Source organism: Protopterus annectens, chromosome 14.part0 (genome assembly GCF_019279795.1).
Source record: "Protopterus annectens isolate FY-2018-M chromosome 14.part0, PAN1.0, whole genome shotgun sequence".
Lineage (NCBI taxonomy): Eukaryota > Metazoa > Chordata > Ceratodontiformes > Protopteridae > Protopterus > Protopterus annectens.
Window position 1 is genome coordinate 332,006,165 of NC_056748.1, and position 72,089 is coordinate 332,078,253.

Genomic DNA, 72,089 nt, shown 5'->3' on the forward strand with positions numbered 1-72,089 from the left:
TGAACAAGAAGAAGATGGCTGTTAGTTAATTATATGAAGCCAGAATCCACCAAATTGTGCACACAGTCAAGTCATTACATCTCAGGTACCAGTATGATTCCATCATAGTCCATATAAATTACCTGAGATGTACATCCCTGGATTATATGAAGTCAGACATTATGGCACTTTCAGACTATGTGTCTCAGGTGAGTCTGAGCCTAGCACTGAGCAGTATATTACCATCTCTGAAGTTGATGATGCCACAATATGATCAAAATTATTGATTTCAACAATTGGCTGTTTTCTGCTGACATTCTAAAGGAAATCCAATATTTGTCAGCTTGGGATGACATGATTAACAGGCCATGTTGCTTTGTCAAGGATGGTCTGCACCTCGCCACTCTAGGCTTTCAAATACTGGCTTAAAACTTTATCCACCCCCATAGTGCCTTTTTAGGCAATGCCAACTTGACAAACCTACTGACATAGCAAAATCAACTCAACTGAAACTCAAGGTGTTACTGCTCAATGCCAGGAGCATAATCAAAAAAAACTACACTCCCTCCAAGCCCTCCTCACACTCAAGAATACAGACTTATGTGTAGTTACTGAGACATGGTTTAAACCAGTGAGGAATACCCTGACAGTGCAAGGTTTCAGTGCCTTCCACACTTTTAAGACCACCAGCTGAATAGAAAAGGGCTAAAGGAGAAGGTGTGTCAATATACATCAATAATCAGCATACTTCTAGAGTGGTCAGACAGGATGACTTGCTGAAGTTCCTTCACATGGAGATCACCATAGACAAAATCCATACCATATCCTAGCCAGCTATAGGTCAACTTCCATGTCCCAAGAAGCTCACAATGCATACTTGGACCTACTGGAGACACTTACTCATGGGAGACTTTAATTACTCCTCTAGAGACTGGGAATCCTGCGCAGCCTCAAATCTACAGGCACAGAGATTCTGGACTTCATAAATACAAACAGACTGTGCCAAATAGTGAATATGCCAACTAGAGACTCCAACATACTGGACTTCATGCTTACAAATATGGGAGAACTCTGCAACCACCCCATGTCTCATCCTTCCTGGAAAGGTCCAACCATACAGCTGTCTTCTTTGAAATCAAAATCAATGTAATTCCATTAAAACCAGTAACACTTAGAAAGTATTCTAAGGCAAATTACCTTTTATTAAGTGATGAATTGTCAAAATTCAATGCTCCTCCAAACTCAGAGAACACACCAGCCTATGCTGAATTGCTATCAGAAACTGTAAACCATGTCAATGGCTGCATAGAGGCTGCTGTACTACCAACAATAAGCCCAGGACTAGCCCTAGAAACAAAGTACCTTGCTGCTATCTGTGCTAAAAGGAGGAACTGCTAGCTGGAATTTTGTAAATAATTATATGTCATTTGTGAATATCAAACTAATTTATATAAGACGCTTGCGTTACAAATGTATTAGAACTGTAAGTCATGTGTATATCAAACTGCTCTGTACAGATGTTTGTGTTGAAAATGTATTTGTAAAGTGCTTGTGCTTAAAATGTATCCACAGTGTGCCCTGCTGGAAGAGAACAGAAATGTACATGCACTATTTTAACTGTTCAAATGTATATGTTAAGAGAGGAAACCGGAGAGTTACCTTAGTCTGGCAAACTTTAGAAAAATACTTGAATTTAAATTACTTTATAGGCTAGGCCATTAAGATGCTTAAATGTAGCCAGAGACACAAAGTCTGTACTAGGAAGCTTTCTGTATTGTCTTTGGGGTAAACTAATTGTCACTTTGGAAGCATGAAGGAATACAGATGTTGTATGACTTCCAGCACCTGCCAAAGATCTGAGCAAATGTCCTTGTCTGGGTATTTTTATAGGTAGATGCTTAATACTGCCATCTGCCAGCAATGGGGGTTTGCATGAGAACTAGAAGTCAGATGACCAGAAATTATGTTATTCTGCAAGCTATCTCAGCAGTAATATTTTAGATATTATTTTGAGAAGTCTTTGAGAGAGACAGAACATTCTATATTATGTGTTGGACCTGACAACAATAAGAACCATTCACCACATCTGCTTTGCACTAAGTAAGTTATGAGGTTATAGTAATTCTCTTAGATACAGTCAGAAATATAGCAAAGCTTAGTTTAAATTTTGTTTTTCTGTATTTGTGTGATCATGTACTGCACTGTTATTTTTTTATTTATTATTAAATATATTTAAATGTTTCATTGTGGCTGATCTTTGTAGAGATATTTAAGTTTTGAGAGTACTTGCATATTTATTTGGTGACACTGTGTGGGCCACTCCTAATAGCCTTGCTCTTGATCAAACTATCATTTGTATTAGTATTAATATTACATAGTAAAATTGGACACCCTTTGTTAAGGGCCCTAAAGTAGCTGATAAGGAGTGACTGGTGGCAGTGGAAACTATCTTATAGTCTGACAGAAGGAGACATAGCTAGTAAACATATGCCAGTCTTTCCCATATGTGTGTGTGTGTGTGTGTGTGTGTGTGTGTGTGTGTGTGTGTGTGTGTGTGTGTGTGTGTGTAAATCAAACCTCAAAGAGTGTGTGTGTTGGCAACTTGGGCAGGGACACAAAGCACTGATTGGACAGAGAAGGTTTTGGAGGTCTTGGCTTGGTCACTCAGCTGAGATCTCAACTTTATAGCTGTGCCAGTGGGAAGTCTTATTAGGGATCTGGAGGAAGAAGGAGAAACCAGCCCCAGAATCACCATGATCTCTGTGTGCTCTTAAGGGAAATTGCACTTGATGCAGAGAGCTGCATCTGGAAATAGTGTGTGTGTACTTGTTATCCTCCCAGTGAATGTCCCTCTACACAGGTGCTAGTGGTGAGGACTGAGGCTCCTTGATTACTGGTCCAGTGGAGGGTCATCACACCATCCCAAATTAAACAGGATATACAACAAAAGGAAAAAAATAGCAAAAATCAGGAAGGGTAATTCCCATAAAGATAAAAACTCTCTCATCAAGGTAAATAGGCAACTAAGAGAGCTAATTAGGTCAAACAAAGCCAACTTTGAGGTTAAGATTGCCTCTCATGTGAAAGATAGTCATACGAGCTTCTACAGCTCTGTCAGAAATGTCAAAATGAGCCCACAGCAATGTGCTGAACTGGTGGGTAATGGTGCCACATTCACTCAGCCTGGTGATATAGCAAATCTATTAGCAGACAAATTCAGTTCCAACTTTACACCATCTCACCCCCAACCATCCCCTCAAAAATATCCTCAAACATAGCCCCTCCAGCTATGTACTGGCTGCACTCACTAAAGCCAAGAACATGGCCTCAGTGGACCCCAATAACATCCCAGGATGCCTCTTGAATAGTTTAAAATATGACTTATCAGGACCCTTGGAGGCATTATCTAACTACAGTCGTAAAACAAGCTTTGTGCCATGAAGCTATGTGCTTGATACAGGGCTCTCCTAATAAATTAATACCATTTTGGAGAACATGTATCCAGTAGGTTATTACCATTGGAATTCACTGATTTTCTAAAAAAAAGGTTAGGTGTTATTAATATAACTGCACTTAAAAGGTTAAAAAATTGCTTACCTGAAAATTTTGGTTATTTTGAGAAATACATATGCATTTTTTTTCTTTCCAAGGCAGAGCTTATGCCTACATAACAAAATTGGCTCCAGGGTTGCTGTATCTTGGGAAACATTACATTTTGTTTTGTTGGGGTAAAAGGTGAGTTAGTCAATGAATTCAGACATGTGCATCAAAACATACTATAATGATGAGTGTTCTGTATCCTATATAAAAGTCCTGTCTGACCATGACAACCAACTTTAATTGATTTGAAAGGTAGACTGCAGAAACTAATGTTATTTTTCTTTACTGGCTTCATAGATAAAATAATACAACCCTCTCAAAAATATATTTTCACATTATCTGCAAGACACCTCATTATCTGCAGTATCCGCGAGTTGTCTACTAATTTTGGCATACCCAAAAGCCATGTCTTCTTTTCCATTGCTCCTCTTAAAATGTGCTTGTATCATAAAAACTAGAACAGTTTGCCTTGTCACAGTCAGTGCTTGCATTTACCTTCTGAAACAGAAAACCTACTTAGAAATTGTCTTTCAGAAGACTAAGCATTCGATTATTCATGTGTATCTATCTCAGATGTTAACTCTCAGTATACATATGGTAGGTTTTGCAGAAAATTATTATAAATATGTCAGCACTTGTTAACATCAGAAATGGTATGTGTTGCTTCGTTTAATTTTTTAAAGGCAAGCCTAGTAGTGGTGCTTTTTCAAAGTGAATAGCCTCTTTAAGAAAATAAAAGGGTTAATAGAGATACTTTGCACTTTTATCACAAAATTATCAGCTGCATATTACTGAATCTATATAACACCCACATTCAAACAAAAGCAATATTGACTTTCTTTGGTACCACCCATGGGAAAACATAACACCATCTTACTGATTACGAGTGGACTGTTTTCCATCCAAACTAAAAGCATCCAAATACCAATCTGGTATTTCAACAGAGTGATCGTTTAAATATGAGCTGCAATATAAACATTTCACAATCAGCTGGCTCTATTGTAATCTTTTTATTTAAAGAGCCTCTTTTGTTGCAGATTTGGAAAGCAAGGCAAATGTGTCAGCTTTCTGCTGATAAGCATTTTAATGGGCAATTAATCAGTGTTCTGCTTAACAAAATGGACAGCAACAACTTCTTGAAAAGACATGCTAATGAAATATATCACACCAGATATTTTCTTTATACTTCAAACTGTTGATTTTACTTAATTTTATTGCTCTGCAGCTGAAAACCAGACTGTTAAATAACAAAACAGCAGACTATTTTGAGTAGGATCTAGAACAGAGGTTTGCATTTGTAGTACGTGCTATGGTAACAGCTTAGTAAATTCATAGTCAAGAGAAACCTGGAGTCTTCTTTTCCACTTCCCAATCATAAACAAAAGTATTCTTGCATGTACCTAGGAGATGTATAGTATCTTACTGTGCCCTGTTTCAGCTGTATGATGCATTCCTTTACTGACTCCTTTGAGGAATAGTGCTCTCTTCTGAGCAGTTATAAAAAGGTGTCCAAGGGCAACTGATAGGAACAATAATCACATCCTGAGAGTTGAGTCTGTGCACAATCAACAGTGAGATATGCTATAACTGTTAGTTTTGGTCAGTAGGTGTTAACTATGGTTAAAAAAAGTGAGTTGCTGCATGAGTTCCTGTCAGTTTAAATAAAGATTGTGATATGCATGCATGGCCACCATACTGCTTTTTAAATCTCAGTCATGTTTAAATTCTGCTGCACAACTTTTTTTCTTTTTTTTTTTTTTTTTTGTTTCCTTGAGTTAATTTTGGGCTACATGCAGGTTTCTACTTGCATGTGAATCACATCAAATCTATCTAGTATAGCTTGTCATATTTTCCTTAGAAGGTTCAGGAGCTCTTCTCTTCAGTATGAGCATGCACAGAGAAATTAACATCCAATCACCCTGCATAGCTCAGAACTACTTAGTCAGTCAGGATCCCCACATTGTACCTTCTAAACTGTAAATATTCATCTTACAAGTCTTGTTGCAGGATGTGCCCACCCAGAATCTTGTACTGAATACTCTGCTGTGTTGCTGCCTATCATAGCTAAATTCACTCTTCCTACCACTTTGTGCCTGCCTTACACCAAAGAAGCACATAGAAATAGTGAATAATATAGCTGATGTAAACTATTAGGTATACCCAGAGTGATCATGTTCTGTTCCTACTGTAAGCAGTACAGACTCTGTCAGTTTCTATCTTTTTGAAATTTCTGATATTAAGCTGTGTTGTGGAAGTACCATTGCTGGAAATGTTGAAGTAATTTTTTCAGTACTGATGCATTCTGCTGATTCTGCACCCCAGCCTTCTCCTTACTAGAAAGGAGGGAGTTTTTTTGTGACAAGGGCATCCCATGAGGAGAAAGAGGCCTAGTTTGGGACTAAAAAGTAGGGGTTATAACGGAATATAACCCAAACTATTCATGGGGTTCTCAACATGTGACAGAATGAGATGGTGCCAACATTCCACATTTTGTCTAGTGAGTGCAGGGCATCTGACTTGGATGTGCAGGAAGGGCATTACATAAAATCTTGGACAAACCTTCAGATGATGGCAGCCATGTTCTCTCCTACAACCCTCTACCTTACCAAAACATATGGGATTACAGCATAGTTATTTGTTTCTAGAGGAAGAATTGCCCTCCAAAAGGTGATATCTGGTGAGAAAGGTGTGTTATTTGGGAATAAGGAAGTAAGAAGGAATTGGACTGAGAAAAACTGGATTCCACAGTGACAAAACTCTAAATAAATAAATAGACAGATAGATAGACAGATGGATGGATAGATATAGAGCTAGCTAGATGGATATATATATATATATATATATATATATATATATATATATATATATATATATATAGATAGATAGATAGATTAGCTAGATAGATAGATAGGCAGACAGACATACCAAAGGATGGCTAGATAGATAGATAGATAGATAGATAGATAGATAGATAGATAGATAGATAGATAGATAGATAGGCAGACAGACAGACCAAAGGATGGATGGATAGATAGATAGATAGATAGATAGATAGATAGATAGATAGACAGATAGATAGATAGATAGATAGATATATAGATAGATAGATAGATAGATAGATAGGCAGATAGACAGATATATAGATAGATAAATAGAGAGGCAGACAGATCAAAGGATGAATGGATAGAAAGATAGATAGATAGTTGATAGATAATAGATAGACAGATAGATAGATAGATAGATAGATAGATAGATAGATAGATAGATAGATAGATTGATTGACAATCAGTCTAAGAGCACGATATACTGGAGTTTCAGTTCCTGGTATGCTTATTTTATCCTATTAGGAGACATGCACTATGAAACAAAACATTTTCTCCTGATAAATGCTTATGTGTGTACATCTGTACAATTGAGTTTATATGTAACTATTTACTTAAGGTCAGTATCATGTATGCAACCATCATAAGCTTTAAAGTTAATGATTCTTAGAATCTCCTTGTCTGTAGTGTATTAAACACAAGGACACCTACTCATTGCTATATTATATGAATAAAATAAACATTCTTTGAGTTAAGATTTTTCCTTGCTCTATACTTTCATGAGCTACATCACTTTTAGGGCTCTTATGTAAAATGGACTTTGATGTTCTCTTTTCAACAGCAGTGCATTAGACTTGTGAATAAAATAATGTTGAAAACTGCTGCAAATGCAAGAATAACTGCATTAGCAATATTTATTACCGAGAGCACCTTCTGTCCCTAAGGACCCTTCCTGAATGTTAAAAATGCAATAACATTTAAATTTCCCTAACTAACATGTCTGCTTCTTCCTAGTATTCATGGTTAAAAAACTACATTCTAATCTCCAAAAAGCTTTAAAGCTGCATGCTTAACTGCATTCTTTTACAAACTTCTTAAAATCCCTTTTAACTTTACCTGAGGCTGTGTCATGTGTGCCAAAGCATGCAAACTGTATAACCTCAGAAGCAAGTCCTGCCCGACAGCTTTCCTGTTTGATCAAGAAAACTGCCTGCAAGAATAATTTTTCACTCTTGGGCATGATGTTTTCTTGCTAGGTAGAAAAGTAGGTGGGGGAGGGTGACATTGCTTCTAGCATTAAGCTGAAAATTAATTATGACAAAGAATGTACAATATTTTCTAAAGTCTGAAGATATTTTTAAGATGCTATTTAAACATTTAATCAGAATTACTGATTCTCTCTGTTGATATTGTACACAATCTCTTGAGCATGAGAATCAGTTTCAGGAATTTGGGGAACTAATTAAATTATTTATTTTCTGTTGCACTTATAGTGTTCTAGCAAACTTGTTATCCAGTTTTAAGTGCAGCCTAATAGACTCAAGTGGGCAGTTGAGGTGCCCTTGTGAAAACTTTTTATTATAAACAGTAGTAGGAGGAACATAATAATGTAAATACATTTTATCTGTTTTATTTTCCGTTTGTTGTCTGGGAAAGTTTGACTAGCCTGAAAACTTCCTTTTTCAGTGGAGACCCTGGGAGAAAAGCTCCACATTGTTAGAAAGAAAAAAATATATATACTATATATATATATATATATATATATATATATATATATATATATATATATATATGTGTGTGTGTGTGTGTGTGTGTATAAATCCCATACTTTTGAAGAATTAATGTATAAATGGGTACTTCGCTGTAAATGAGACCCACCCAAATGAAGCTGCATGTATGAAATCAAAAAAACACATGAAATGTTATGGGATATCAGTATTCGCAAATGTAATCTAAGCACTAGCTATTTTTTTGCCTAAGGACATAGCATGCACTTGTTGACGAATTAAAAATAAGCAATTACAATAAAAAATTTATTCAAGACATGCAATGTGTTTCAAAATATTTAACGTGTTGCTTGATTAATCTATCTGTCTGTCCATTTTTAAATGACTTGTCTTGGTGAGCGTGATCATGGTAGCAAACAGGGAAGACTAGACTTCTCTATACTTAGCAAAAGTTCCTAATTCTTCCTGCAGGACACCCAGGTGTTCCCTGGAAAACTGAGACATAATCTATCCAGCATGTCCTTGGCCTCCTGTAACCTCTTCCCAGTGATCTGTGCCTGGTGCCTCTCCTAAGGGAGGCAACCAAGGAAATTCTCACCAGGTTCTCAGACCAGCTGAGCCGATTCCTTTCATACACAGGAGCACAAGTTGTACTAGAAATTCTTCCCAGATTTCCAGGATTCTTAATATTTCACTGAGACAGGACCTAGTGGCTGTCTGTCAAAGGAAACCACTTCTGCTACTTGTATTTGTGAACCCATAAGGCAGTCATAAGACAGTCACCTGTAAGTGAGGATGAGAACATTGAGTGACCATTAAGATCAGAATGTCATTATGACTTAGTTCTCATATTATCACCATTGTGTAGTATAAGGCCTGCAATACTGCAACTATTGCATCAATCCACTGGTCAGTGTCTATATCTGCTTGATGTTCAGTCAAGAACAATACCATACAATTTTTTCTTAACACAAGTTATTATAATTTAACAGAAAAAAACAGAACAATTACAAAAGATCAAAAATGAATAGATGCAATGTTATACATAATATACTAAGTACCAAGAAAAAAAATCTGTATAAAAAAAACACAATACAGTTTCCCAAACAACACTAGCAATGCCTCCAGCCTCACTTACCATGCTTTAGAACATCTTTCTACATCCAAAATGAGCAAGTAATCTTCTCTTCTCCATAGTATCCACACCAACCTGTCACTTCTTTTGTTAGTCACCAGACAGTAAACGCTTGTGCTCACTGCTGATTGCCTGCTTCCAGGCTATTACTCTTAGCAATAGAATCAGGCCCGAAATTGCCATAATATTAATGGTCATGTATGACTCATTATCTAGCTCTGCCCTTTTGAGAAAGTGATTTCATATATGTCAAACTCACTATACTTCAGGCTGCTGATATTTGTGCCCACACATTCCTTACTGATAAATCTCAATTTGAACCACATGTTTAGCACCACAGAACTCCACAGGGCAGTTGTGGATGTTCTGTAAAGCACTGAACCATCCATTCAACACCTTCTCCTCTCCTGCCAGACCAGAAGCAAACTAGTACCAGAATTTCTAATGTTTGAAGCAGAATGCATGGAAGTGGATTACACCACTGGTCTGTCCTCTAACCAACAGGTTAATTCATGTGATTACACACCAGCACTACCATATGTGACATACTCATAAAGAGTACTTGCATCAGGTAGTAGAAGGAAGTCCTGTAACCCCTGCCAAAAATATTCTTTGTCCCTCTAAGACCCACTGACTCTTGCTCCATTCATGAGCTTTTCCAACATCCAGCCCCATAAACTCCTTAACTTCTGCTATCCTTAGTAGCATGCAGTGCTTAAAAATTTGATTTGTTTGAGATCAGCTGCCCAATATCATCCCTTGTGTCACATTCAGGGAGACCAAAAAGCTGAATGTATACTCTGACTGTAGGTCAAGATGTAGAAATCTAAAAGCTAGATGGCAGCTGAATAGCCTAAACACACAAGAGTAGGATCTCAGGTACTATCTGCCACCCCTGAGATATTCCTGTCTTCAATACAGCCCAACAGTCAGGGACTGCTTGTAAAGCAATACAATGGTGTCTTGTGTGAAATATATATGCTACAGGAAATTACTTCAAAACTAGGAGTTTAAACTACAGCCACAGGGCAAGGTAAGTCAGTATCTTTATAAGATACTCTGGGCTGTTTGGCTTTCCATATAAAACAGCATAGCTCTTTGGCTATTTGGACAAAACACTCTATTCATAGGTTCATAGGAGGTTACTAGGCTGTTGGCCCTAGGGCATTTATAAGCCTAGTCAGGTTATACCTTCGTTCTCTTACTGACCAAGTTGTATGGTCTATATTTGAAGTGCGAGTCTATGATAAGCTCTGATTGCCCTTATCCAAGAGGGACATAGGTGACACCCCCAGGGTAAATTTATGGTCTCCCATCTAGTTGTCTAAGTTATGCTTAAATAGGGTCATGGAGGAACTCTGTTTTACGTGAACTGGGAGATTTTTCCAGAGGAGTGGCAATCTCTGGGAGGCATATCTGTCTCTCTAGCATGTCCTGCTAATGTTGCAGGCTAGGTTAAGATCCCTAGAGTGAGTGATACTTGTGCCATTTGACTTGTGGATGATGTGCAGTATTTCCATCAGGGCATTGTCAGAGACTGCCCTGTAGGCCAGGCACAAGTCACCTCTCAGCAGCCTATATGATGCAGGGTGCAGTGACAGGGCTTTCAGTCGATCAACGTAAGTCATGGTTTAGACACCCTGTATTTTCTTGGAGAGACACCTCTGTGGTCTCTCCAGCTGCTGCAGGTGTCTGGTGAGGTATGTGCAGAAGGGAACATTGTAGTCTATTAATGGTTTGATGAGGGTCAAGTACAGTGAAGTTATAACATCCATAGACCTGGACACGATGCCCTTACTTACAAGATCCGCAATATAGAAGGCTTTCCTTATCACTGTGGAAACTTGGTGGTTGAAGTTCAGATTGCTATGTACCTGTGTCCCCAGATCTCAAACCAACTGAGTTTGAACTTCAGGGGGATGCTGTCAATATTGTAATTAGCAGGGAATTCTGCTTTGCCAAAAGGGATAATAATGCACTTTTATACATTTAGTTTTATAGGTTCATAGGTAGGTACTAGGTTATTAGCCCTAGGGCCTATATAAGCCTAGCCAAAAATGTACCCTGGTTTTCGCCACACAAAAAAATAATTTTCCTGTGCCCCTGTCGAGCAGAGCCACAGAATTGATCCCTGGGGTGAATTTCCTATTTCCCATCCAATCATCAAGATTTTTCTTAAAGAGTGCTAATGAGGAGCTTTGTTTGATATGCATAGGCAATTAATTTCCAGATTAAGTCTCTGGGATAATAATCTATCCCTCCAGCATGTTCTGTTTATTGTGGTGACAAGTCTTAGTTCCCTAGAGCGTGTAGCTCGGAGGGATTGGAATTTCTTTAAGTGGAGCATGTCCAACAGCTCTGGGTTTGACATAGCTTTGTATGTTAGGCAGAGATTGCCTCTGAGTAGGTGACATGCAATGGAGTAAGGCTGGAATTTTTTGAGATGGTCTGCGTAGGGCATTTGTTTGAGGCCGGCAATCCTCTTTGTGAGGTATTTCTGCGGCCTTTCCAGTTGTTGTAGATGTCTTCTGAGGTACATACCAAAAGGGGCGTTGTACTCTATAATGGGTCTAATGAGTGATGAGTAGAGAGGAACAATGACCTCTTTTTTCCTGGATGAGAAACATTTTGTGATGAGGTGTGCCGCATAGAAAGATTTCCTGACTACTGTGGCAATGTGATTATCAAAGGAAAGACAATTGTCCACCTGTGTTCCAAGGTCTCATCATACTTTCAGTGTTAAGTAGACTACTGCCTATGTGGTAGTTCATGGGTACAGAGTTTTTACCAAAGGGGATGACATTGCACTTTTTGGCATTGAGCTTGAGGCCATGGCTTTGACACCAGGCATCTGTCTCAGTGAGGCCCTCTTGTAAGATGTCCACATCGTTAGGAGTTTCGATTATGGCTCCTAGTTTGCAGTCATCTCTGAACTTCATTAGCCAAAGACCTTCTGTGTTAGCCTGTACTTCAGAGAAGTAGATACCAAACAGGAGAGGACCCAGGAATGAACCCTGTGGTACTCCACTTGTCACTGGTCTGAAGACGTATTTGGAGTCTGCTACTTTCACAGTGCGGGTTCTGTCAGTGAGCCAGTTGGCAACCCATCTTGTGACATAGGGATTTATACCTAGTTTAGTGAGTTTATCTATAATTCCAGAGTGGTGGATGGTGTTGAAAGCCTTAGCAAGATCTAGACAGGCTGTGTGAACCACCTTACCCTCATCTATGGCTTTGGTGACTGCTTCAAATAAGTCTATCAGGTTTAGGAGACCTGATCTGCCTTTTACAAACCCGAACTGGGTGGGGTTCAGAGTTTGGATATTACCAGTATCTTTGTTTATAAGTTCCATGATGATACGTTCCATGGCTTTGCAGACCAGGCTTGTCAGGCTAATGGGGCAGTAGTTCCCAGGGTCTGTGTTGGCTCCCCCTTTATGGAGTGGGATAACCGTCACTGTGCACCATTCAGTGGGCACAAAGCCTGAGGTGAGGCTATGACTGAACATGGTACTTAGGTGGGGTGCCATTTCATTCTGTAGTTCATGTAGAATGCAGCCTGTAATGTTGTCAGGTCCTATGGATCCTATGTTCTTGGCTTTGGAGAGTGTGGATTTTACCTGTGCAGCCGTGATTACAGGAACTTTGCATTCTTCCGGTATAGAGATGGGTCCTTTAGGGGGTGAGAGGGGGGTAAAGTTAGCACTGAACCTATCTGTCAGGATGTTGGCAATATCAGTTGGTTCTGCATATTTAGTGCCATTGTGCTGTAACTCAGAGCAGATCTGAGTGTTGCCACTGAGAGTCTTCACATAGCTATAGAATGCTTTGTGGTTGTCTTTAGAATCAGTGGTGATTTTCATTTCATAACTAGCTTTGGAGGATTTTATGAGGGATCTCAACTTCTTCCTGAGGCTGACCAGGGAGTTCCACCAAGTATGGGATTTTACTCTTTTTTGCAACAGTTTCTTTCTTTTGTTATAGAGTTTGTTTATGGCAGGGGACCACCAGATTGGCTTTATTTTTTTTGGAGGATAGCATCTTGGTTCTGTTAGAGATAGCACAATCCATGCACTCGTGTAAGTGCTTATAAAGTGCATTTGTGTAGGATTCAGCAGTCATATGTGTCAGGGATGTGGATGTCTAGGGTGATTAGCTTGTGGTTGGATCTGACCAATGAGTTATTGACCTTTGGTGTGGAACACCAGTCGACCATGTTGGTAATGACCAGGTCTAGTATATTGCTGCCGCTGGTGGGGGTGAACCCATTTTGCAATCATCAGTGAACTTGGTAAGCCAAAGGTTGTCTACTTTATCCTGGACTTCCGAGAAATTGATTCCAAATACTGAAGAGCCAAGCACATATCCTTGTGTTAAGCCACTGGTGACAGGTCTACTGGTAGAGGTGGAGTCACCAACATTGACAGCATGTATTCTGTCGGTGAGCCAATTGGCTACCCATCTAGTGACTTAAGCGTTAATCCCCAGGTGGAAGAGGGAGAGAGCTTCTCAATGTTACCAGAGTGGAGATGGTGTCAAAAGCCTTGGCTAGGTCAAGATACGCAGCATGCACCATCTTACCTTCATCCAGGGCTTTGGTTACTTTCTCAAAGAAGTGTACTAGGTTTAATAAGCATGATCTATCCTCAACAAAGCCAAACAGTGTTGGGTCTAGAGACTGTCACCTATTTCGTTGTTGATAAGGTCCATGATGATTCTTTCCATGGCCTTGCAGATAAAGCTGGTTAGACTTATGGGCCTATAGTTCCCAGGGTCATTTGATGGCTCCCTTTGTGCAAGGGGATTACTGTTGCTGTTCTCCACTCTGTTGGAACAAAGCCAACTCTCAGGCTATGGTTTTAGATTGCTTAATAAGCAACCCTGCATGTTATCTGGTCCCATTGAGACCATGTTTTTGGTCTTGAAGTGTATAGATATGACCTGATTTCTAGAGATGCTAGGCAAGAGGACTGGTGTCAGGTGTGCTTTGCGGTAAGGCTGGTGGGGACAGGGAGGTAAAGTTTGTGCCAAATCTGTCAGCTAGCAGGTTGGCAATTTCCACTGGTATAGTATGAGTGGTACCATCTACTACCAGTTTGCCACATAGTTGGCCATTTCATGTTAGATTTTGGACATAGTTAAAGAATGCCTTTTGACTACCCTGAACTTGTCTGATTGAAGGCTGCTGGAACAGGGCTCAGTTCTGAGGTTTTTTTACTGGTTAATTGGATAATTTGTTTAAATCAGTTTGCTTGTTTTCTATTGTTATATTAAAAAAAATTGCACTTTATCTGCTTTTACTGTATTTGTGCTTCTTCCTACTTTATTACCTTATTTACTTTTGCCTCTTCTTAAAGTACTCATTTGTGTTTATTCTGCTGCATTTATTACTGCTTGGTAGTAGCCTGATTAAATTGTAACTGTTATTCTAAGTCTTTCGGTTAAAGCACTTGGGCTTCAGACCAGTTGTTTTACATTAAGAAGGTTTGTGGTCTGCACTGTTGTGGCAGGACAGGTAGCTTACATCCTTCTAAGTTGGGAATTGCTGATTGAAGGCTCAGTGTCTGTTATTCTAAAAGTGTATTAGTTCTGGTTTAAGCACTTGGGCTCCAGACCAGTTATTTTACATTAAGAAGGTTTGTGGTCTGCACTCTTGTGGGAGGAGAGGCTAGATTCTGCCCTTCTGAGCTGGGAATTTCTGGTTAAAGGCATACTGTGCCTGCTTATTTGAACTGTTTTTCTAATATTGGTGCACCTTGTCTGCTGTAGCATAGACTAGATTCAGGCCTGCTGAATCTAGCTTTGTTTGTATAACTTGAGCACTAATTCAGACCATCTTTTTTTTTGAAGAAGGTTCCCCTGCACCCTAGTGGCAGGAGTGTGCAGTTAGAACTTGTCAGATTGAAGACTGCTGGAACAGGGCTCAGTTTTGAGTTTTTTTACTGGTTAATTGGGTAATTTGTTTAAATCAGTTTGCTCATTTTCTATTGTTATAAAAAAATTGCACGTTATTCATCTGCTTTTACTGTAATTGTGTTTCTTCCCACTTTATTACCTTAATTTACTCGTGCTTTTTCTTAAATGTACGCAATTGTATTTTTCTGCTGCAGTTATTACTGCTTGGTAGTAGCCTAATTAAATTGTAACTGTTATTCTAAGCCTTTTAGTTTAAGCACTTGGGCTTCAGATCAGTTATTTTACATTAAGAAGGTTTGTGGTCTGCACTCTTGTGGGAGGAAAGGCTAGATTCTGCCCTTCTGAGCTGGGAATTTCTGGTTAAAGGCTTATTGTGCCTGCTTATTTGATCTGTTTCTTTTTGAAATGTATGCCCCTTGTTTGCTGTAGGCCAGAAGTTAGTAGTTTATTGGCCATTTTTTGGCCAATTTCTATCACTTTCATTTCCCTGCTATAAAAACTGCATTTGCATGGTTTTGCACACTGGGCAGCGCCGGTTAGCTAGGGTTAAACTATTCCCTGCTCCACAAAGTCTACTCTTCAAATTTTCCCTTGGAACTAGACAAACTTTCAACTTAAGCACTCAAACCATTCATTTCACAGCCCAGCACTTGCTCAAAACTCATAGCAAGCACTAATTAACCCTAGCACTAGACCCCCCTATACTGTCCAGAAGGACAAGGCTTTCTATTCTTCCCTACCAGCCAATTAGTAAAACAGCTCACTTTACCTATTCAGGCATGTCCAAAGGGCAGTTTCAGGTGTACTCTTCAGTCCAACTGGTGAATCTGGGCATTTTGAGGCAATGTTACAACTGCCTCATGTATACAGACAACCCTCTCCTCTTACCACCAAACATTAATATTTGCGAGAGATGCAATTATGCAGCCAAACTGGAGGCAAAGCTCTCTCAACCCAAGACTGGAACTTACAGTCAAGAGGAGAAGAAAATACTTGCAACACTCCACCAGTCTCACATAGACCTACTAAATCAACACCGGCAAATACACATAAATACACAAAAACATTTATTTTTATTTATTTTTATTTTACATTTGTTGACCGGGATAGTCCGACTGGAACAAAGTCCATTTACAGCGGAGGCCCAGGGAGATAAGCTCCAAACATAAACAAGAAAAAATAGCAATTGAAATAAAACATAGATATTTAACTGATATAAAATAGAAAATAGAAATGCAGATAAAAGAGCAGAATGCAGATAAAATTACATTCAGACTAAAAATGGTACAATTATATAAGTAGGATATTTCATAAGGTTACATAGGTACGCATTGAATAGACATGTATACAGGATAGAAATTACCCTTGTTATAGTCAGGAGAAATTAACAATATCTAATAGATAAGTAACTAACATAAATGTTGTTGGTTTAGCCAGGCTTGTCACAGTGGCATAGCCAGTTTAATGCCAGATGTTGTTTAATTGTGGCTTTAAATTGGCATGTGGAGGAGAGCATGGTCATGGCAGCTGGAAGTATGTTCCAGGTTCTACTTACAGAATTTGCAAATAGGGTCATGCCAGCAGCATTGTTAATTTTAGTTTTCTGTATTTGTAGCTTATTAGATGAGCGGAGCATTCGTGTGTTGTTATGGGGGAGGATAGAATTTCTAAGGCTGGAGTATTGTCTAGGTTATAGAGGATTTTGTTAACATACTTGGAGGCTCTAAATAAAAATCTGAAAATCAACAGAGACCTCCAATGCAGACACCCAAGCAACCTCCATACCCCATCACAAACCATGAAACACATACTCAGTAATACATAATCAGTGTGCCACACAATCACAGCCCTTAAGGCAAAATAACATACTCAGCACACTAGTAATAGGTGACTCTATAGTCAGGCACACTGTTGTCCCACTAACTAGGCTTGACAAGGAGAAGGCTACAGTTAGCTGCCTGTCAGGTGCCAGGATCCACCACATAACACAAGCACTCAGGTCGCGCCAGAACAAGTGCAAATATGACTCTGTCACTGTCCATGTTGGTGTGAATGACCTGAGATGTACCTCCCTGGACTACATGAAAAGAGCCAAGGAAGAGCTCTCTGATCATGTAGCCCAGGCCAGTATGACCCTGACCCTTAGTAGCATCCTGCTCTCACTAAGAATGATGCCACAGTATAAAGAAACAATTATCAATTTCAACAATTGGCTAAGTTTCTGGTATCATTCAAAGGGGATCTGTCCACCTGGGATGACATGCTTGACAAGCCACGTTGCTTTACAAGAGATGGCTTGCACCTGTCACCCTTAGGCTTTTGAATACTGGCCAAGGCTTTTGCCGCCCCCATAGTACCTTTTTTAGGCAAGGCTCAAAAGACAAACCCACCACTGTAAAAGCACAAGTAACTAAAAACTGAGGGCAATGCTACTCAACACCAGAAGTCTAAACCTCAAAATGCATGCACTTGAGGCACTGCTCAGTATGGAGAACATCAATATCTGTGTAGTAACAGAAACCTGGTTTAAGGCTCAAGAGAGCACCCCAGCACTACCATACCATACTTTTCAGCCACAGAACCCGGACCGAAACACAAAAAGGGCGAGTGTGTCCATATTCGTCAAGTATACCCACACCTCCAGGTTAGTGGCACAGCACAATGCCTCAGAGATCATCCATGTGCAACTAACAATGGGCAAAATTGCAATTCAAATTGTAGCTTGCTACAGATCATCTGCCATGACCCAGGACCCCCATTCCACGTTTCGGGAGACACTGGAAAATATGAAGGTCCTACCAAACGCTCTAATATTGGGTGATTTCAATTACCCAAACATTAACTGGGAGAACTACTCAAGTACTAACTCCCTTATCCTAGAATTTATAAACTCGCATGCCCTGGATCAACTGGTCAACACCCCCACCAGAGGTGACAACATATTGGACCTGGTCATCACCAACATGGGCGACCGGTGTTCTACACCAGAGGCCAACCCCTAGCTGATTAGATCAGACCATAGACTAATCACTCTGGATATCCACATTCCGCCCCCACCCCCAATCAAGGAAACCACTGTGAAAAACTTTTCAAAAGCAAACTTCACATTACTTAAGACCGAGGTGGAAAGGTTCACAGCCCCCATGCTAAAGGACAATGCTGTCCAAGCTGCTGAATCCCTTACAAAGGCACTCTATGCACACCTGCAAGAATGCATGGATCGTGCTATCCCAAGCAAAACCAAGGCTCACTCTTCCAAGAAAAGGAAACCAGTCTGGTGGACCCCTGCCATAAATAAGCTATACAATAGAAGGAGGAAACTAGTACAGAAAACAGTAAAATCCCTAGAAGGAAAGACACTCCTGATCAGTATCAGCAAGAAACTACGATCCCTCATAAAATCATCCAAGGCTAGCTTCGAAAGAAAAATTGCCAAGGACTCCAAAGATAACCACAAAGCATTCTTTAGCTATGTCAAGAACCTAAGTGGAAACTCTCAGATCTGCTCTGAGTTAGTGCAGAATGGCACAAAATACACTGAACTGACTGATATTGCCAACATTCTGGTAGACAGGTTTAGTGCAAACTTCACCCCCTCTCACCCCCAAAAGGGCCCATAACCATACCAGAGAATGTAGAGCCCCAGCAATCACTGACACACAGGTTAAAACAGCCCTATCCAAAGCCAAAAACCCAGCTTCAATGGGACCGGACGGTGTCCCAGGCTGTGTCTTACAAGCACTCCAAAATGAACTAACCCCTCACCTAAACACACTGCTCAAACTCAGCCTCTCTACAAGCTATGTACCCATAGAGTGGCACGCAGTAACAGTTATCCCACTCCACAAAGGTGGAGCCACAACAGACCCCGGGAACTTTCGCCCTATAAGCCTGACTAGCCGACTAGCCTGGTCTGCAAGGCTATGGAGTGCATCATCATGGAACTCATTAACAGAGACATTGGGAACCTCCAAACACTGGACTCTACCCAATTTGGCTTTGATAAGAGCAGATCATGCCTCCTAAACCTGGTGGACTTCTTTGAGACAGTTGCCAAGGCTTTTGACGAGGTAAAGGAGGTCCACACAGCCTACCTAGACCTCATAAAGGCTTTCAACACCATTCCCCATTCTGGTATTATAGACAAGCTCACCAGCCTGAACATAAACCCCTACATCACGAGATGGGTTGCAAGTTGGCTCATGGATAGAACCCACATGGTGAGAGTTGCAGGCTCTAGGTCCAACTCTAAACCGATTACAAGTGGCATCCCCTAGGGCTCAGTCTAGGGACCCCTCATGTTCAGTGTATACTTCTCAGAGGTAAGGCAAGCACAGGAGGACTATGGCTGACCAAGTTTGCAGACAACTGCAAACTGTGGGCCATAATTGACTCTTCGGCTGATCAGACATCCTCTGGAAGGGTCTCACTGAGACCTGGTGTCAAAATCATGGCCTCCAGCTAAATGACAAAAAGTGCATAGTCATCCCCTTTGGAAAAAACAAAGTACTCCTGAACTACCACATACGCGGTAGTCCCCTAAATACAGAAAATGTCATAAGGGATCTGGGGACCCAAGTAGATAGTAATCTCTCCTTTGATAATCATATTGCTAAAGTGGTTAGAAAATCCTTCTATGTGGCCCACCTAATCACAAAAGGGTTCCCACCTAGAATAAAAGAGGTTATTGTGCCCCTCTACTCATCACTCATCAGACCCATCATAGAGTACAACACCACATTTGGGATGTACCTTACAAGACACCTGAAAACTGCTGAAAAGACCACAGAAGTATCTCGCCAAGAGGATTACTGGCCTCAAACAGATGTCCTATGCAGCCCGACTGAAGAAATTCCAGCTGTACTCGGTTGCATACCGCATACTCAGAGGTGATCTCTGCCTGACATACAAGGCCATGTCCAACCCAGAATTAATAGACATCTTCTTCTTCTTCTTTCGGCTTTTCCCGGTTAGGGGTCACCACAGCAGATCACCTGTCGGCTCATTATTGGCAGTAGAGTTTTACAGTGTTGAGTTGCCAGCCCGGCACCCAATCATCCACAGAAGACACACACACACACACACACACACACACACACACACACACACACACACACACACACACACACACACACACACACACACACACACACACACACACACACACACTCACACACCTACGGCCAATTTAGAGTGTCCAATCCACCTGCAGCATGTCTTTGGGATGTGGGAGGAAACCAGAGCACCCGGAGGAAACCCACGTGACCACAGGGAGGAAATGCAGACTCCACACAGAAGGCACCCCAGCTGAGGATTGAACCAAAGAACCTCTTGCTGTGAGGTGACAATGCTAACCACTGCACCACCGTGGCTGCCCTCCAGAATTGATGGACATGCTCCAACTAAAAAAACAAAAACAAATCCCCAAGAGCCACACGCTCTAGGGATCTAAACCTCACCACAATGATAAATATGACATGCTGGAGGGATAGATTCTTGTCCCAGAGACTCCTCATGCTTTGGAACAGGATTCCAATCTACATTAGGCAGAGCCCCTCACTAACACTCTTCAAGAGAAACCTTGATGAGTGGATGGAAAACAGAAAATTTACCGCTAGGATCACTGCAGTGGCTCTGATGGACAGAGGCAGAGGGAACTAATGGCTCTGCAGGACAGATGCACAGAGAACTAATCTAAGGGGGTGGTGAAAGCCAACACATTCTGGCTAAGCTTATAGATGCCCTCGGGCAGATAGACTACTAATTACCTATGAACTATCCTTAGCTAGGGTTGCTAATTTAACTTCATAATTAGCTTTAGAGGACTTTACAAGATTTTTGATTTGTCAGTTCAAGCTGTGAAGGGAATTCTTCCTGTGCTGAGTCAGTTCCCTCTTGTTGTTAAACATCATTTTCATCCTTTTGCCATATAACCTGTTTATACTTGAGGTCCACCAGGCTGACTTGTTTTTTTGGGAGGACCTGGTTTTAATCCAGTCAGGTACAGCCGAGTGTATACAGTTGCTTAAGTGTTTATACAGGGCATTTGTGTACACCTCTGCATAGGAGTCATTGTTGTCTGTGATTGTGGGGAGTATAAAACGATTTATACCATTGCTTAGGAGGTTAGTTTTTTTGCTCTTGTTGTGGTGCTAGGTCCATTAGTTACTTAGAATGAGACTGATTTATGGTTTGTCCTTACCAGGGTGGACATCACATGGGGAAAGGGCAGTGACCTCCCCCCCATTTTGGTGAGTACTATGTCTAGGACATTTGATCCCATTGTACAGGTACAGACTATGTGTTCCAGAGCATTTTTTTATTTTATTTTTTATTTTATATTTGTTGACCGGGCTAGTCCAACTGGATATATGTCCGTTTTCAGTAGAGGCCCGGGGAGAAAAGCTCCATCAGTTGTACACTTTTACAAAAAGGCATAAATGGTTACATAAGAAAGATAAGAAATAAAAACAATAATATAATCAGATAACAAAATGCATTGGCATAAAAGTTCACATGACATCATAGCAGGTAACCAGATAATATAAAAAATAAAGTTTTTTTTTTTTTTTTTTTTTTTTAAGGGTAATGGAAGAGAGAAGAGTTGGCATTAGTCAGGATTAGTGCAGGAGCAAAGCCAGTGTTTATTGAGATAAATCTTTAGTTGAAATTTGAAAAGTTGGAAAGAGGTTAAATAAGTGATATCAGAGGGTAGTTTATTCCATGTTTTTCCAACAGAGTTGAAGAATAAACTGACACCTGCATTATTGTTAGGTTTGGTAATATTAATCAGAAGTTTATTTGAGGAACGTAGTTGTTGCAGGTTGTTGTATGGAGAAATAAGGCTAGTAAGTGTTGGTGTGTTGGTTGGCTGATATAGAATCTTATAAGCAATTAAGATCTGTTGAAGTACAAGTTGGTTAGGAAGTTCAATCCAGCCTAGTTCTTTTAGGTTCAAGCAGTGATGAGTTCTAAAAGGAGATCCAATAGCGAATCGAGCTATGTTATGATAGGATGTTTCTAGTTTCTTCATGTTGTTTTTGGAAAGATTAGTGTAAATGGGGGAAGCATAGAGAAGAGTGGAGATTAGGTGAGATCTAGCAATGGTGGACCTTGCTGTGGGTGTTAGGAAAGGTTTGATTCTGTAAAGGGATCCTATTTTTTTATTAACTAATTTTATGGTGTTGTTGATGTGAGAGTCAAAGTTGAGGTTATTATCAATAGTTATCCCATTTGTATTGAGAAAGTCCACGAACCTCTTGGGTGAGCATCTTCGTACTTATGTATGTCACCCATTCGATGGAAGGATAGTTGAAATGTCCCATGACTAAGGTGTTGGACTCTATGGTGAGTGACTCCAGTAAGACCAGGCAGACAGTGTGCTTTTCTTGGTTCATGGGAGGGGACCTTTAGCTAGCAAAGATGTGGTAGGGTATTTTGCCTATAGTTAATTGGACATGGAGTAGTTTGAGAGAGTCATACTGTTTGACCAGCCTCGAGATGTACTTGGCTTTAATGAAAATGGATACACCTCCACCTTTGGTTCTTTCATGCTCATTTTGAGGTCTGAAAGTATGGAAGGCATTGTAGCCTTGCATGGCTAGGGTTCTTTCCGTGGCCTTGAACAATGTCTCAGTGACTGCATAGACGTCACCATCTTCCAAGGTAAGGAATGCTTCCAGGAGTGCGATTTCATGTTTAGACTTCTAGCATTAAGCATCAGAACCTTGTGTTTGTCTTGAGTGGATTCTTTTATGTTGGAAATTTTGTCGTTTTGACATTGCCTAAAAAGGCACTGTGGGGGAGGCAAGTGCCTTTGCCAGTATCCAAAAGTCTAGAGGAGACAGGCGCAGACCATCGCTGGCAAAGCAGCATGACCTGTCGACCATGTCCTCCCAGGCTGACAGATACTGGATCCCAATGGACTGACACCACAAGCTAAGCCAATTGTTAAAGTTGATCATTTTTTGTTTTATTGTGGCATCAACCTGGATGAAGGTAGAATGCTGCTTAGGGCTAAGGTCATACCTGCCTGAGACACATGATCTGAGAGCTCCGTCATGTCTCTCTTCAAGTAGTCCAGAGAGGTACATCTCAAGTCATTCACTCCAACATGGACTATGACAGGTTCATAATGGCACTTGTTGAGTGACTTGAGTGCATGTGTGATTTGACAGATCCTGGCCTTCTCCTTGTCCAGCCTGGTCACTATGGAGTAGCCTTTCACCAAGACATTGGGTTTTGAGGTGTTTTGCCTGAGGGGCTTATTTGCTGAAACACTATTGTATGTATTATTATGTGCAGTGGTTTCTATTTGCATAGCAGTGTGTGCAAGTGGTTTATGTTTGGGACGTCTTTGATCTTTTGGTAGGCTTCTAGTGAGTACCTCCACGTATGTGGGTTTATGTGTCATGAACTTGTTTTGTGTGGGAGGTAAAGTGTGTGTGCTGATGACCTGTTTGATGTCTGGTTTGTTGTTACGTGAGAGAAATGATTCCAATTTCAGAGTGTGATTACATCTCTCACATAGGGTATTTTTTTTATTTTAGGAGTAAGTTGTTATCAGTATTCATGTGGCAATTACTGCATTGCCTCAGGATGCCAATGTCAATAAGGCTGTCTATTGAAGTGATGGAAAACTGTCCATCTATTATAGCGGGTTTTTACCATATGTACTATTAGGGAAGGGAGTGGGCTAGTTTGACCAGTTTTGTGCTAAGAATAACAAAGGTGCTTGTTCTATTGAAGGCTATGGATGATAAGTGTGGCAACGCAGCTCAGTGTGCAACTGAGTTGCCAGTAGTGCAATAGGGAAACGTAGGAGGGGTCCACTGACATTTGTCTAGGGAAAAATTGAGTTTCAAGGCATTTGCATCTATGCAGGACACTGCCAACCCCTGTTGCAATGTGTGCTACAATGCTCAAATGTGAGGCTTAAGTACAGGTGAAATTAAAACACTTTAAAGTTAATCTACCAATAGGAAAGCACACAATGAATCTTCTAAGAGCAATCCCCAACTCAGACAAGGCTGGATCCACATTCTGCCACAAGGCTACAGGGGATTTTTGAAACGAGATAGTGTCCCTTTAATATAAGATGGCTGGTTGAATGATCAAGTGTATGAATAACAGGCTATATTCTGCTGGTCTAAATCCAATCTATGTAATTTAGGTATATGAACATTGCAAATCAAGTGCAGAGAAGTGCAAAAAATACTTTGAGTCCTGCACTGCACTAGTAGCAAACATTTATACTGTGGTATCATAGAACTTACCTGCTTATGCTCTCTTAGTGTTGTTTTCTGCTAAGTACTCAGCAGTGTTTTCAACCCAAGACTAAGGCTGGACTAATCATCTGGCATTGGGTATCATTCCAGTTACTGTTCTAAAAGATACTAAGACTGAGTTTAATTTGAAGACTGACAGTAGTACTATATTTTCTTGTGATTCTGCTGTTGATGTGGGATGTATAATTGATTTGTAATGAAATTTCATTATAAAAGTAGCACTTATATAGTCAGTCTCAGCCATTTTGAAAACTAATTAACAGCTATAGTGATGTGAGGTAACCACTGATCACCAAAACTTGTGGTAAAATGTTACTAGTGCAGTGGTATGACTGAAAAATAATTGCTGCAGTTGCATTTAAGAATATTATAATTTCAGAGAAACCTGCAGTGTGTGTTCAGCAAGGGAGGAAAAGGTGGGTAGAAAAATGATTCTATTTGTCTTAAAGAGGAAAAATAGTAACAGAAGCAGTTTGACTAATAAAGGTGCAGCAAAGACTCCACAGCTTCATAGTCGTGCACAAAGGAGAAGGACAAGAGGAAACTGGGGAGGAGCACTGTAGAAAGCCAAGCAAATTGTGAAGGTTTTGCAAGCTCTCCCTGCATCAGTGTGTGTTTCCTTAAGGCTTTCTGACTTCCTCCCTTCTGCCAAAGCATGCTGTATATAGTTGCTATTCTTAAGCTAGCCCTTCATGTAATCTTTACTGTTGTCCTTGTAGCCTGGGCTGTGGCTTGAAATGATCTTCAGTCTTTAGTCCACTTGCCCAGTTTAGCAAATAATTAAATAAAAATAAACGTTCAGAAATAGTTGTAGATGGGGTGGTGTGTGAACAATGCTGTTTCTAAGGAGAGGGCTGAGATTATGATGATGAAGATGATAACGATGATGATGATGATCATTATTATCACTGTTGATACTGTTGAGCATTCCAAGGTAGATCAGCATATACATCTCAACCTCTTAGACCAAGAAATCCAGACAAAGCCTGTCATAAAGGGGGGACAAAGGCCCACAAATAGGGGCAGATGGAACCTCCAAACACTAGACCCTACCCAGTTTGGCTTTGTTAAGGCAGATCATGCCTCCTAAACCTGGTGGACTTCTTTGAGACAGTTACCAAGGCTATAGACGAGGGAAAGGTGGTACACACAGCCTACCTAGACCTCGCAAAGGCCTTCAACACCATTCCCCATTCTGGTATTATAGACAAGCTCACCAGCTGAACATAAACCCCTATGTCACAAGATGGGTTGCCAACTGGCTCATGGACAGAACCCACATGATGAGAGTTGTGGGAGATAGGTCCAACTCTAAATCGGTTACAAGTGGCATTCCCCAGGGCTCAGTCCTAGGACACCTCCTGTTCAGCATATACTTCTCAGAGGTACAGGCAAGCACAAGAGGACTATGGCTGATGAAGTTCACAGACGACTGCAAACTAGGGGCTATAAATGGCTCTCCAGCTGACACAGAAATCTTCCAAAAGCGTCTCACTGAGACAGATACCCGGTGTCAAAATCATGGCCTCAAGCTAAATGCCAAAAAGTACATAGTCATCCCCTTTGGAAAAAACAAAGTACCCACAAACTACCACATAAGAGGTAGTCCCCTAAATACGGAAGACGTAATAAGGGATCTGGGGACCCAAGTAGCTAGTAATCTCTCCTTTGATTATCACATTGCCAAAGTGGTTAGAAAATCCTTCTAAGTGGCCCACTTAATCATAAAAGGATTCGCATCCAGATCAAAAGAGGTCATTTAGCCCCTCTACTCATCACTCATCAGACCCATCATAGAGTACAATGCCCCATTTGGGATGTACCTTACAAGACACCTGCAACAGCTGGAAAGACCACAGAAGTACCTCACCAAGAGGATCATTGGCCTCAAACAGATGCCTTATGCAGCTCGAATGAAAAAACTCCAGCTGAACTTGGTTGCATACCGCCTACTCAGAGGTGATCTCTGCCTGACATACAAGGCCATATCCAACCCTGAATTGATGGACATGCTCCACCTAAAGAAAACCTTATCCCCTCGAGCCACATGCCCTAGGGATCTAAACCTCACCACAACAATAAATAGGACATGCTGGAGGGATAGATTCCTGTCCCAGAGACTTCCCATGCTTTGGAACAAGATTCCAATCTACATTAGGTAGAGCTCCTCGCTAACACTCTTCAAGAGAATCTTTGACGAGTGGATGGGAAACAGAAAGTTTACCCCGGGGATCACTTCAGTGACTCTGCTGGACAGAGGCACAGGGAACTAATCTAAGGGGGTGGCGAAAGCCAACACATTCTGGCTAGGCTTGTAAATGCCTTCAGGCTATATCCCCCTCCCACCCTATGGCTGTCCCACTGACCTTATTTGAACTTGAATAATGTGTTTTGGTGAGGTGGGGCAGCTCCATTATTGCAGTACAGCCACAGTGCCACCTTGCCTGAGCTCATTATTCAAAGCTGAACACAAGCTACAGCCCGTGTGAGCTAAAAGACATTCAAGTCCCTGGTAGTGAGGTGCTAGTTTCTGAACACCTGGATATCAGGTTCTTGTAGAAGTTACATTTCCCTTCCTTCTTCTTTGAATCCACTTTCTTCTATTTAATAAAATCATCTTACTAAATTTCTGTTATTGGAAGAAAAATGATATATTACTAGGTTGATATTTTCTACCAACCAAAACTTATGAAGGAAGTTTTTTAGTTGTGCATTATATATAATTCAAGCATTCTGAAAACATTTTAAAACATTTCAAGTTCATCATATTTTTGTCATACACTTAATAGTTACTGGAACTTTACATATAAAGAACTTGGAAAGTCAAGCATAATTCCCTCAAATACTAAGTTAACTTATTATTTTAGCAATGCTGTAAATGTGACCAGACAGTGCATGCTTCCAGTCATATTTAGTCTAATAATAATATCCCTCTTCATGCCTCTGCTGTGTAATAAAATAACATTTAAAAATGAATAATGTAAAATAATTTTCTAAACATCACTTTCTTCTCAAAATATTAAATTTTTTATCTGTTATAATTATTATTGCACTGGAAAGTTTATAAGCTTAATATAAAATAATCAAATGACAATCATTTCAAGGCTATCTACCAGTCCGAAAATAAACATTCTATACCATAAATGAAAATCAGAACCAATTAACTAAATTAAAAAAAATGTCCTTAAGGATATAAAGGATTTGTGATTAAATATTAAGGTCAGTAGAGCACAAATAAAATTATAAAATTATTTTTGATTCACCACCTTTATAACTATTCTTGAGATAAGAAGCAGCTCCTAAGAAACTTTGTAAGTATGTATCCTTGCAAATTGAATTAAACCTCACTTACTTACAAATGAGCACACTGCTCCAAAGCATCTCTTCTAGATCTGATAACCCTACTTAAGGATCAGAAATAAGAAGCAAAACACTGTGACACTTGGGCTGAATTCAGAAAGGTTACTGTGAGGTGTAGGCCTGGTGCACACCTCACAATAACAATGTCCAATTCAGAAACAGCCCTACAGTGGTGCTGTGTCTACTAGGGGTGGAGGGAGGTGACCTATATTAATTAGCCATATGATTTTCCCATAGAAAGTCTGCAGTAAGGAATTTGGGCAGATGATCGACTTAGAGAATCACTTGACTGAGTATGTTACCTTGGTTGCCCATTTTAATAACATGGCCAAAAGCTCATGTTCATCCCATCATGTTACAGTTAAGTGCCAGGGAGTTTAATTGAGAAGTAGTGTTGTGGATAGTATGCATGTATGCGTGTGTGTGTGTGTGTGTGTGTGTGTGTGTGTGTGTGTGTGTGTGTGTGTGTGTGAGTGTGCGCACGCGCCCACGCGCACAAACGCTCATGAGCATACCTTTCAATGAAGGAAATCTGGAAAAAGGCAAATATAAATAGGGGAGGCAAAGGTCAGAAATCAGGGATAAATCTTGATTATTGCTCTTATAAACTTTGAAAGTTGCTAGAATAACAGGTTTCTGAAGGATATGAAGACTGAAGCTCAAATGTCTGTCATTATTTAATGACTTCAGTTCTTAATGATTTGCCACAAAACCACAAACTTTATGAGGTACAGATTAAAAATGTGAGGCAAAAATCTTGACATTCTGCAAAAGAGAATTGAATTACAGTTGAGAGGTATATTTCTGAATAATTGCTACAGTTCAAGTAGAATAGTTAGATCTTCATAAGGAATCAGTGTTACTTATGGGTCAGGAAATCAACTTGTAAACTTCCTTTAGTTACAAGCAGACAGCAATGGGGGAATTAACACCAACACACACCAAACTTGTAAACAGCAATGTTAAACCACAGTAAAGCACTGTCAACACAGGAAGACCCACAAATACATGATTAATAACAGCACAAACTATCCAGATTACCTTCCTATTTAGTTAATCAGGATGACTGTCATCCCAAATTTCTCCTAACTCCTCCATTCAAGTGCAATTAACTGTTGGTAGCACACCTATTCAAGTAATTGCCAGCTACAGAATTCCCTCCATGAATCAGGATACTCACTCTACCTATTTGTATCTACTTGAGTCTATCAAGATACATCCGAACACCATGGTTTTGGGTGACTTTAACTACCCATCTATTGACTGGGTGAATTAATCATGCTCCAATTCACTTGCCTACAAGTTCCTCGACTTTGTTCACTCCAATGCCCTGGACTAGTTGGGTGACACCCCCAAAGGGGTGCCAACATCCTGGATCTGGTGCTTACCAATATGGGGGGATGACACTAGCACCCCATTGTGAGGTCTTCCCTGGTGAGATATGACCACAAATTAATCTCATTCAAAGTAACTATCACACCTGACCTCCCCTTAGCAGCAACTAAACTGAAAAACATCTCCAAAGCAGATTATAACCTCTTATGGGATGGTCTAAATAGCTTCACTGTACCTCCCACCTCAGATGGAACTAGCAACTATGCTGAGCTCTACACCAGTGCTTTATACAAAGCACCTGCATAACTGCATTGACTCGGCCATACCTGATAAGTACAAAACAAAGCTCCTCAAGGAAGAACAAACCTGCCTGGTGAGCAACTGCCATTAACAGGCTTTATAATAAGGTGAGTAGTAGATGTCTAAGAGTAAGAGGGAGCGAGCCCTAAACTGGAAACACTCCCTCCTCAGCTTAAAAAAGCAAATAAAACTTCTTGTGAAGTCTTCCAAAGCAAACTGCAAATCCAAATTAGCTTCCTCAACTAAGGATAATCATAAGGCATTCTTCTTTAGTTACATCCGTAACCTAAAAGGAAAGGCCCAGATTTGTGTCAAATTGGTAGTTAATGATATCACATATACTGAGCCTGTGGACAAAGCTAACCTTTTAGCTGACAGGCTCAGTGAAAACTTCACTCCCCTGTCCCCAACACACGTACCCCATGACATGCCTACCACCTCTCCCCTACTTTGTATCTCTAAAAAACAGGTCATAAATGCTCTCTCTAAAGCCAAAAACACTGCATCTATGGGGACAGATAACATCCCAGGCTGTGTCCTACATGGACACCAACAGGAATTAGCAACACCATTGGGTGCTCTTTTCAATCATAGTCTAAGCACCAACTTTGTCCCAGATGAATGAAAAATGGCCACCGTTATCCCCTTGCACAAAGGTGAAGCTCCCACTGACCCTAGGAACAATAGCTAATTAGCCTGACCAGCCTTATCTGCAAGGCCATGGAGTCAGTCATCTTGGACTTTATCAACAAAGATATAGGGAATCTCCAAACACTTTACCCTACTCAGTTTGTATTTGTCAAAGGGAGATCATTCCTGTTAAACCCGATGGATTTCTTCGAGACAGTCACCAAGGCCCTGCATGAGGGGAAATTTGTGCATACAGCCTACCTAGACTTAGCCAAGGCTTTTGACACCATCCTCTACTCAGGCATCATTGAAGAATTCATCCAACTAGGTATCAACCCTTATATCATTAGATGGGTTGCTAACTGGCTCACTGATAGAACCCATACAGTCAAAATAGAGGAATCCACCTCCAACAGCAGACCTGTAACCAGTGATATTCCATAAGGGTCAGTCCTGGGACCTCTACTGTTTGGAATCTATTTCTCTGAAGTACAAGCAAAAACTAAAGGTCTGTGGCTGAAAAAGTTTGCTGATGACTGCAAACTGGAAGCAGTCATAGAATCTCCAAATGATGTCAACATCCTACAAGAGGGTCTTGCACAAACAGATGATTGGTGCCAAAGTCATGGCCTTAAACTCAGTGCAAAAAAAAGTATTATCATCCCTTTCAGTAACAGCAATATTCCTGCTAGCTACCACTTCAACAGCAACACCCGAAGTACACACTCAGTGGTGAGAGACCTGGGCACACAGACTGATAGCAATCTTACCTTTGACCATCATGTCTCCACAGTGGTAAGAAGGGCATTCTATATTGCTTATCTCATAAGTAAGGGCATTGTCTCCAGATAAAAAGAAGTTATAACCTCCCTGTACTCTTCCCTCATCAGGCCAATAATTGAGTACATTGCCCCTTTTGGTATGTACCTTTCCAAGCACCTGCAGCAATTGGAGAGACCACAAAAGTTTCTCACAAGAAAAATTCAAGGTCTTCAGCATCTCTCCTATGTGGGTCGTCTGAAATCACTGTCACTTTATTCTGTTTCATACAGGCTACTCATAGGCATTCTCTGCCTTGCATATAGGGCAATCTCTGACCCTGCTTTATTGGAAATGCTGCATATCCGCAAGTCAAATGGTACACGGGTTACTCACTCTAAAGACCTTAACGTGGTATGTGACATTAATAGAGCCTACTGGTGGGACAGATTTGTCTCCTAGAGGTTACCACATCTTTGGAACAGAATCCTACTTCATGTCAAACAGACCACCTCATTGGCCCTCTTCAAATGCTTCTGGACGTTTGTATGGGTAACTGTAAATTCACTCCAGGGGTTACACCTGTGTTTCTCTTGAACAGGAGCAATAGGTGCTGATCATGGAAATAAGGGTAGAACTTGGCTAAGCTTGTAAGGGCCCTAGGGCTATTAGCCTAGTAACTTCCTATGATCCTATGATTAAAATGATTACTAATATTTTAAAATAGGAATGTTATTGTAATAATTAATGGCATGCATCCTCTTGAGCTATTGCCATTATGTGAGGTACTTAGTGATGTTATAGCAACATAGCCATGAGTACCATACCACTCAACTGTTCAGATTTTCTCAAAATGTCCAGATTTTTGCCTTGTGTTTTTGGCCTGTTCCTCAAAAAATCTCTCTGTTTCTTATAAATCACTGAGGATTGAGTGCGTTTCAGACTTCATATCCTTCAGAAAATGCATGCTAACGCACGTCACACTATTCTAGCAAATTTTTAAGAAAAATGTTTGAAATCTGTCACTGTTTTTGTGCCTTTTTTCTCCATTATTTCAGACTTTGTCCAGATTTCTGCCCTGAGAGGTTGAGACATATGCTGAGAAGACATTAAAGTCCTCCAATCTACCAGCTCAGCTATATAAAGAATGGTGCACCAATGGAAAACTTACAATGTTATGCATATAAAACACAAATCCCATCTTTATGATATGAATATTAACATATCACTAATTCAGTCCCGTTAAATGTTTTCTGTCTGTTCTCTCAGTTATCCACATTTTATTGCAGTGTCCTGACCTATACTCAAGACAAACCTTGGTACCATATGAAATCATGAATGGCACTCTTTTTCTCCACTATTTCAGACTTTGTCCAGATTTCTGCACTAAGAGGCTGAGACGTATGACAAGTACTCTATTAAATATCTGATCACAATGGGAAACAAAGGCATTACCTGTGTGGAAATGAAGTGCTAACGATTAAAAAGTGTTCCATTTGCAGAAATATGTAACTGAAAATATTGTTTAATAACATGAATATTGATAAAAAATTACAGTAATGTAAATGTTCATAAGACATTCATTTTATTGAAGTGTTGTACTTTTATAACACCAAAATTCATTATTTTTTGCAGCAACACCCAAGATGTGAAGAATATGCCAGTTATGCAACCATTAACAGGAAATTTATGCAAATTACTAAGTAGAAAGAGGCTTAACTTACCTTTGTAGATGTGACGCACCAGCACTGGCACAGTAAGCAAGGACCCTCAATCCTCATTACTGGCAATAGTGGAGAATGCACACACTGGGAGGATGATAAGTACATACACTGTAAAGTGTAATTTCCCCTTAAGAGCACGCAGAGATCACAGTCAGTCTGGGGCTGCTTTCTCATTCTTTCTCCAGATCCCCAGTAATACTGCCCACTGGCACAGCTATAGGGTTCAGATCTCAGCTGAGTGGCCAAACCAAGATCCCTGGTACACTCTCTCTGTCCAACCAGTGCTTCGTGTCCCTGCCCAAGTAGCTGACACACACACTCTTTAAGATTTGATTTATATACAAACACATACACACAACTGGGGAAGGCTGACACAAGTTTAATAGCTATGCCCTCTTCTGCCCAGACTATAAGGTAGTTCCGACTGCCACCAGCTAACTCTTATCAGCTACTTTAAGGCCCTTAACAAAGGGTGTCCAATCTTACTCTGTAATGTTACTATTAATCCAAATGGTAGTCTGACCAAGAGCAAGACTATTTAGGAGTGACCTATACAGTGTCACCATATAGATATGCAAGTACTCTAAGAACTTAAATATCTTTAAACAGACCAACCACAATTAAATTGTAATATATTTAATAATAAATAATAAAAGAACAGGGTGATTCTCAGTAAGTAATCAGCTACATCAGAGTTCAAAATCACAGAAAATATTTAAAACAACATTGCAGGGCAGCTCAAATAAAGAAAACATCTAAGCTACACTTTACTATATTCCTATCTGAATCTAAAAGAGTTACTATGCCCTAAAAACTTACTTACAGCAAGGCAAGTGCAGATGTGGTGATGAGTGGATGTTTGTCTTATGTCAAAGACAAAATACAAAATGCACAGTCTCTCTCTGAGAGTTTTCTTAAATTAATATCAAATATTACTGCCTAGCTTGGATGACATCACTTTTTGTCACCTGACTTTAGTTTCCAAGCTAAACCCCCTTTGTCAGAACCTAACAGAATTTAGCATCTCTCTGTGAAAATACATAGCCTTCAGATGTTTGCAACTACTAGGAGACACAGAAAAATAAAACACTTACAAAAGAATCCAGAAGGCACCCTAGCTCTAGACAGCCTGTCTCCTTGCTGCATTGAAACTAACTTTTATGACGCAAAATGAAACAATTTAATTTCAATTATTTTCTCAGAATTTTTTCAAGTTACCCTCCTGTGTTCCAGTTTTCATTAAACATATACATCTAAACAGTCACAAGAGTGCCGGTACATTCCTGTTCAATTCCAATAGGGCATGCTGTGGTTACATTTTAGCTCAGTACTTTACACTCACTTCTGTATATATCATATCAATATTCACAAATGACATAGAATTATTAACAAAATTCCAGATAGCTGAGCTGTCAGTGTGACAGTAGATATTAGACAAAAAATCTCACCTCAACACAAGAGGTTAATAACAACAAAATGACATGATAGGATAAATCAATTGGCTATAGGTTATCTAGACAGAAAGGGAATTATTAATGAAACATTCAAATTATCATTCATAAAATCATTAAGATTTAATAAATGTACATTTATTTATTTTTTTCTTTCTTAGCAGGAATAAAATGGCTTTTGACTTCCTGGAAGCATTAATGGTCTTCTAACTATATGTGTCAGGTTGTTGCTTAAGAAAAATGATCCAGTCCATTGTATCAGTATCAGGAATTATATTATTACCTGGTACAGAAGACACATCTTCTAATGAACTGAAGCATTTTTCTCTAGTGGACAAAAAAAAAAAAAAAAAAAGAAAGCGACAGACAAACATTTTTTAAATTTTTGTTTAATAACCTTTCACGAAAGACCAGCTTCCTTATCTTCTCTACAGTTTTTGCTGAGTTGTCATTATCAAGTCTTATAGAATTTTTATAGAACTAGTCCAGGTGGTTTTCAGAACTAGTTTTTTTTTATCTAAAAATAAATACATTTAAAAATAATTTATGGAAAAGGCATTAGTTTTTGACAAAAATTGTATGTAACAGTCTATGAGCTGTTTAATACCCAGGTCCAGACTATCTTGTAAATTGCTAACTTCTGGTAATTAGATTGACAAAAGTTAATCTAAAAATCTCCTTCCATTTTTTCCCTGTCCTGAAGTTATTCCTCCTATTTCTGCTTTCAAAATTTTCTACACTTTCACTATGAGTGGGCGAAAGCGAATGCAATGAGGATTGGAATCCCTGAACTGCATGCACCATAACATGCCCAAAAAATAACTTTTTAGGTACTTTTTTTCCAGAGGAGCAAGCCCCCCCATTGCACCACCAATATGGGAGGCAAGCCCCCCACACCCCTGAAGTTATATATACCAACTCCATGGTTGCACCAACCCGAAGAGAAGGGAAATCCCCTATAAAAGGCATCTCCCTCTGCCGGCACAGCTCACTATCAATGATTTCCTGTAAAGGAACTCTGATCATTGATGGGCTGAACCTCAAGCAACTGAAGCTTGAGAGTTCTATCTTCATCCACCTGTATTGTAACAATTTTTTTCTTTTCTTAGAAAAAAGCAGTTTGTTCCAGTCTGTATTTCTTTCTGTCTCCCACTGATATCATTCCTAAGGTCTCAAGATCCTTTACCTGCTGCTTCTACAGTTGAATCAAGGGCTTTCAGTTAGCAGAGAATAAATATCCAGTTTTGTTTGGAATTATTCCAGTTTCATTGTTAACTCTTGGAAGTGAGGACATTACTTGCTGAATATCATTTTTTAACAAATTTCCACCTGAGTATTTTCAAGTCATTAATTTTTTGTCAACATTTCTAGCCACCAAATAATGAGGAGAGAAATTTATTAAAGTAACTCAAAATTATAAATATAACTTAAAATATTTCAGTTTTAGGCACCTTCAGTATAATCTAAATAAAGGACTTATTCTGTGAGGATGATTTGGAAGAAGTTGTTTATTTTGTCATTACTCCTGTGTAAGATGAATTGAAGGACAGTAGTTGGTCTATTACTTTTAATCATGCATTAACCAAAGAAGGATCTGAGAAAGAGACAGCATGAATAGAGTAAGAAGAATGAGAGGGGTGATTTGTTCAGCATGTGGGGCAAATGATTGGCTCAGGGAGTTTTGGGAAAACAGAAGATGTGGGGTCTGCAAGACAAGGGTGGCACTTCAGGGAGAACATGGGAACTAATGAATGGTAGTGGTAGTGGAGTGGCTAGTAAGGCATGAAATAGTACACTGACATCCATGGATCATTCATTAAGGATATCCACACCTCCAGGCTAGTTACTCAGCATAATGCATCCGAGGTTATCCAAGTGCAACTAACTCAGGGCAAAACTGAAATCCAAATTGTAACTTGCTACAGATCCCCCACCATGCCCCAGGATTCCCACTCCTCTTTTCTTGATGTAATGGAAAATATTAGGGTTCAACCAAACACCCTAATAATGGGCGACTTCAATTACCCCACCATTAACTGGGAAAACTACTCATGTACCAACTCCTTAGCTCAATGCATTCTGGAATTCATAAACTCCAATGCCCTGGATCAACTTATCCACACCCCCACCAGGGGCAACAATATCCTAGACCTAGTCATTACTAACATGAGTGACCGGTGTTCCACACCTGAAGTCGACTCCTAGTTTGTCCGATCCGACCATAAGCTAATCATTCTTGATATCCACATCCCGCCCCAAGCCCCCATTAAGGAAACCACGGTAAAACATTTCTCCAAAGCCAACTTCATGCTTCTTAAGATAGAAGTGGTGAACTTCATGACACCCATGCAGATGGACAATGTAGTTACAACTGCTGAATCCTACACAAATGCACTCTATAAGCACTTTACAGAGTGCATGGATCATGCTATCCCAAACAGAACCAAGACACTATCCTCCAAAAAAAGGAAGCCAATCTGGTGGTCCCCTACCATAAACAAAGTGTACAACAGAAGGACGAAACTGTTTCTAAAGAGAGTAAAATCCCATGAGTGGAGGAGCTCCCTGGTCAGCCTCAGTAAGAAGCTGAGATCCCTTATAAGATCCTCTAAATCTAGCTACGAAAACAAAATCACCACTAATTCTAAGGACAACCACAAAGCATTCTATAGCTATGTCAAGAATCTCGATGGCAACACCCAAATCTGCTCTGAGTTACAGCAAAACGGCATGTAAATTACAGAACCAACTGATATTGCCAACATCCTGGCAGATAGGTTCAGAGCTAACTAGAATGCAGAGTCCTTGTAATCACAACTATGCAGGTAAACTCTGCACTCCCTAAAGCTAGAAACACAGCATCCATGGGACCGGACAACATCCCAGGCTTCGTTTTACATGAACTTCAGAATGAACTGGCTCCCCACTTAAGCACCATGTTCAATAATAGCCTTGCATCAGGCTTTGTGCCCACTGAATGGCACAAAGCAACAATTATCCCACTCCTCAAAGGGGGAGCCACCACTGATCCTGGGAACTATCGCCCTATTAGCCTGATGAGCCTGGTCTGCAAGGCCATGGAACGTATCATCATGGAACTCATAAACAAAGACATTGGTAACCTCCAAACTCTGGATCCCACCCAGTTCGGGTTTGTGAAAGGCAGATCATGCCTCCTGAACCTGATCGACTTCCTTGAGACAGTCACCAAAGCCATAGATGAGGGTAAGGTGTTTCACACAGCCTATCTTGACCTCGCCAAGGCTTTTGACACCATCCCCTATTCTGGAATTATAGCTAAACTTACTAAACTAGGTATAAATCCCTACATCACAAGATGGGTTGCCAACTGGCTCAATGACAGAACCCACACTGTAAAAGTTGCAGACTCCAAATCTGACCTCAAAGCAGTGACAAGTGGAATACCACAGGGTTCCATCCTAGGGCCTCTTCTGTTTGGTATCTACTTCTCTGAAGTACAGGCTAACACAGAACGCCTCTGGCTAATGAAGTTTGCAGATGACTGCAAACTAGGAGCCATAGTCAAGTCCCCAAATGATGTGGACATCCTACAGCAGGGCCTCTCTGAGACAGATCCCTGGTGTCAGAGCCATGGCCTTAAGCTCAATGGCAAAAAGTGCAGTGTCATCCCCTTTGGTAAAAACTCTGTACCCATGAACTACCCACATAGGTAGCAGTCTACTTAACACCGAAAGTGTGATAAGATACCTTGGGACCCAGGTGGACAGTAGTCTCTCCTTTGATAGTCACATTGCCACAGTAGTCAGGAAGTCCTTCTACGTGGCACACCTCATCATAAAAGGGTTCTCATCCAGGAAAAAAGAGGTCATTGTTCCCCTCTACTCGGCACTCATTAGACCCATTATAGAGTACAACGCCCCTTTTGGAATGTACCTCACAAGACATCTGCAGCAGCTGGAAAAGGCCACAGAAGTACCTCACAAAGAGGATTACTGGCCTCAAACAAATGCCCTACACTGACCGCTTCAAAAAACTCCAGCTTTACTTCATAGCATATCGCCTACTTCGAGGTGATCTCTGCCTAATATATAAAGCTATGTCAAACCCAGAGCTGTTGGACATGCTACACCTAAAGAAATCCCAATCCCTCCGAGCTACATGCTCTAGGGACCTAAACCTTGTCACCACAATAAACAGGACATGCTGGAGGGACAGATTCCTGTCCCAGAGACTTCCCATACTCTGGAACAGGCTACCCATCTATGTCAAGCAAAGTTCTTCATTAGCACTCTTCAAGAAAAATCTTGATGAGTGGATGGGAAATAGGAAATACACCCCGGGGATCACTTCTGTGTCTCTGCTTGACAGTGGCACAGGAAAATAACTTTCTTGGGTGGCGTAGGCCAGGGAACCTTGTTGGATAGGCTTATGTAAGCCCTTGGGCTGATAGCCTAGTACGTACCTATAAGCCTATGAACCGGGTCTATATTATAATAGCGAAAATCCTTTTAAGCGAATGCAAAAACACTGACATGTATTGCGCGAACCACGATTATGCCGAACATACTAAACCGCGAAATTCAAAAAGTCGAAGTGTCATGGTTGGCCCATCTGTGGTACAGCTCCATAAGGTAAGTGTGCGATAGTTATGGAACTTAGGGTTAGGGTGCGGGTTAAGGTAAGTGCATAGATAGGTAATGTATGTAAGGTTTAGTGTAGGGTTAGAATTAAGGTTTTGTTAAATTTATGTGTGTGGATTATTTGTTTTGTTTTGGTATATCGCTGTAGAGTAAGTGTGCGATAGTTACGGACCTAAGGGTTAGGGTGCGGGTTAAGGAAAGTGCATAGATAGTAATGTATGTAAGGTTTAGTGTAGGGTTAGAAGTAAGGTTTTGGTGCTTTACTTTAGGGTTAGAAGTAGGGTTTTGGTTAGTGTATGTATGTGGTTTATTTATTTTGTTTGGGTAGGCAGTATGTAGTGGGAGGTGGAGTTGGCCGACTATGGGGATTCGACTTTTTGTATTTCGCGGTTTAGTACGTTCGGCATATTTGCGGTTCGCGCAATGCATGTCATTTTTTTCGCATTCGCTTAAAAGGATTTTCGCTAATATAATACAGACCCCCTATGAACCTATGGGATTGGAGCAGAGGCAAAAGAAGGACAGTAGAGAAGATGACACAGAGAGAGATGGAAAGGGGTAGAAAACATGAGAAAAACAGACAGAGGCTATCAAAAAGAGTACAGGCAAGTGATGTGGCATGGATTAAGGCAGAAGAGAAAATAACAGCTTCAGCCATGAAAGGAAAAACAAGTAGAAACAATGAAAATGCAGGCAATTATTAAAAATTATGTAGGGGAGAAAGATGGATGGGTGGACATGCACAGGTGAGACAGCAGGAAGCAAGTGAGAAGGACAGCACTCAGCCAGAATGCAAGGATTGAGGGTAAAAAGTGACAGAACAGCTGAAACTATTGTTGGGAGAGTATAGGAGTGAAAATAAAAGGGATTAGAGACATCATGGGAAATTAGGAAGGCAACACTGGCAGTGTGGAGGTCTGATGAAAGTGGAATTGGAGACTGGAAATTTTCAGGTAACAGGTATAGTGGCAGAGGCAGGAACTGAAAGATAAGAACTAGTGGCAAGGGAGGGTACTTTGAGGCATAGTCACCATGGAGATTAAATGTTTTTGCTATGTGAGACTGGGAAGACCAAATTTCAAAGAAACTGATTTTTGGACCAGGCTTTGCAAAATACATGAGAAGGTGACAAAGCTTGTCATGAGGGTGTATGGTAGGGGGAATCTCAACATGATGCTGTCTCAGTAAACAAAGATTAGATTACAGGCAGATAAATCAGAGAAAGACATGCCAGCACAGAGACTGTGGTAGCATTCTCTGAAGTATTATCTATACCAGCAGCCAGTGCAGTGAGGAAAGGGGTAATTATGCAGTATAGTGACTGCCTGCTGCAGTGCACAATGGAGAAAAACTTGGGACTGTTATTAGAATAGAGCAAGACCCAGCAAAGTAGCATCAGCTTTATGCTGGGGACATCCTCCATCTTAGCCCTGGAGGGTAGTGCTGCTCAGAGATGGGTTCAAAATGTGCTTCTGAATGAATGTAAATTTAAACTATAATGAAAGAGAGGGTGAACAGGTCACATATGAAGAAAAGGAAGGAAGGTGCACAAGCAGTAGAAATAAGGAAAAAAAGATGCAGAAATGGGGAAAAGCAAGAGTGACTCAGGGCATAATGAAATAATATCTGGGTATAGTGTAAGGAATCTAGGTAAAAAAGTGGGGAAGCTGTTAGAAAAATATGTATTAGTAATATGCATGCTTAGTGCATTTGAGGTTTAAAAGGGTTAATACATTTATTCTGTTCACACTGCATGAATCTGCACAGCTATTAGACACTTAACAAGAAGCATTCTATTTTCTGCTAATGTCAGCAAATAACAAGAAGTAATTAATTTCTGCTAGTGTCATGAGACTTAACAAAGAGTTATTGATTTTCTGCTTATGCCATGAGAAAGTACACATCTGCTAGAAGCTTTGATAAAGAACACAATGGATGCTTGAAAGTATAAACCATAATCAGCATTACTTGTACCTAAGCTAGAAATGCACCTTGAATCTAGGCAAAATGTAACACATATATTAGAACTGCACAATTGAAGAATTGAAAGTTTGTGGTGGGCTAAAATAAGCCCCAAGGCCAGGTTGTTTTTCTCAAATGTTTTGTAAATCAGCAGTTATTCTCAACTACTCAGCAATTAGTCTAGTAACATTTTCTGTAGAACAATACAGAAATCTGTGTCTAACTACGTCAGCAATAGAAGTATCATTTCTGTGTGACATGGAAAGAACTGTATAAAAATACCATGGAAAGAACTGTATAAAAATACCATACTAATTATTAATGTTCAGACAAACCATTCTGCCAGCATGCTTTGTCTCCTTGCTGCAAGTTAATAAAGGGTGCCTTGCTTGAACCTTACTTGAATTGGTCTTTGAAGTTTTTTTTTCCTTTGACAGATTGGTCCTTCAGACCGGAACCCTCTCTTCACTTTGGATCAGATGGGCCAGTTGGTTGAAACCGTACAGGGAAGAAACCAAATCGGTTCTTCTTATTTGAAAAGCCGTCAGACTGAATTGTAGTTCAAAAGAGGCCAGCCACTTTCTGATCTGTGACTGAAGGACGGGCCTCCACGAATCAGGTGATCAATCATGTAGGCTCAGGTAAGGTGAATCTACTTTTTCCTGTTTTCTGTTTTAGATCAGGGACTAGATTTGTATTGTTTTTGTCAGGACTGTATTTTTGCTTACAAGTCAGGGACAGAAAAGATTACTGTCTTGTCATAGATCAGGAGAAACAGAATAAGTAGGCAGTCATTCTGAAGAGACTATAACAAAATCCGTGGTACCATGTTAAAAAATAAGAGAAGTTACGTAACGATAAAAGGTTAGAACAAAATGGGTAATAATTGCACAAAAAGACCCCAAAATCCGCCGTTAACAGAAGACACAAAATACATGCAATCGCATCGTGCCGACAATATTAAAAATTATTCAAAATGGGTTAATAAATATGAATTCAATGGAAAATTAGAAAAATCCTCGCTTATCAAACTTGTCAAACAGCTCAAAACCGATTCCAAAGGTCGGGTAAAAAAGCAATGTAAATTAGGAATTCCTCAGGCACACAGGTGGATTGAGGAAGTAAACTGCAGGGAACAAAAGAACAACAACTCAAAAACAATGTTTTTAGATAAGGAGGACAATAACTTAGTAATAGCATCAGCCCCTCCACCTCCCTTACCAGAATATGAAGCAAGTGAACAAGTTAGTCCACCCCCATGATATCTTGTCATCATTAAAAATAGAGACATTGTAAAAGTAAAACCATTTATTAGAGATCCCATCGGGTCCAGGTCTCGAACAAGGGCAGGTAACTCAAATGAAGGCATCGAGTTATATCAAATGGTTAAGAATTCATGATCTATGAGTGAAGAAGAAATATGCCCACTTATAGAAGTACCCAATCCTCAGGCAGGACAAGATAATCAGGACCCAACCATTTTAGTGTATAGACCTGGGACTCCAGAAGATATCCGGAAAGCCACTGAGGGAATTCCCCATCCAAAAGTTAATTTTAGAAAATTCTCAGAAGATTTACAAGGAATGAGGCTGAGTTATAACTTAAATGGAGAAGAGGTAGAAAAAGTAGTTAGACAAATTGTGGGGCCAGATTGGCACATGATTAGTAACAACTGGAATCCCTGTGACGCTGCACAAAGACCCCTCCCACATAGCAGCGCAGAATTAGACAACAGAGTAAAAGGTCTTACAGACCGTATCTCTGAAAAATGGAAGCCTAGGGCAGACTGGACTTGTATTAATCAATGCATCCAACAAGAAGGTGAAACTATTGACCAGTATTATGCCAGACTATTAGAATGTTTTAATAACCACTGTGGAATGCAGGTTCCTGAAGATCAAACACAAGATTCCCCATATGAACAACAGTTAAAGAATGCATTTTTAAAGGGCAGTATTGCACCTATAAGCAGTTTTGTTACAAAACACATGGTAGACCATCGTACAAGCAGGTTACAGTCATTACTTGAATATGCTAGGCATGCCGAAAGGCATTTTAATAGCAAAAAGAAAAAGAAAGCTCAAGTATTTTCTGTAGAAGATGGAGCAGAAGTTTATGTAGTACAGTCTGGGATAAAGGGAAAGAAAAATGCACAGGGAAACAAACAATCTGATCAACGATCAGAGGACTTTGAAGGGCAAAAGAAAAGGGGTGAATGTTTTAAATGCGGTAAAAAGGGACACTTGGTAAAGGATTGCAGGAAAAACAAGAAGGCAACCACGGAAGACAAGGAGGGTGAGGACTGACTATATGGTAGTCAGGAATCACTAGAAGGGGCTAGCGAAGAAGGGACACATGAGAATGTGATAGAGGGAGTAGAGGAAGTGCAGGAAGTTAGTGACAATGAAGAAAATGAAATATTAGACCTAGCTTTATTGAGCTTGGAGCTCTATTTAGCAGACACAAAACCAGAAGTTACACTTTTGGTAAAAGGGAGGAAAGTCAAATTCTTTTGTGACTCAGGGGCATCACGAACCCTGATACATCCCTCCAAACTGCCAAAGAACACGGAGTCACCTGATTACATACTGGTAAAAGCAGCTAATGGACAGCTGTATCGGGATCCCCTCTCCCATAATATTGCAATAACTGATCCAGTTTCAGGATTGACTCAGAAAAGCAAAATTGTTATTTCTGAAAAATGCCCAGTAAACCTCTTGGGCAGAGACCTCATGCAACTATTTGGTATAGCAGTAGTCCCAACCATGCAGGGTATGAAAGCACAGTGACAAATTGATACCTTTGCAGTGCAATCAGAGTGAAATGTTTTATTGGTACAGCCAGGACTTGGTTACAACTGGTCCAGGGACTGTGACCAAAGAATTAATGAATGTAGCCATCAGCAAGTTCCCCTCCCTTGACATTGATAAGCAACACCTGTTGCACTGTACCCTGTAATACTGTAACACACCAGGACCTGATAAAAAATATGAGCAAGAATTGTTTAAAAATCATGCAAACAGATTGATATTACGTAACCTGTACTGGGACACAGAAGGGAACAGTGTAGCCAGCTGTTCATTGCCCCAGGAGTTCTTTACACTTTATAAATCTAATCGATTACCACATGTTAGCTTAACCAAGAACAAAAATATAGAATGGGAAGACCTAGGAGAAAAGGTCGCAAGATGGGAGAAACAGACAGAATTAGAACTGTCAGAACAAGGAATACAAATACAGAAGTTGAATTGGATAACTCAGACCCACCCAGCCGTACACGTGCAGTCTAGCAAGGACAGCTGATTAGTACTCCTATTAAAGGAGGAAAAGAATACCTTACAAAATATACCACAGACTCTCTGGTCAACAGGAAAGTCAGATGTAGGACTTATTTATACAGTGGGACCAGTAACTATCACGCCAAAGTCAGCATTTAGACCACAGAAAAGACAGTATCCCTTAAGAAAAGATGCAGAGGCAGGGATAAAGCCTATTATAGCAGCCTTACTTAAAGGAGGAATACTAGTAGAATCTCCCAATTCACCATGTAACACACCCTTATTTCCAGTTAAAAAAGCAAATGGAGAATGGAGTATGGTCCAAGATTTACAAGCTGTAAATGATGCAGTAATACCAAGGGCACCTACGGTGCCAGACCCACACACCCTGTTGAATGATTTAAAACCTCAACAGAAGTATTTTTCTGTGGTAGACATCAGCAATGCATTCTTTTCGATACCGGTACACCCTGATAGCCAGTATTGGTTTGCATTCACATTTCAGGGGAAAAGGTATACATATACGCAACTACCACAGGTGTATTGTGAAAGTCTAATGATATTCTCACAAGAAATGGCAAGCAACTTGGCGGGATTCACCCCACCAAAAGGCAGTCAGATTTTACTTTATGTTGATGACATCTTGCTGGCGGCCCCCACCCAGCAAGATTGTAGAGAAAATACCATAGTGCTATTACAATATTTAGCCACTAAAGGACATAAGGTAAATAAAAATAAACTGCAGCTTTGGAAAAAACAAGTCAAATACCTGGGATATGTAATATCCAAGGAAGGTAGAACATTAGATGAGGACAGAAAAGTAGCAATTTTGCAAGCACCAGAACCCACTACCAAGAAGGAAATTATGTCCTTCCTGGGTACAACTATTTTTTTCCAGAGCTGGATTCCAAACTATGCTTTGGAATCTGCACCGCTAACTGACCTTATATATAAGAAGCCTATGGCAGCACAGGATTTGTTACAATGGACACCAGAGGCAGAATCTGCTTTCTGCAAACTGAAACAGTTAATAGCATCCTCATTAGTTCTAGGATTACCAAACTACCATAAACGTTTTTTCCAAACTGTAGATTGTAAGCAAGGTTATATGATATCAGTGTTAACACAACAGCATGGGGATAAGCAACACCCCATTGCTTACTATTCATCACAACTAGACCCAGTGGCATGGTCCTTACCCCATTGTGTACAAGCAGTAGTTGCAGATGCAATGGCAGTACAGGCTTCGGCCTCAGTAGTCTTATTCCACCCTCTCACTTTGGGAGTGCCTCATGCAGTCGCGATTATTTTACTACAAGAAAAGGTGGCATATCTTTCCCCTGCTAGGCATCTTTCCTGTATGACTATATTATTGAGCCAACCTCACATGACAATTGAGCGATGCATGACTTTGAACCCTTCTACTCTGCTCCCAACCCCTGCAGATGGCACACCGCACCACTGCCTGCAGGTAATTGAGCAAAAGACACTACCTAGAAAAGATCTCATGGTTGTCCCCTTGGATGATGCCGAGGTGACATACTACGTGGATGGTTCGTGCAAAAGGGGTCCTGCAGGACAGAACCTAGTAGGATATGCAGTAGTTTCTGACACTGAAATTATAGAAGCAAAACCTTTACCACACAACTTATCTGCACAGGCAGCAGAATTGATTGCCTTGACACGAGCATGTATCTTAGCAAAGGGTAAATGTGTAAACATTTTTATTGACAGCCAGTACGCTTTTTCTTCTGTACATGTTTTTGCGCAACAGTGGAAAAACTGAGGAATGATAACATCTACTGGCAAACCTATAAATCATGCAGAGTTTATTTTAGATCTTTTAGAATCTATTGAATTACCTCAGAAAGTAGCCATTTGTAAATGCACAGCTCACACCAAGCAACATAATAGAATTTCAAAAGATAATGCGAGAGCTGATACAGCTGCAAAACAAGCAGCTACAGAAGTATTTCTTTTAAATGAGGAACTACAACCCTCTTAGATTTTAGACTTAGAAATGTTAAAAACAATGCAGACACTCACTACGCAAGCTGAGAAACAAAGATGGGTAAAACGAGGAGCAATTCTCGAAAAGGGGCTGTACATCTCCAAAAAAGGATAACCGATACTACCATCTAATTTGTTTAGATATGCAGCTTTGTTGAGCCATGGGCAGTGCCATGTCTCAACAGGGAGGATGGTACAGCTGGTGAACCAAGGGTTCACAACGTACGGATTTACAAACTACTCTAAAAAATGTTATTTGACGTGTCAGATTTGCAACAAACATCATGCACAAGAGTTTCCCTACACCACCATATCTGTTTCACACTATCTGTATGGATTTCATAGAATTGAACAAATGTGAAAATAAGAAGTATTGTCTTGTCATTGTAGATATGTTTTCCAGATGGGTGGAAGCCTTTCCAACCAAAAATCCAGATGCAGCCATGGTGGCAAAAGTACTTGTCAAAGAAATCATCCCTAGATTCGGCATTTCGGAAAGGATCTATAAACCAAACCGTACAGCAGTTAAGTAAGCAGTTTGGTATTTCTTTAAAAAATCATTGTGCATACCATCCACAATCTGCAGGGCTAGTTGAAAGGCATAATGGTATATTAAAAAACAAATTGAGAAAGTTAATAGCTGAGACAGGAAAGAATTGGCTGTGTTGTTTGCCCCTGGCGCTGTTAAGCATGAGAACTGTTCCCACTGCAAAAGGATTGACTCCTTTTGAAAAACTATTTGGAAGGGCTTATTATACACCCCAGTGGCAACTTCTCATGTCCTCAGACCAGGAAGCTGATTTTACACTAGCTGAATATATGAGGAAGTTAATGAATTCTAAACATCTGTTGCAGTCAAATTCTGTTTCAAATAGAAAACAAATCGAGACATCAGAAGTGGCAGTGACACCCGGAGACTGGGTGTGGATAAAAGTTATAAAGAAGAAGAATTGGTCATTACCAAGGTGGGAAGGTCCATACCAGGTGCTTCTTTCGACACCCACTGCAGTCAAGATAGCAGAGCGAGCTTCGTGGATCCATCTGATGCACTGCAAACTAGTTAAGAACTTTGAACTGGACAAAAATCTTACCTCACCATCGGGGCCCTCAGCACAAAGTCTGGCTACAAAGAAGGGGTCAGATTAATAGGACTGATCCGTCTCAACCCCAGTGAAGAAACCATTGGTGCTGAAGGTCCTATTAGGACAGAGAGTAAGATCACATGTCAAAAGCAAAAATGATGGAATCCAGAAAAATCCAAATACACCTACTCGGAAGAGTCGGAGAAAACAGGAATGCAGAACAACCATTTCCTCAGAAGTACTGCACAATCATCCTGTTGTCTGTACTAGTGACAATAATCTTTTTGTTGTGGCCATTCCTTTTCCCAGCCACACAAACTGAACTGAATAAGCATGGAGAGTTTCACGTAGAGTGGCACCCAAACTTCAACACTTACCAGGCAATCAAATATGTGTATGCTGAGACCTTCAATGTTTTGAATTGCTGGATTTGCACAGCTTTGCCAACAGCATACGGGAGGTTATTGTTAACTTCAGTCCCCCTAGTAGCCAACAAGACCTGGGAAAACTTAGTCTATGATACATCAGATGTCACATCACAAGATAAAGTAGCATTGCACTTGTCTGTTCGACAGAAGGGGACTGTGTGTTTTTACAAAAATGATACAGTTCAGGTGGGTTGGAGCAATTGCAATGTGACTGTTCCCTATGGATGCTACAATAAAACTGACAACACAGGTTCCTATTGCAACACAAGCTATGATTCATTTTTTTGAACTGATGCATAGGACAACTGATGAAGTAAAACATAATGCTGACCTCTATAAACAACTGATTATAGTTAACAAAAAAATGTTTCATCCAGAGCCAGGACATAGTAAAGTTACTACTAAAGTAGAAGATTGCTACTTTGTATGTGGTAGGAAAGCATATAAGTGGTTACCTGAGAATTGGTCCAGCAGTTGTTATTTGGGGTACCTGGTTCCGGCCATACGACACACAGCAGTTTTACCTCAGGGGAAAATTCGGAATGTTCGACGAGAAATCAAGAAGCCTGTCAACCCAGTGGGGCAAATCAATGTGGCCTGGAAAAACCATCATGCTGTGGGCCTAGGGAAAAATGGACTGTCATATATGGACTTGGGTGATACCATCATCTCATGGGCAGGTGTACTGCCAGCATATGGAGCAACAAAATCAATCTGGGAACTGAGAAAACTGTCTAAATTTCTTGAAATAATGAGCAATGCAACCTTTTCTGCCCTAGAATTGGTGACTGATGAACTGACTGCCATGAGAACTGTAGTGCTTCAAAACCACATGGCTCTTGACTTCACCCTAGCATCGAGAAGAGGTACTTGCACTTTAATCCAGGAGGATTGCTGTTCATATATTCCTGATCACAAACACGAGATAGACAATCACCTTGAGGTAATTCAGCAGGTGTCGGCTATGATCAAGCCAGGACCAAATCCATTGACAGACTTTTTCCAGAGATTGTTTGGGGGGTGGGGCAGTATCTTAATGAACATCCTGATTGCCATCTGTGTAGGAATGATCCTGCTGGTGGTATGTGTGTGCTGCTGCATCCCCTGCATGAAAAGACTGATTAAAGACTTTATAGACATGTCAATTTCAGAAACCTTATACCAAGGTGCTGAACTTAAAGAATTGCTGAAAAATTGAAAATGTTTTCATAAGTTTAAACTGAATGACTCTCTTAACTGCAAATCCTGAGTAGGAAGAGGTTAGGGGAAGAAAAAAACTGTTTATGCTTATTTTGAAAGTAGAATAAAAGTATTAAAAGGGGGGAAATGTTAGAAAAATATGTATTAGTAATATGCATGCTTAGTGCATTCGAGGTTTAAAAGGGTTAATACATTTATTCTTTTCACACTGCATGAATCTGCACAGCTATTAGAAACTTAACAAGATGCATTCTATTTTCTGCTAATGTCAGCAAATAACAAGAAGTAATTCATTTCTACTAGTGTCATGAGACTTAACAAAGAGTTATTGATTTTCTGCTTATGCCATGAGAAAGTACACAGCTGCTAGAAGCTTTGATAAAGAACACAATGGATGCTTGAAAGTATAAACTGTAGTCAGCATTACTTGTACCTAAGCTAGAAATGTACCTTGAATCTAGGCAAAATGTAACACATATATTAGAACTGCACAATTGAAGAATTGAAAGTTTGTGGTGGGCTAAAGTATGCCCCAAGACCAGGTTGTTTTTTCTCAAATGTTTTGTAAATCAGCAGTTATTCTCAACTAGTCAGCAATTAGTCTAGTAACATTTTCTGTAGAACAATACAGAAAGCTGTGTCTAACTACGTTAGCAATAGAAGTAACATTTCTGTGTGACATGGAAACAACTGTATAAAAATACCATACTAATTATTAATGTTCAGACAAACCATTCTGCCAGCATACTTTGTCTCCTTGCTGCAAGTTAATAAAGGGTGCCTTGCTTGAACCTTACGTGAATTGGTCTTTGAAGTTTTTTTCCTTTGACAGAAGCCGCAGGAAGTAATTTAAGACGTGAGTAGGCATTGCAATTGTGGACTCAGCAGTGACATGGATGGGGAGCTAACAGCGCATGAAAGGCAGGCTGTCAGTGCAGAATATTCCTACATTTACTATCTTCACTGCTCTTGTCACCTTGCTGTGGTCCTTCTCATTCTTCTATGAGTACGGAGCAAACCTGTGGAATGTGGAGTCTGAAAAGCTGTTAGCCCCAGCCTCTTAAATCATGACTGTTTTAAACCTCCTAGTGAACTCCACAATGTGGCTTGAAAAGTAGTTGTACCATAAGTCTGACATGACTCCACGGCTGAACTGACACTTCAGGCTTCCACAGTAAAAAGTATGTTGAAGTATCTAACTGCAGTACTGTATTGTGCTAAGTGCAGTAACCTCACCATAACAAGATAAAACTGCACTTACACGTCATAATAAATATTTTTGTTGTCACTTAATTATACTGTCTCTGAGTCCACTTTGATTTAACTCACTGACAATTAGCTTATTGGCTACACTGACTCGTCAATTCCAAATGACTGATGCAAATCTAAACCAAATACGTTTTGAAGTACTTATGCAGGGGACTGCATCCAGTGCACCTGCCAATATGCATTTCCCAAGCTCAAAATATATCACATCTAAGGTTGTTCCAACTCATAATATGGCAATACATTTTTTCTCTTTTCTCTGAGTAGGTCTGACCTTAAAATTATATTTACAAATACAATATGTGGGGCAGTGCACCTGCAAAAGCATTATCTTTCAAACTTTATATTTTGCAGTACAATACATTAGTCCACATGGTGATGATAAGGTGATTTACGTTAGGTTGTGGGCAGTATATACCACTTTGTTACTTCCATGTGCACCTTCCTGCTTTTATATATTATCTACCTCAGTGAAAAACCTTTAGGTTTCCTTTATGATTTCTTAACTTCCTGACATTAGCCGAATGTTTACAAGAATCACACAAGTTCTTCTGAGAATTAATACAGCTGTCATGCAGTATTCTAAATACCCTCAAGTTTCATGTGTGACATTTTCTCAGGGGTGCTCTCCAGAATGAGTAGTTCCTAGAAATAAGGGGGGGGGGGAGGCATGTTGTCATAGCACGTTTCCTCATTCTTTTGGTGATGTTTCTCTTTTGTATGACATGGTTAGTTACACTGACCTGGTCTGCAGGTTATTATATGTGCATCTGAAGTCTAGCTGCCTCTAATGTTCTCATTTATGCTGTCATTTCCTGGGTTCATATATCCAGGTGATGCATATTTAAGTGCAATTTGTTTTGCTGCATGCTTGCTCTTGAAGTCATGTTCAATGCCATTTCAAGGGAAGTGATGGGGGGGGGGGCTTGACTCAAAGTAAACATCTTCATATGACTCACACACTACAAAAGCCACCATAATTCACTGCTGTTTTGTTTTATGCTTATTTACTACATTGAACTAGTTCTTGTGTTTGCTCTAGCACTTACAATGATTCATTTTATGACCACTCACTCATCTGTGTGGCACTGGTAAGAATGACATAGTCACTGAAAACTCTATCGTTTTTATTTCACATCATGGCTTAGTCACCGACATTTACTCAGCATACTTATTTCTATTCAGTCTGTTCTGTCTGCAGCTTTATAAATGCACTATAACAATCTTCTAGTTATTATATTATACCCTTTGTGAAAACAAGGAAGGCATTCTGATGTAAGCAATTTATCCAGACATATTTACTTAACAACTACCTGATAAACAGGAAATTAACAACTTTCCAGAGAAAAATGTTTCAGGGAGTTGCTAATTTACTCAAGTTGACTTGAGAATGCTAACCTCCAGAGCAGACCTTGACTGTCTTTAGTGAAATGTAGGTGATTTGCTGCCTTCCCTCTGCCAACAATCTGAGTTATATATATTCCAAGAGTGAAGGAAAGTTTCTGTCTGTAATTCTTCAGGAATGCAGGGCAAGGGTCCATTATATAATTTCTAGCTTGTTAAGTAATATGATTTTCCATCAATTACTACTTTGCAGGATTTTACCTCCACATATAGGTTACAAAGCAAATGTTGCTGTGCCATCTAGCTATTTTTGCACTACAATTTAAATCAGTAATGATTTTGTGGTACTGGAACTTTTTTTCTGCAATTTTCAAGTTACTGACATTACAGAAAGAAAGTATGTGTTCATTAGTTTTTAAATGGATATTAGAAAGGATGCCGGAATTGTATTAACATAGGTAAACAGACATGCTAAATGATCAAAGAAAACGAGGAATTAGATATGCGTTTGTTTATAAATCTATCTTTCTGGACAAAATACAGTAAACTACAATCCTTTTAGACTGCTTTTTAAATAGTTTTTATCTATCTATCTATCTATCTATCTATCTATCTATCTATCTATCTATCTATCTATCTGTCTGTCTGTCTATCTATATCTATCTATCTATCTATCTATCTATCTATCTATCTATCTATCTATCTATCTATCTATCTGTCTATTTGCCTGTATTTGTCTGTCTGACCATCTGATTGTCTGCCAGTCTATTATCTATCTATTTGACTGCCTCTATGTATATAAAACATATAGCTCTAAAACTACATCTTCCATTATTTTCACAACTGACTTAAAATAGTGTAACTAAGTTTACAGTACCTTCATGCAGAACAATGGATTATAGGTTCTAGTTCTGTATTGTGACAGGGATTACACTACCAAATATTCTGCAAATGCAGTTAGAACAATCTTTTTTATCATATAATTTTTTAATGTACACTTGTTGCAACATGTTGTCAAACTGCATCTTAAAAAATTCCAGATCTTAATATTAAAGATATTAATCTGTATCTTGGGTTATTAACACATAAAGTGCAGATGGCATTTGTTCTTATTCACTTCACTGAAACTGAATAATCAACAATAGCTAAATTTATCATATTCTTATTCCAGAGACAACACGGAAGTAACTCTAAACAGGCTGGACAGCAGTCAACTTAAGTTCAATAAAAATAGTTAAGAAAAAGAAGATAGGTTATATGTGCAGTAAATGGAAAACAAATATTGACAATAGAATAGAGAAGGGATATTGATGTAATCAAACAAATCAATAAAAATACCATTGTAAGTGCTTCACAAGGAAACAGAAGGGCAAGTAATATAACATTTAAAATGAGCATATGAAAGGAACACTGCACCTTGCAGTTTTAAGGCACACCTGTTCACAATACCAGAATTTAATACTAAATATTTAAAATTATTAGCCTGTATTCCAGAACAATGTATACATGAGACTAGGCACTACTCCTACTTTTAAGTTGATGAAAGATATGTATAAGTCTGATGCAAGACTTATTGTGCAATGTTTGCAAATGTAGAAGCACACAAACTTCCTTGGATTCCTAATGCCCTTAACTTGGTTTCGTCAAAATGAATCAGACTGTTGTTCCAAACCTCAGTACAAGTCAAAATAGGCAGCACACACTTGAATTGTCTGGCATGCTATATACCTTGGCAATGCAGACTGGTGCAATGCAAGAGTGAACCAAATGAGAAGAGGGATAATTTATAATAAAACAGAAGAAGAAGAAGGTGATGGTGGTTTTAATAAAAATAAACTCCAGTGGTGTATTTAGCGTCTATGAATTTCTTAGAGGTAATGTGAAAAATACAAGAAAGACAAAAAGAAGTAATTCATAAGATACTATATAAAATTATAACAATGCATGGGAAGAAAAAACAGGCAAGAGAAAAGTACAGGATGAAAGAAAATGAATATGAGAATATAATGAAATTATGGAAGTTAAAAGTAAGGTTGATAGGAAAATAAAAGAATCACATAATTTGATTTTAGATTTTTTGGGTGTACCAATGGAAGGCATTAAAAGAAGATGAAAAATGTCAATAAAAGACAGAAGAAAAACAATGTTTATGAAATAGAAGATTGTTTTAGAAAATTTTATTAGACAACTTACAGGTAAAGGGAATATGAAATATAAGGTGATGGAGGAAAGAAAGTGTGTTGATTGCAGCGAAGAAATAACAAAACTTTGTTTTTTGACTGCAAAAAGAATAAAGAATTTTGGGAAAATAATTTAAATGTATAAATATTAATATGATATTATATGGGAGGTATGATAAAAATGTGATTTTGATAAATGGGATAAAGTATTGTTTGTGAAAATATAGGTGATATGGAGAAAAGTTGAGTGAATTTGTTATATAATAAGAAAAAAGAAGAGGATTATGTACTAGCAAAAAAAGAAAAGAACATGGTTGCAGAAGAAAGGGAAGGGATAGATGGTAAATATAAATTAAGAAAGAATGAAAGAAATAGAATTGTTTAGTTCAGCTCTTTTGTGTTAATAATTTGTAAATACTTTTAAGTAAAAATGTGAAAAATGAGAGTGTAAATAATTGATTTAAAGTTCTTTTATGGTACAAAATGAATGTAAATGTTAATAAATCTGTTCCTGTAGAAGGCGCCAAAGGGCTGCCTCAAGGAGAAAGGGGAGAAGGAAGAGGCCATAAAACTGTGGGAGGATTCCAAGATAATGGAGCTGGAGAGGCCACAAAAGTTCCTCACCAAAAGGATAAAGGGTCTCAAACATCTGTCCTATGCTGCCCGACTGAAAGAACTCCAGCTCTATTCAGTCGCCGCTTTGCTCAGAGGTGACCTTTGCCTAACATACAAGGCCATGTCAAACCCAGATTTGATGAATATGCTTCACCTCAAAAAATCTAGATCCATCAGAGCCACAGAGGGGAAACCTTAAAACCTGACACGGCTTTTAAGGGGCGTGCTGGAGGGATAGATTCATCACCCAAAGACTCCTATGCTGTGGAATAAAATCGGTATATGTGAGGCAGAGCACCTCGCTGGCCTTGTTCAAGAGAAATCTTGACCAATGGATGGGAGATCGCAGATATACCCCAGGGATTACCTCAGTGTCACTGCTCAACAGAGGCACAGCAAAATAATGGGTATAGTTCCCCATACTAAAGGGGTGGCGTAAGCCACAAAACTATGGGCTAGGCCAGATAGCCTAGTATGAACCTATGAACCTATGAACCTATGAAAAGTCTGAAAATGTACATTCTGTAAATGTTGCTTTGCTTGTGGATTTTACGAATACTATGGAGGTGGATTTTCCAGAGTATAAAATTTTTGTTTTACATGAAGATAGTGTGGAGAATAGTGTTTTACAAAAAATATACCTGAAAAAGAGCTCAAGTGATGAAGTAGCTTTATGTTTAGTTGCAGGTAATGGAAAAATGTTTCCTGCTATAATGACTATTGATAGACAGGAACCTGCTTTAAGTGCTAGGGAGAGCTGGAAATATTGTCAGATGCACAAGAAAAAGACATAGGACAAAATTCATTAAACTCTGTGTATAGCCTACATGAAGTATATCCATGGACATGATGGTGGGCAGCGAGCAGCTGAGGACAATGCAGATTAATGAGGCATGGCATGCCTAAGTGAGGTTTCGCAGCTTGTACCAGTATTGTTGGCCACAAAACCTTGTAAACCAACATGGATATTAAGCCTGTGTAAAGGAGAGCACAGATGGTTCACCCTGCCCCCCCCCCCAATGAACAGTACACATTACATCATGTAGACCATTCCTCCCAACCTCTTAGGGTAAGACATCTGGAGAAATCCATAAATAATTGGTGGGAAAAGGGCCAGAAATAGGCTCATTTTTCAAATATTGCTCTTACAAACTTAGGCTCCCTTTTCAAATATTGCTCTTACAAACTTACTAAAGCAATAGAACAATGAGATTTGCAGAATGCAGCTCTACTGTCACACCTCCCAAGGAACAGTGCACATCGTAAGTCAGGCAGACCTCCCAACCTCTTACAGCAAGAAATCTGAACAAACCTATAAATACTGGAGTGATAAAGCACCAAAATAGGAGCAATGTTTAAATACTGCCCTTACAACCTTAAAATGTTGATAAAATAGATAGACATCAATACTTCTGGCATGAATGGCCTGCTGTCAAGTTCAACCATGCATACGTGCAATATATGAACACATTAATGATTGCTGGCTGCAATCTGATCGGTACTACAATGTCAATCTGTTAGTAACTGGGTAGTCTTCAAAGTAGTAAAGAAATCTCTTAGGAGTTGGTAGTATTAAAGGTCAAACATAACAGAATAGAGTGAAATAATTGTAGCTTTTGTATATTAACTATGAAGTTAGTAATGTTTCCTTTTTTCTCTCACCCCACCCCTTATCTTCTTTTTTATTGTTTAATTTGTATTCATTTTGTTGTTATTATGTATCATTTTGTAGATTTTTTAATTTATTATTAATTTAATATTTATGATCTTGTTTGTATTTGTTGTCATATAATATGTTTTCCTTACTTTTATCAATATGTTTAATTTTTGTTTATGTTTGTTTACCTATTTATATTTTGTCTAATTTTTTATTTTCATGTATTTTTTTATTTTATAATTGTATGTTCATGTTTTTTATTACTACAGCACACCTGGGTAGGCAGGTCTCAAGTGATCCTCCTACTTTCACTTCACTGGCTATAGCACCAAGGTCCAGCATGTCTGGGCTGCAGCCTGACAGCACCCCTTCTGCTCTCTCTACACTACCTGGACCCTCAGGTAGTTCTGCCCTAGTGGACAGGCTTGTGGCCCCTCTGGAAGCAGTGGTAGAGGGTGTGCATTTATCACCCAGAATGAATAGCCAGGTATGGTGCATAGGATTGCTCACCACATGGTGGATGCATGCCTACACTGGATGGAGTGCCTACTCTCTGTCCTGGTGCAGAGTACCTGTCATAGATGCACACACTGGCCACTGCAGTGAGGTGATAGTGATGACAGTCCACTGAATGAGGACTTGATAATCACTGCCAACAATCCGGATGTACATGAGACCTCAATTTCTCCACCTTCACCTCAACCATGGTGTTCACCCCCTCTTGTGTCCTACACCATCCCTGTATCTTGTCTTGTATGTTCTGTCTATGAGCAATTGCTTCCTAACCTTGCCAACTTACCTGCCCCAGACATGCCTATGTCCCTTCCCCAACATTCCTCTCTCACCAAAAAAAAAAGTTCATCCAATACATAGTTCTCCATTTTGTACAAGTGCCTACTTGACTCAGTCCATTTGGCTATACAACATGATTATGTTGCTGTCATCACTGTTCCTGTAGGTGACCATCCAAATTCAGCTAATATTGTATACATCTGATTAGTTTTTACTATTGAAGAAATGGATAGCTATGATTCTTTCCTACACCCTTCCTGCACATTCCTGCCCTCCTTTCACTTTGTTTTTCCTCCTGCGTGCTCCCCATTTCACCACTTTCCTACCTTCTCCATTTCTTTTAACAATCTTTTTGCAATGGTGCATAATGTGCACCATCGCTAAGCAATGGTAAGAGGCAGCAGTATTAGTATATGCATGTAAAATTAGTATACACAGTTGTAAAATTAATGCCTACACCCCATTTCAAAGCCAGCACCATCTGCCTCCAACAACAATGCATTGACTCATCTGCACACACAGTCAGTTTATTAGCAGGTGCATTGTATAAAATCAATATTAACTGTCACATGTTATGGTCATATTTGCCCTTTGTGCTCTCCAGTGCTTGGTCTTTATATTACAAATGTCATATTTTAAACATTAACTGTGTATGAAGCATCATTGCACAATAGACATTAATGTTTTACAAGGCCTTAGTAGACAATCCCCATTTATTTTTATAAAGCATGTGTGCGCAATGCTGCTCATCACACAGCCTCACTAAGCAAGCTTGGCAAATAAAAAATATTCATAAATAACAGAAATGAGAATAGTAGGGAATAGTATTGGCTACAGCTTTATTTGGAACCAGTTCTATGTGGCCAATGAAAGGAACCTATCACTGGCTGAAGTCAATTACTACCTGCAGCCAAAGATTCAGTTAAGTAGCAGGTGTATGAAGCAGCAGTGAAATCTGCCATTTTCTACTCAGTGTGTAAAATATGCCTGTTACTCAACTGACTCTGTAGCACCAACTTTTAATGCATTGATCCAACTTTGTTTTGGTCCAGATCGTACTGGGTTTGAATAGAGTTGTATGTAATAGTTTCACATACTTTTAAGTGTAAAGAAATATTATAAACTGGGATACTCATGAATCTGTGTCATACTTTTTGTGGAACATGGTAGTGATTTCAAATACAGGTTTATATAATAGTTGTAATTGCTTTTCCTGTAGGTGTATGTCATTGCCCAATGCACACCATTGTGCACCATCAAGCAATATTTCTTTAAAGAAAAGAAATGGGAAGACAGGAAAGTAGTGAAATGGGGAGCAAGTAGGGGGTTCAACAAAGTGAAAGGAGGGAAGGAATGTGCATGAAGGGTGTAGGAAAGAAATATAGCTATCCATTTCTGCAACAGAAAAACCCGATAATGTATGATGACTATTAGTTCAATTTGGATAGTCACCACCAGAGAGAGAGAGAGAGAGAGATGACCACACCACAATCATGTTGTATAGCCAACTGGACCAAATCAAGGGTGTCATGAAGACACAGGTGTGAAATGAAGAGCTATGAATGGGACTATATTTTTTGGGATAGGTGTCCTTTTTTTCTTTTTGGCAGAGAGAGACAGGAATGTTGGGGTAGGGGACTTTGTATGTGTGGGTAAGGTAAGGAGTGGAGGTGAGGAAGCAATGGCAGACAAACAGGACATGCAAGAAAAGACACAGGGATGGTGAAGGACACAAGAGGGAGGTGAACACCATGGCTAGGGAGAGGGGGGACATCAAGAGCTCATGGATGTCAAGTTTGGAGACGGTGAGAATTGTCCTCACCCAGTGGACTATCATCACTGTCACCTCACTGCACTAATGGCTGCAGTGTCTGATGTCTGCATTGCTTTGTATTATTTAGAACAACGATGGAGGGCAGTGTCTCCACCTGGTCTAGGCATTCACCAACTGTGTGGTGTGCAGTCCTACACATCAACTCTGGCAGTTCATTGTGGGTGATAAAATCACACCTCTGCCACTGCTCTCAGAGGGAAACACTGGCCTGTCCTCTGGGGCAGAACTACCTGAAGGCCAGGTAGTGCAGGGGCAGCAGAGGAGTTGCTACCAGGATGTGTCCCTGACATGCTGGGATGTGGTGCTTTAGCTGGTGGAGTGGGGGCAGGTCGCCCCATGGGTCAGGCCTACCGCACTGTGCTGCAGAAAAAAATGAAAAAAAAAGAACATAAGAACATAAGGGGTGGGGAGAGAGACAAAAAAGGGAGAACATTAGCAACATCATAAGTTACATACAAAACAGTGATACCATTCTTGCACTATCTGTTACCTTTAGCATAAACAGTACAAACTGTAAAAAAACATTTTTATAAAGTGTCTGAATACCCAGTTGATAACAGGTGCACACTATAGTACAGATGTCAACCAAAAATACTTGATGTGTACATATATTGCCCATATGCAGGCTCCAGTTCTACTAATTATATTTTCCAGCACGCTATTTCTGCTACTGCATGAGAGGTCTACAGTCACAGTGCAATAATAATGTAAACATAATAGTATTTGTTAATTTGGTAATTGTGGTTTTTGAACCCACAACTGCTGACTACTCTGTACAAACACACAGTGTACTGCATGCATACTTTCCTTTTACAATTGCAAGATGTATGCTCTAGTTTATAATACTGTATTCATAGGCCTCAAACTCTTACAGCAATAAATGTGGACAAAGTCATATAGAATAGGGGTCCAAAGTCCAAAAATAGGGATGACTCTTACATACTTGCTCTTACAAACCTATTATGTTGATACAGTAACAGGTTTTGCACTTGCATGACTTTGCTGAAGGTTTGGGGTCTGAATCTCATGTCTGACATTAGTTAGTGATGTCCAGTCCTCAACCATTGTACAATTATGTCACTGAAAACTACAATTGCAAATTTAACTATACAAAGACTGGACAATCTGTGGAAATATGTACAGTTGACAGGTATTACTGCATTACATACCAACTAAGCCAATACCTCACAACCTCTTGCAGTCACAAATGTGGACCAAGCAGTAACTACTGTGGGTACAAGGGTGCACGAATAGCAACACAGTTTACATATTTTTTGCAAACCTAAAAAAGTGACACAATAACAAGTTTTGCAGTAGCACTTATGTTCAGAAAGGTATGAAGTATGAGACTCAAATGTCATTTTCTGACTGTTGTCCTTAATGCTTTGGGTAAGATTTGCCAGACAAACACAATGTATGAGAAGCATACCAAAATTATGAGGCAACAATCTGAACATTCTGCAAAACCCATGCAGTGGAGAGGTATTACAAAGCAGTGTTTAACTTTTAATGCTACAGTGACAGTACTGTTGTGATGCATACATACCACATGCTGCTCACATCCTTGCCAATCGACTTTCATGGGCTGTAGCATTCAGATAATGATCTGCCTCAGCTGTTGAAAAACAGAACAGAACAGAATACCATTATAAATACCAAGCCTGACTATATGCAGCTTTAAACTATCACAAGTAATGTCTGAAACTCATACTTACACATCTGTGAGGTGCCACCAGTCCAACATTCCTCAATCCAATGGTTGAGGGTTTCCCTCCTCCTCATCCTGAGGTCTCAGTAGTGGCTCCTTCACTGTTCACCAGTGTGGGGGATACCAGTAGCACTGGAGAGAACCCGGGCCAGATTATTCTATGCCTCTGTCCTTGACTGTGAGCCATGATACTGCCTCTGCAGGAGCCAGGGCTGATGTTCCTTCACCAAGAGTCCAACAAAACACTCTGGTCTCCTGGACACCCCACCTTTGAGCCCTAAATCTCAAATCTTCACCAGAAACAACTTCCACATCATTCACAGAGCAAATCCAATGTTGAATGATATTTTTCAGCCAATTTTAGGTATTCTCATTTACTCAGAGGGCACACTTTCTGATTTGGCAACATTTGAAAAAGATGCCCATCACTTACCATCACACAAACAGGATGCAAAGGGTGCAATGTGTTTGCGCAATGACAAGCAATACAGAAGTTTGATAACTAATGCAATTTCTATGTTATTTGTGATACAGGCAATTTTGTGACTGTGTTGGTCCAAAGGGAAGGGCATGCCAAGGCACATAGTGGGAATATACTTGCCTGAACATAGTACACATTATACCCACACCCATACTTTTGCTATTAACTAGACAATGCATAGATTACTAAATAATCACATAACTGACAATATTACTGTGTCAGTCCTAAGTCATATATATATTATATAAGCTACACTAGCTCACCTGCAATAAGTGACAGTGACTATAATGTGAATTGGTACAACATTAAAATTGAATGACATATTCTCTATTTGAACCCTGGACCATATGGATGGTAGTCCTGCACTGACAGCTATTGCTACATGAAAGTTAGAAACCCTTTCTTTATGTGTCAGTTTATTGCTAAATACTGCAATGTCACAACAGTACAACAAAGAGTGCACACCTTGTACTTTGAATCCAGGATCACCTAGGCTTCAGATCTAGACTTAACACATGTTTACACAGAGTAAGCTACATAACATACCCTAAATTAGTATTCATTGTGAAGCTTTCATTGTTAACCACAGCACAATGGCACTTAGTGGGTTTGCACGATGCTTAATTACATTACTAAAAAGCATCCGGTTTGTATTTTTGGCTATCTGGGTCCTGTCTGCTACCTGGGTGGTCCAGCCATCCATTTTGTGCAATGCTGCTCTACATACAAAACTGATTAACATAGCCAAACCTGATTGTGCTTAGCAGCGCATCACACAAATAATGCACCCCACAATTCTACCCTCTTCATCCACAAAAGCAAGACAGAAGGTGAAAGAAAAAGGGGAAATAGTTTGCTACTACACAGGAGGTATATCTGCAGAGGTCTGGATTTACAATCTCACTCCAATGCACCTTCAGAAAACAGGATGGGTGCCTTATCCCTGTTGGTCACACACAGAGCTTGGCAGCAAACAACTTTAAGTTATCGATCACAGAACACTCTTCCATAATGTATTTTAACTGATATCAAGTCATCAGCTGTTATTTATACATGTATTATATGAAATAGATTTGGATGTACTGCACTTAGTGAACACAAAACCTGTTAGGACTATTGCTTGAAACTATACTAATCTGTGTTGCTTGGCCATTCAGTAGTTATCTGACCTGTAATCAGAGATATGCATTGTGAAAGCCAGTTTACATCCTTTACCTTACATTGTGTGTGCATATTAACTGGGAATAGTATGATATGCAGTTGCCAGCAAATGAAGACCAGGTTGGATGACACAAACAACCATACAATGCTCTTTTGGTGGTGGGAGCAAAGCTGAATTCCTGTTATAGCACATACAAGGGTACACTGTTATCATGAGGGGGTGAGCCAAGCTGAGGTCATGTTATGGCACAACTTCTCTATATAAAGATATCCCATTACAAAGATATGGCTAAAATGAGGCCAAACACTGGTCACCAGTACTTTGGAGAGTTATGTATGTGTGAATCTTCCATGGCTGATGATTACTACTTTCTAATGGACACATACAAGTGAAATAACTATCTGCTGTCACATGTTACATGACCTTCTATACACATCTCTCAACTTTTACCTGCTTATTGTACCACTTGAGGAAATACAGGTACATGGCATAATACTACTATGCATTACAGTACATGTTCAGGACTTAACTTCTAAATGCTGTGTCAATACTCCACACTTTGTGACATCCCTAGGAAAAAACAGCATGGAGTCTGCATGGATGCTTCATATCTTGTTGCATAGCCTCACAAGATTGGTTGATTAGCATGCAATTTACCTGCATATGCAGTAATTAGCATCTCTGAAGCACAGAGTAGGACAGATGCAATCCATTGATAATGTACTCCATTACAAAAAGGCAAATGTGTAGCTAGCTAAACTGATGTTGAGGAGAGTTAGTACATTGTTCAACTCACTAAGACAACTGTATTATTTCTCTTTAGAGATATATTGCACTCCAGCAGGCATGTTCCCATTTTGTTACCTCCATGATGCATATGCTGGAATGTAGTTAAGAATAAATATGAAGTAATGGCTTTCGTACTTTAATCTGTATGCATTACTTAGAAGTGTAATGATGGTATGTCCTTGATTGTTAAGCCATTTCACAGGTACACAGCACTGAGAATACCTAAAAAGAGAATGCTGTGTTATAAATATGTACACATGTTACATGGACAGGTCCTTTGATAGCACTTTTAACATTGCAAAGATGTTTTGATAGCACAATGGGTCTGTAGCCTTCCATTTTGTTTGGGTGGGAACAAAGACGAGTTAGTGCTAGGGCACTCACTAGACTGCTGTGTTATTTTGGGTGGGTGAGCATATTATGCTTACTGCTAAGGCACAAACAAGGATATGTTTCTCTTGTTAGTCTCCTTGTTTTGTATCCTCCATCTTGTTATTATAGAAATATGCAGACTCTTTCATGTTTATACAAGAGGAGAATACTGACAGCTTTCCTTTACTGCTTTAATTGGTAAACAGTTAAGTTGTATTTATATGATCTTCATGTATTATCATTCTTTTGCCTTGTAGGACACAATATGTCTGTTCGTTGTAGGCCCCTATTTATGGATGCAGAGAATAATCTGATAATTGATGCCTTAAGACAACATGTTGGTGTGCTGCTGTCTAGGGGGCGGGCCAGTATGGCTGAGCATACAGCCCTTTGGGATGAATTAGTGGCTAACATTAACAGTGTTGGATGACACAATCACACATATAAGCAGGTATGGCACAGAGCAACAGACATGGTTATAGGTGCACATAGGCATGCAGCTGCAGTCGCATGCCATCATCAAGTCACAGGTGGAGGCCCTGCTGCAGAATGCCCTCTCATTGCCACTGAGGAATTCCCAGTGAACATTAATACGCAGAACAGCTCCCAGCAATTCATGGCACATTATGTTCTAGATGTGGGCACAGCTCTTGCATCCCAGGAAGACTTCCAGGTATGTTTCATTAGATGATAATTAGAATACTGTGGCATGGTGCACTAACTTCTCTAATGTATATGTCTGTGTCAGTTGTTTGTTGGGTGGGTGGATTTAGGATAGCTACAGTAAGAAGCTTAATTTGAAGTTGTCAGCCACATTCTTGCTGACATTTGAGGTACTGCAGCTATAGAGTTGCAAATGCATTACCCCCTGTATTACTGTTAAATGTGATGCTGTTGCCATTACCTCTTGCTTTATTTATTTCAGGATTGTCAGGAGTACAGAAATGTTGGTCTCATGCAGATAGTTAGCCCAATACATTTATATCAGTACTGTAGATAAATCTCAAGATATCTCATACCGTGGTATCTCAAGCCTGTTGTATGTATTGTTGTACTGTCTGTATTAGTGAATGTACTTTTTTAGACTATATTGAAGCATAGTAGTGCAGGCATTAATGTATTCCTGTGTGTCTCCTTTTATCACAGGTGAGTATGACAGTGGGAATGTGGACACTCTGACACCTGATGTCAGTGTCTCAACAGACACTGATGATAATGGTGGCCAAACTGAGGCAGAGTTGGGGGTGCAGAGATTGAATCTGGTGCAGAAGTTGACATCCAGCAACCCCCACCATTTTCCCTGGACACAGCCAGTAGGCCTACGCCTATCCAGTCCACTGAGGCCAGAGATATTGGACAGATTGAAGGTGAGGACATTGATCAGGGGAGTGTGGTTACTGTGGCTTCAGTGCTTGTTGAATCTAACCATAGCCAAAATGCTGAGCAAGTGTCACACAGGAGGGTTGATAGGGGTACTTGGAGGAGGATTGCTGTCCCTCCTTCACCTGGTACAGGTGTCTCTTCCCATGTCACTCAATGGACTTTTAGGGCCATCATGGAGGCACAGGCATGTTCTGAAAGGTGCTCCAGACAAATGTTCAGGGTTGTAATTTGGTACAATCTGAAATCCATGACTGCCTCTATCATGTAACCAATTCAATGGATTGGTTGAATGACATGTTGGAATATGGAGTGTCTGTGATAGAACAAGAGGTTTATATCATGGAATGGGCAGTGTCTGTGATGACACATCTGCTGGGAGGGGGACGTCCATGTGAGAATAGGTTAGTCACACCATCTGCTGCTAACCAACATAGCAGTGCCCTGTCATACTCCTGCAGTGGCAGTACTTCCCCTATGCCATCAGGATGTGTGCTATCCACACCGAGAAATGGCAGACCGTGGGGTCATGGCCCTGAGCATTTCCATGAAGCGAGCATGTCCAGCAGACAACAGTCACAGTAAGGTAGTAGCACTGCATCTGACCCTGAGCATGGAGGTGCCAGTGCATCTCCTGGCAGAGCCAGGTCTTTTTGTCTGGGGAGACAATGATGAACTGACAACTCTACCATGCACAGCTCACACTTGTCCAACATACCAGGACATAGAGCTAGCACTAAGTTTGGCTATGTTCATGCACACTGTCACACACCACTTTCACATGGAAGACCCCTGCAGACACACACACAACAGTTACATGGTTCAGCCTGTCTGCTTCCCCATTCTTACACACACACACACACACACACACACACACACACACACACACACACACACACACACACACACACACACACACAAACACACACACTCAACAGCCTCAGTTGTCAGCCTAGGCCTCCTGCCCCCACCACAACACCCTGTGCAAGTGATGATAACTGTGCCATCTCCCTGATTTCTCACTTTTCGATTCAGGGAAACTAAAACTTTGTGTCTGAGGCACAGGGTGCTTAGCTACATTATTGCTTAGTATATCTACATTTGTATGCTTAAATGTTAATTGTACCTGTGAATTATATTTGCCTTTCCAAGTTGTACAATGGATAGCGTATTCATCACAGTACATTATAGTGTATTCTCTTGTTAAGGTTTGTGAAGTCAACAACTGCAAAGTGTCTCATTACTTTCTAACTGTTGTCTTTAGTGATTATCCAGTCTGAATGTATGGTGCACATCATACGTCAAGCCATCACATTTAGCTCTATGGATTGCATGACAGAACTGTAGTGTAATCTCATCAGAACAGTACAGTGTCATGCTCTCTGCTGCATGTAGCTCATCAGAAGCATGCATCTGCAGGAAAACCCACATGTCTTTCTCATCAAGCTAACACAGATCCTATAAACATTGCCATGATGTACGTGTACAGATTAAAACACGTCACTTTAATGTCTTGTATTACATGATGTGATGTCTGTCAGACATGTAGGCCACTGTTTGTTCATGTCCTAATGAGATACATGCATGTGCAATACTCTGATATAGCTGATAACATCAGCATTGTCTGCTGAGCATATGGGAATAACAGTGTCCCAGCTGCTGGTGTAAAATGCTCTCTGTAATATCAAGTTACAGCTGACTCATACACACACACCCAGTTGACTGCAGTGAGAATAGACCCCCTACCTATCTAAATACAGAGACTACAGATCACTGAACATCAAACACATGCCATGGCACAAGTCTGACTTGCTTTGTGTCTGACAATCCTTTATAGCTGTTGACATCATCAGTGTCTGTTAAGGAGGGTGTAACAATACCCCACCTGATGATGATTCACACACACACACACACACACACACACACACACACACACACACACACACACACACACACACACACACACACACACACAGTTGACTGCAGTGAGAATAGAATATCTACCTATATAAGTACACAGACTGCAGAACACAGTACTTAATGCATGCAGCACAGAACAAGTGTGTCTCACACAGGAGTGCAGGTGGACTTATAGTAGATAACATCAGTAGGCTCTGTGGAGGGCAATAGCTTGGCAGGCCAGTATGGGATGACTGTGTATGGATGAGCAGCTATCAAAAACATGGCAAGCCATCCCACTGGGGATGTAATTGTGGAATAGCACTTATACTCTGCTGCCTAGAATCACACACACCCAGTTGACTGCAGTGGGATTATAACCCCTACCTAAATGCATAGACTACGGAAAACAGTACTTAACACAAACACCATGAAACAGGTCTAACTTCTACAGGAGTGCAGGTGAACTTATATTAGATGATATCAGCAGGCCCTGTGAGAGACAACAGCTTGGGAGCCATTATGGAATGACTGTGCAATGATGAGCAGCTATCTAAAAATGTCAAGGCATGCCACTGGAGATATAACTGCAGGATGGCATTTCTAGTCTGCTGATTAGAGACACACACACACACACACACACACACACACACACACACACACACACACACACACACACACACACACACACACACACACACACAGTCAAGTGCAGTGAGAAAAGAACCCCTACCAAAGTGCACAGACTACAGAATGCAGTTCTTAACACATGCACCACAGAACAAGTCTAACTTACACAGCAGTACAGGTGGACTTATGGGAGTCCTACATAGGCACATAGGGTCATAGCATTATGTGAGGTAAATAGCCTAATAGCACTAAGCTGCTTAAAAGCCTAGCTGTATAGCAACATAAGTACTCTTACTGAGCATATTTGGATGTTTGAGTTTAGCAGAGCATGGTTGTGAGCACTACCAACTGCCACTGTCCATGAGGGGGCACACAGCATTATAAATTACACTTTGTAGTACTATTGATATATGTATAGAAAAACATGAACTGAGAACCTAGGGGTGTAATGCTTGTGGCTGTGTGGCCAACACATGGACTGAAATCAGGCAGCATCATATATACATTGCCATGGCACATTGCGTCATAACTCTCAACCTGTTATAGCCACGAATCTGGACAAAGCCATACATATTGGGTTGAAAAAGGACCAAACAGAGGGACACGTTTTACATACTGCTCTTACAAACTCATACAGTTGATAGAATAACATGCTTTGCATTAATGTGAATTGTATAAAGGGTAGGGATTTTGAAATTCAAATATCTGGCATTGTTGTCTGGCTTAAATAGTCAAATATTTTCAAATTATTTGCCAGAAAACAAACTGTTTATGAGGATCAGGGCAAAACTGTGATGCCAAAATCAGGACATTTTACAAATATCTATACAGTTGAAAGGTGTGCATTTGGCAGCAGATTATGCTATAGTTAATTAAGTGTATGTGCATGCAAGACACAGCTGTTTGCACGTAGGTAAGCAGTGCAAAAATGCGAGCCACATTACTAATATGTGACAGTTAATCTACACCAGGGTTTTGTGCTGGCCAAAAGCATTTATTGATTGTATTTCCATGTCTGCCTGCCTGCTTCCTAGGTGGTCCAGTATTAGCAGTGCCATCCTTTGTGCAAGCCACGTAAGCACAGCCAAACCTGCAGTCCTTTGTTTGCACTATGCTGCGCATTGTGAAAACAGGTGAAAAAAATAAAAAAGTAGGAAAATGGAAAAGGATACATACATGAACTGAGCAAAAGTAAGGTATGACATACATACTACAAAATGATACTACACATCATATATTTCTACATGAAATACCTCAATTGCTGGCAAACCTAGGGATAAGAGCTCCGTAGCACCAATCTCAAATTTAATAAAAATATCAGTCGAACACAGTGCTGCAGAGCTGCCAAAGCTGAAAAAGTCACAAATTCCAAGCACAAATGTGTTAACTGTGTCTATGAAAGACCAGTTCATAAAATCCAGTTCATGGAATCCATACACAAGGAAACGTTCGAACACAGGTTTATTCAACAATGATAAGCGCTTTCACTTAGGAGCTTCATCAGACCAAACACATACAATACTAAAAGGCACATATATAAAGGGATACTAATCATCCAATTAAGATGCATTAAAGATATGTACATCCAATGCTAAAAGGATGTATATATACATATAAATGTAAAATAATTTAAAACCAAACTACATATTAAAACAAGTAAAACATCTAACTTATAAAAATCTATCTATAAATACACCAACTATCTATTAAAAAACTAACGAAAAACCTAAATATTGCAAATAAAACATAAAACCTATCATTCATTTATTTACACAGTCTTCTCCTCTTTAACATGGGCTTAATGGAAGCCCTCTCATTTATACCCATTCCTCTGTCTGCTCTCAAAATAATTATCCAACAAGTTTCCCTATATTCAGTATATGTTCGAACATCTCCTTCCCTAAGGCTTGGTTGAATTGCTTCTATTACCCTAAACTTAAAACTGCTCAGCTCCACTTTCAGTCACATATTTAGACAGGGCATTGAATGGGGAGCTTTTCTTGATGTTATATGTGTTCCCTCATTTGATCACGTAATGGTCTATTGGTCTTCCCAACATAAAACGCACCACAGATTTCACACTCTGCTAGATATATCACATGTGGTCCCCCTAAACCAAAAATTCTTGTGTAAATCCGGGTGATAAAACACATCAGCGGTGTTTATATAACCACAAAAATTACACGACATGCATGGTTCAGTATAACCTGCCTGTATCTTATCCATAACTTTTTGATTGGTACATAAAAGTCTCTTCAAATTCTTATGATTTTTAAATCTAAATGTGGGTACACTACCTACTATATGGCCAATATCCTTATCAACTGATAAAATAGGCCAATATTGCTGGAAAAGTTGAGTTACATAGCCTATATCACTAGTATAAAACAACAGAATCCTAGTAAAATCTGTCCGATTGTTACTCACAGAGCTCTCGATAGGGCTAGTAGGTCTATAATATGGTCTAGCCAAGTATTACCATTGTTTCTCTAACTCTACTCGGGTGTAACCCCTATCTAACAACTTCTGACCAAGACTGTCCAGTTCTGATTGAAACCCAGTTAAAGAAGGATTCATCCTGGAGGCCCACATGCCCTATCCTCTAATGAGGTTCTTAAAGATATATCCAGGATGCATACTGGACCTAAAGAGGAAAGCATTCCTATGACAGGTTTTACGAAAAATACCTGTATTAATCATCCCCTTGTCCAACTTCTCAACATACACATCCAAGTATTCTATGAAATTATATGATAATTAGTATGTGAACTTTAAACATTCCGTCAAACTATTCATATTCTCAAAGAACTGTGTGAATTCTCGAGTGGACCCTTGCCACAACAAAAACAGGTCGAAAAACAAAACGCCTGTAAAATAACACATATTTTCTAAATTCAGCCAAGGGAAAAAGGAATTCGTCTTCCCATTGGGCAAGGAACATATTGGCGTAACTATTGGCACATGAAGTGCCCATAGCTACGCCATGTTTTTGTAAATATACTCCTTCGCCAAAAATAAATACATTATTATTAAGGACAGTTTCTAAAAAGAAACAAATCAAATTGACCTGTGAGGCCAAATATTCACTGTGTAAATCAAGGTACTTATATACAAATTGCACTCCCAACTTGTTTAGTATCATGGTAAACAAGGACTGTATGTCTAAAGTGACAAAAGCTAAACAGCTTATGTCATCCACACTTTGAAAACAATCGTACAAGTCTACTAAAAATTGTTTCGAATCTCTCAAGACTGTTAGATTCAAATTAATCACAGGACGTAAAAATTTCTCAACGTACAGTGACAATGGTTATGTAATCCAACCCTCACCCAGCAACAATAGGTCTCATGGGGGGGCTTCTAGGGCCCTTATGAATCTTAGGTAGACCCTGAATTATAGGAATTAAAGGATTGTCTACAGCCATAAATGTAGACAATTCTTCAGTAACAAGAGATGCTAACTTGATATCCATAATATCATTCTTAACAGTGTTAATAATACTATGCACCTTTTCTAAAGTAATCCTGTTATAAAAAACAGTGTCACTTAACATTGTTCGCATGGAACAAAAACTCCAATGCGCAGTCCAGTATCAATAAAGGCTTTCCTCCGTAGTAGAAATGTAATTCCTTCAATAATCCACTGCAGTTCAGCAAAAATTACAAATTTTAATGAAAAAACAATAAAAGACAGTAAAAAGCAACCAGATTGAGCGCTTTCAACTCCTCCACGGAGACTTAATCAGAATCTACATTTTTCCACTCACCCTCAGTTTAAATAATGTTTCCAATTGTTTAATTAGTTAATTCGATTTGAAATCCTATAGGCTGGCCATAAATTAATACAAATTTTAACTCTTTCTTGCATGAAACCTTTCCAAAAAAGAGGTTGTTAAAAAAGTTACAGAAAGATACATTGTTTAAAACTCATCCAAAACAGTACAATAGGAAAAACAGGACTTCCATCAGAAACTTGTTTTGTTAAAAAACAGTAGAAAAAATGTTGTACACAATCTTGTAAATGAGATATGTCAACCTTAAATAGGTATAAAGTTTGTAATACGTATAAAATACTGAGCTAAAGGTTCATTGTTGTTCCATTAAGTGTTCATATTAAAAAAATCTTATTAGAAAATTCTTATAAAAAAATGTTATTATACAAGTTCATTTTAAAAAATAAAAAATGATGTAGTATATAAATATTCTAATAAAATATATTGTAAATACATATGTTATACCATAAAATAGAATAACATGAGGTAAAATGAAATAAAATGTTATGTAAGATAAAATGAAATAAAATGTTGTGTAAGATACAATGGTGACCTTAGTGGTGCCTCTTGGGGTCCTCTGACAAGATCTTGAGTGCAGGGTTGATGGATATGTGGTCATTTAATCCATTATTCCCACATGCATCCAGTCTTAACTGCCAGATCATTTCCCTAAATTCAATTTTAGTTTCCCAGTCCCCTCCCCTCCTCTCTTGTGCTTACCCACTTCTTCCAATATCCAAAATTTAAAATCAGCCTCCTTACACGTTCTGGTGTGTCTAAAGAGTGCATTTGTGTCATTCATCTAAGTAATGTTCATATATGCGGGCCCTTAAATTACATTCGGTTTTTCCAATATAATATTTCCAACACTTCTTACAATAACACAAATACACCACCCCCTTTGTGTAACAACTATAATATTTATTTCCCATCAACCACCTATTTAGAGTGGGGAGGTCAAGATCTTTAGTCCCTGCTATAAATGAACATTGTGCACATCTACCACATTTAAATGTGCCATATTTAGTGCATGTTCCCCCTTTCACTTTTGTGTTGTTTTTCTTTTTCTCAAATATATTTTTTAAGTTCTTATTTTTCCTAAAAGTGTATCTAGGTGTTTGCTTAAACACATCTACTTTGGTGGGCATTCTACTGAACATTCCCCAGATCTCATTTATGTATCTCTTTATCCATCCCACACCATTAAACTGTGTCAAAATTAAATAGGGCAGGCTCTTTTCTTTATCTTTGTTGTTACTATTTATTTCATCTACTTCGACACCCCCAGTGTTGGTCAGTAATGGTTTATATACCGTATCCCATTTATTCAGTACAAACTCCTTGTTTTTCACAATCATGTGGTCTGGGTATCCTCTCTCCTTAAACATGTTTTGGAGGATCTCCATTTCTTGTATTAGGTCAATTCTATCAGATGTCATCCTGGCCGCTCTAATCATTTGACCTTTTATTATATTCACTTTAGAATGGTAGGGTGGTCGTCAGAAAATGTAGATAGGAATTAGAAAAACAATCCTTCCTATATATTCTATATTTATATTTGTTTTTAATATGATCCTTTATTATTTTTACATCTAGGTAA